This window comes from Anarhichas minor, unplaced genomic scaffold, assembly GCF_050575085.1.
Source record: "Anarhichas minor isolate MPS153535 unplaced genomic scaffold, ASM5057508v1 ptg000028l, whole genome shotgun sequence".
NCBI lineage: Eukaryota > Metazoa > Chordata > Actinopteri > Perciformes > Anarhichadidae > Anarhichas > Anarhichas minor.
In genome coordinates this window covers 15,997,501-16,060,000 of record NW_027466474.1, presented here as the reverse complement: position 1 = coordinate 16,060,000, position 62,500 = coordinate 15,997,501, and the positions used below count along the sequence as shown (strand labels likewise).

General features: G+C 41.8%; 3 protein-coding genes across 4 annotated transcripts in view; all 3 read left to right on the top strand.

Annotated features, from left to right (window-relative positions):
* The first annotated feature begins 19,621 nt into the window (after positions 1 to 19,621).
* On the top strand, positions 19,622 to 38,542 carry LOC142963164 (matrix-remodeling-associated protein 5). Its single transcript, XM_076103879.1, has 16 exons — positions 19,622 to 19,708; positions 20,318 to 20,454; positions 24,723 to 24,852; positions 25,369 to 25,607; positions 25,973 to 26,124; positions 27,245 to 30,406; positions 30,623 to 30,894; positions 31,756 to 32,014; positions 32,132 to 32,332; positions 32,555 to 33,073; positions 33,198 to 33,369; positions 33,883 to 34,149; positions 34,248 to 34,374; positions 34,692 to 34,772; positions 35,559 to 36,705; positions 37,588 to 38,542. The coding sequence occupies exons 1-16, from the start codon at positions 19,622 to 19,624 to the stop codon at positions 38,139 to 38,141; spliced, it is 7,506 nt and encodes a 2,501-aa protein (XP_075959994.1). The 3' UTR covers positions 38,142 to 38,542.
* A 3,469-nt stretch (positions 38,543 to 42,011) lies between these two features.
* Positions 42,012 to 47,924, top strand: rab33a (RAB33A, member RAS oncogene family). Its single transcript, XM_076103818.1, has 4 exons — positions 42,012 to 42,395; positions 46,134 to 46,274; positions 47,537 to 47,617; positions 47,700 to 47,924. The coding sequence occupies exons 1-4, from the start codon at positions 42,012 to 42,014 to the stop codon at positions 47,922 to 47,924; spliced, it is 831 nt and encodes a 276-aa protein (XP_075959933.1).
* Positions 47,925 to 53,642: 5,718 nt separating this feature from the next.
* Positions 53,643 to 62,500, top strand: part of fmr1 (fragile X messenger ribonucleoprotein 1) — a 16,483-nt gene continuing 7,625 nt past the window's right edge. Inside the window, exons 1-12 of one of the 2 annotated variants that reach the window (XM_076102809.1) lie at positions 53,643 to 54,066; positions 57,734 to 57,786; positions 57,890 to 57,983; positions 58,221 to 58,292; positions 59,356 to 59,504; positions 59,827 to 59,920; positions 60,031 to 60,147; positions 60,473 to 60,490; positions 61,192 to 61,362; positions 61,521 to 61,599; positions 61,723 to 61,850; positions 62,094 to 62,180. In XM_076102809.1, the coding sequence (XP_075958924.1) occupies positions 54,016 to 54,066; positions 57,734 to 57,786; positions 57,890 to 57,983; positions 58,221 to 58,292; positions 59,356 to 59,504; positions 59,827 to 59,920; positions 60,031 to 60,147; positions 60,473 to 60,490; positions 61,192 to 61,362; positions 61,521 to 61,599; positions 61,723 to 61,850; positions 62,094 to 62,180 (1,113 nt within the window). In that variant the 5' untranslated portion in view covers positions 53,643 to 54,015. The remainder of the gene's footprint in view (positions 54,067 to 57,733; positions 57,787 to 57,889; positions 57,984 to 58,220; positions 58,293 to 59,355; positions 59,505 to 59,826; positions 59,921 to 60,030; positions 60,148 to 60,472; positions 60,491 to 61,191; positions 61,363 to 61,520; positions 61,600 to 61,722; positions 61,851 to 62,093; positions 62,181 to 62,500) is intronic. The other variant, XM_076102810.1, reaches the window with a different exon arrangement.

Genomic DNA, 62,500 nt, shown 5'->3' with positions numbered 1-62,500 from the left:
AATGATAATGTTTGAAGAATGTTCAGAGTTGAAACATAGTTCACGTTGAAGTATGATAAGATATGATCATAAAATACCGCTGCTGCAGGTATACAGGTACTCAACTCCCAGCGGGCCTAGCAGGGCTCATGCAGTGCTCCATTAAGTTCCACTGACATCATTTGGCTGCAGTGTGAGAGCTGCTCAGCAGCCCAAGTCTCCTCCCCGGGGTCCTCATCCTCCATGACCTCACCTACTGCTTGACAGATGTGGAGAATCGCACCACATGTGGTCACAGATGACATCAAGGAGAGCTCAGTGTACGCTGCCTCGAGGAAGAAGCATCACATGTTTTACGATACACTGCACTGTAAACAAATTAAATTGTATGGTATGTATAAAATGTTTGTTAAGTGTAAGTGTAAGTAATCAGGAAAGGGTACTTAAAGTATTAAAGGTAAAAGTGTTCAATGCAGTATTTCTTTTTTTCATTTTCTTCTTCATTGTTTTGACGATGGATTAATCTGCTGATCATTTCTCAATCAATCGATTGTTTGGTTTGTAAAAATTGTGAAAACAAAACCATTACCCAAATCCCCAAATTACACTCCAACCAACAGTCCAAACCTCAACATTATTACAAATAAATTAAAGGAATTAAAAGGAAAATAAACAAATCCTCACATTTTAGAAGGTGGAAACATGAAAAGTTTATGGATGAAAAATGGCCGAATCAATTGTAAAAATTGTTTCCAATTAATTTCCTGTCAACTAATCGATTAATCTGCCAAACATTTCAGCTGTTCTTGAAGACACTGTTAGTTATATTTATAACTATGCATCATATTTTACAGGCCAAGATCTTCATTTGTAAAGTCACTGGGAGCTAAAGCTTACAGGTAATTGTAGTGGAGTAAAATGTATAGTATATAGAAGTGCTGTGAAAAGAAAAGACTCAAGTAAAGTACAAATACCTCAAATTTGTACTTGATGAAATGTACTTACTCAGAGGCTTGGAGGGGGTGTTGATGGGTGTTTGGCGGGTGTAGCCACCATCCCAACGGTAAAGTAGCCAGGAGAGCAAAGACTGTTAACGCACTGAAGGAAAAGCAGGGTTGTGCATCAGGTGCGTTTAGTACTTTAATCCCAAATATACTACCATCAATTGCACCAACGCAGTTACAAAATTCCTCGTGGACAGCCAAGTGTGCAAAGCTCTGCCCGGTGCTGCTTCCGCCAGTGGGCGAGGAATGATTTGGTCTCCTCATAGTGAATTTGTAGCTACAATTTATCAGCATGCCAATTGGGTGTACATTTGGAGATATGTTAATTAGAACACAGTAGTGCTAATGAACATCTGCTGAGGCAAATATTTTGGCATCTTTGAACAGGCCCATCCCATCACTGAGTCTGCAAAGAAATAGGCATATAATACTTTCAGAAGGGTCAATCAGGAACTCTAAACCACTATGTCTCTCTGTATACAAATCAAGGTTAGCTTATAGTGATGCCTATGTTAACAGTAAAGTCAATAAAAAAGAGTTTGAGACTGTGTAGCACCAACATTCAGTGAAATCTGTGGGGGGGGGGGGGGGGGGGGGGGGGGTTCTGCTATAAGGGAAGCAACCTGTACAGCAAAGAGCAGATCATTCTGCTCCTTAGGGGCTTGTAAAGATACAATGAGAAATATGATTCATGGCTCATCATATGAGCTGTAGATCATCTCCCGTTGTCCATTCTCCTCACAAAGTTCACAATGAGTCCACTCCAAATGTTAACCAGTTCCACAAGGCCATCCTGTCAATCCACCAAGCTCCTCTAAGATTATATTATTGCTATTCCCATTCTGACCACTTCATGCTCAGTCCATTTAATGCTAAGCAACTGAAATGTGCTACCATAACATGGAAACACATGTATTGTGTTTAAACATGACTTGGGGAGGGCACATATATTATAATTTGAAAACTCAGGATTTTATCCAAGCACACTGCAATTTTTTGACTTGCAGTGCTCCTGTGCACCATTTACTATTTAAAACCAAAATATACATATTTACAATATATTTATGTTGTAAAAATAACCAAAAAAAAGCGTATCAAATAATTTGTGTGTTTTATGTTCTTTGTAAGGGGGGTAAGCAGGAGCTCCAGAGACTATCTATCAAACTTTCCAGACATGGACAAGCTAGCTCGCTAACTAGCCAGCCTCTGGAGATGACGGCTGGCTAATATGTTCCCATTGGTTATTGTCAACTTTAAAGTAACACTCGCTCTCCCAGAGTGAGTGCATATTGAGAGAAACTCAATTTAAAAAAACAAGCCAACAAAACTTGCTAGCCAGCGTTAACGAACGTCTTGAGAGTAGTATTATGCCTCCACCTATGCTCCGCCCACAGAAATACATTGTCATATCTACCAAATCAAAAGGTGTCTATTCGGTCCATGAAGATTTTTAGCCACCCTAGTCACATGGCCCTATGGATTAATATCCGTATCAGCCACTGTGGTCCAGACAAAATCTCAACAACTACTGGAGGGATTTGCACAGACATTTGTGGTCCCCAGAGGATGTATCGCTGGTGATCCTGACCTTTCATCCAGTGCCATCATCGGGTCTAACCTTCAATTCCTCCAATACTTTGCTCTATGACTAAATACCTGCGAAACTAATGACATTCCCATCAGCCTCAGCTGTGTTTTGTGCTAATTAGCGAATGTTAGCATGCTAACACACTAAAGGGGAACATGGTAGCCTCGATCTTATAGCTGCTCAACAGTATGCTTCACAATCTGTACAGCATACGACACCATCTATCAGTATGTGCAGCCTCGTAGAGCCACTAGCATAGCGTTAGACTCTTAGTCTTGTTACATTTTTTATTCTAGAGACATTGCCTGATAAGTCTTTCTTGGAAAAACAGAAAGTGATTCATTTAATGTGTCTTCTTTTTATTAATAAAGAATAAACAAGCATGCTAACAATTACTAGCTGACACTAAACACAAACACAACTTGTATGGCATTCATTTTGCAGGTATGTATTCACAAACCAAAGAATTGGGAGAATAAAGATTTGACCTGATGATGGTGCTGGATCAAAGCTCTTACAATTCATCCTGAGGGGGACATCAATACACAAAACATCCAATAATTGGACCAAAGCTGTGGACCAGCCAAGGAAAGCAAAGAAATCCCAAACATTAAACATTATCAGCTGCTGACCCAGTATACAATTTATCAATTATAAACCATTTTTAATACAATTTATTTTATACCATCCCGGTTATAAATCACTGAGTGGAGACAGGCAGTAAAGACCTACATCAGTTTGTAACAGTCAACACACATTGATAAATGAGCGTTGAAATCCTGACAACAGTTGCCATGAAAAACAAACGCCAAAAAAACATCACATTACAGATGTGTACAGGGGTGTTCTACAGCTGTGTGGCTGTGCGTGAAGCAACCTGGCTTGAGATGTGGAGCAAGACAGATGTGATTTAGAGCGGTTTCATAAAGTGGATTGATGGAGGGATTCAGTGGCTGTAAGCTCTGACACACTGTCCACACTACAGATATGAATACTTTAACAACAGATCTGGGATAGGAGGCTCTCAAAAGCGTCTCAGTATTAACTCAGGTTTTCTCAACATTATCTCCATATCTGTCTTTTGTTGGTTTGCTTTTTGGTTTGATAAATACACTCATCTATGTTTTATCCAGTGGAATCAGGAGAGGTTGTGTGTTGTGCCCCTTGGGGCTGTGGATCGGTCCTGTTCACTTGCGTCAAGAACAGTTGTACAACAGTAGAAAGAGCAGGGTGCACCTTGTAGACCTTTAACACTAAAATTGTCTTTCATGTGATAGGGAGGAATTCAAGTCACTCACTCTGAACTCCTAACACTGAGGAATACCATGAGTAACACCGAGCTTCGTGAAACAAAGAGGAACCTGTTGCAGCAGGCAGGACTGAAAGTTGTTCACAGAGAGAGAAACTCTGCTGTGAGGAGATTTTTTTTTAAAAACAATTTAGTGATCACAAAGATCTTACCGTAGTGTAATTGCTTGTGATCTGGTTTAATTATGTGCACACTTGCGGTTTCTCGCGTTATATGAGCTCTCCTCGAGTGGGACCTGGCTTTACAGGAAGCAACTGAATGTTGAAGAAATGCCAAATAATAGATATTGATCAAAGAGATCTTTTAATGGTGATGGACGTCCTGTACAGTATACTCTGTGTGGTGCAGTCGTATCACACACAGTGACTAAATGCTCATGATGATCGGACTCTGATGAACCTTTCAGATGAGTTATCCAGTTCTACAGTTGGCTCTGGGCCCGTGGGTGGATTGATTTTACAGCTGACTCATGTAATCTCCCATCGCCTTTTCAAGGTCTTGTTTGGCCATGACTTTATTTTCAAGAATATTTGTGCACAAGCAATACAATTTCAAAACCAAATATTAACTCAAGGTCCACTTACTATCTTTTCCGGAGCTTTCAGTCGTTTCTCTTCGACTGGCATTTTAACGTGGGCCATTGGACATCCACAGAAGTAAAGAGGTCATCTACATCCGACAGCCGAAACGGAGGTTAACTTAAGACCCCACCCCGCCCCGAAATGTATTCACCTGTCATAAGGTTTCATACTTAGGTCGTGTGATGACAACATAGCAATGCACTGTGGAAGACAACAAGATATGGCTGCAAGATTATTTTGTTAAATTACCATTAGCATTAACATTAATACCTGTTAAAAATCTGAAAAACTTCTCACATCGCTGCAGTGATGTAGAAGTGTACTCCAGGGTGTGCAGTGCACTGTGACATCACTGTTGGGCGTGGTTACTGATTTACATTTTCAACCAGAGAGGGCAGGGCATGTTGTTAAGTCAATCTTTCAAGGAATAAATGTAGACTGACCGACTATCATAGAGGGTGATATTTACATTTTTCTTTCAGTCTTTCTTTCATTATTTTTTTAGCAGCGTGGCTGTGAAGATAAAATCAGACTGTGAGGTTCCTGCGGATCTCTCACGGCAAAGGAGGACCTCATCTTTTAATAAATGCATTTTGGTTTTCCTTAAAAACAGAAACTTGAGCTTGTGGAAACATAAAATAGTGCAACACACTGCAAATGGACACCATTCATGTTTTATGGTCCGTCCGTTGACGGAATCTTGGCTCTGTGAAGGAGCGAGTGAAGGAGAGAAGACAGAAAGTGCGTGACAAGAGGTGGAGATGAGCAGCTGAGCAACATACAGGTGCTTCAGGTCCTTCTGTTCCACTGCTGACAAATCAACACAGCTGGGCCGGATAATCCAGTGAAAGAACTTCGAAGAGAGCGGACATAAGAGGTACCATAAAATACAATAATAGAGAGAAAGCAGAGGAGGAAGCCCCTGAGAGCACAAACATACAGCCATGTAATCTGTGGACTGGACACATCTTCAGTGGTTCGTTGCAGCTTTCTCAGGAATTCTTAGAAAACACAGATTATTTATGTTGGATTTATTAATGATAATACTAGTTCAATACACATAGCAAGTATTTTGTAACTATTTTATTGAATTACTTTTGTAGTGATGATATTCCGCTTGACAAAATACGATCAGATGCACGTTGGAAAATTTGCATTTTAAAGCAGTAAATTCCATGCATGTACTAAGCATGGATTGATTATTGAACGGGCCTACCGGGCACAGGCACAGTGTCAGGGGCCGACCTGGCCTTTCGTCTACAAAATGAGACTAAAAGAGACACGTATACCGACCAGGGAGAGACTAAAATTACCACAACTACAAAGAGATGAAAAACAGCTGCAAAAAGACCACAAGGAGACTCACATCGACTATGAAAAGGGGCAAAAACAACCTCAACGGGACTCAAAATGACTACAAATATACACAAAGTCACTACAAAGAGACTCAAACCGATAACAAAAAGAGGCCAAACAACTTTAAAGTCTGTGTTTTCTTGCTCCTTTTTAGGAAAGGTGGCGGGGCCTTCTGCATGTCTCTACCCAGGGGCCCATCGTCTCATCATCCGCCCATGGTACTAAGCATTTCTCCCTGGTTGAACCTTTGATATTAACCTTTTTTTAGTGTCACAAACTCCAGCGAAACAAAGAAAAATCCTTGAAAAATCTCCATCGTATCAAATCCCCTTTTTGATTCATGGTTTAGATTTCCTCAGCAATTGTTATTCAGTGCGTTTTGTACTTGCCTCCCTAAAGAGAAGAGTCCACCTCTCCTGTCCCACTATCACACAGTTTTCGCGTAACGCGGAAGACAACTTTTGATTATGAGAAGTTTTTAATATATTGTATCTCGTATAATTGTGTCAGATAACTTCGTTGACTGTCTTCTTTATGTTCGGGTGCCCAAATTGCACTTTGTGGTTTGCATTTCTCACAGATTATCCGCTCAAGTCACGTTTCTCCTGGTTGATACAGAGTTAATTCTGTGACCTGTATTATTAAAAAGCACTTGTTGTTACAGACAACAAGGTGTTTCCCAGTTTTCTGAGACTTTCTTTTAGGGGTGTTTCTGCTTTCATGACAGAGGCAGTTGACAAATAACACAGGTTTAGGGCCAGAGCTGTTACACCAGAGCACCACCTGAATCAAGAAAATCAGTTAAACTAGAGTCAACAAGCGTCTAATCCACTGGCAAACATTTGGAATGGAGCCTCTCCTGCAGTAAAGCTACTCCAAATAAACTAGAGAGTTCCTTTCAAAGGGGATATGCTTTGAAATCTGCATGTCTGCCTACAGGACTGTACTATAGGGTACCGAAACAAAGAGAGAGAGAGAGCAGGCAGATTATAGAAATATGGAGAGAAAGGTTGTTTGATAAAGACCTTCAGAGCTTGTGAGATTAAGAGAATGAGAAACCAGTGGTGAGAGATTTAGAAGGAACGTCTGAGGAGACGGCCTACATCACAGACTGGTTAAGACAGAATAATATAACTACCCTGAACTTTTGGCCGAGAGTCACAACAAACAAAGAAAGTTTTACACCAAGGTTAAAAACACTGTCAACTTCATGTAGACAAAAACCTCTTTGACTACCTCCAGAACTGGTTTTAACAAAGAGATTATTTCAAGGGCGTAGGTTTGGTCTCAGCATTGGTAGGGACACTACCAGTCCCCCCCGCCATCTAAAAAAGTCTTAGTTGATATCAGGGGCGTTTCTAGGATTCAAAGAAAGGGGGGTGTAGCCCCAAGGGGAGTGGATGTTGCATGTTTGCAATTTTTTTGGGGCCCATTTGGGGCCGCGGATATCCATTGTTTCAGACAGTTCATAGATTGGTTCAATCAGAAAGAGGGTGATTTTGCTCTGTAGTTTTGCTTGCATTCAGTATATGATAACACAAGAGACAGAATTTGAGGGTCATAGTGAAATTTGACAACACAAATATGAACTTTTCTCAAATAAAGAATATCCGCGTCACTCCCAAATCCTAATTCTTAAAGGGACCGCACACAATGGATGGAGAATGAACCTGACAGTGTCAACTTTATATCGTTCAGTATGATGATAGGCTATTGGATTGTAATTTGAAGGGGGAGAAAACATACAAACCAGAACGCATGCACATGTGTGGCATGTTAGAGTTATAAATAACTTGTCCATGTGAGAAACAATAGTTTAATTTAATGACATCACCAAAATAAAAATATATATATTTTTCTTCTTCTTTTTTTTTTAATGCCAAATTATTTGGTTGATATTATGTTGAACAGGCAAACTTTATTAAAATATATTAACATTTGTGTAACTTGGAACTGATTTAAACATAACAGTAACAAAACCTTAGTTTAAATACAAAACAGTATTCTGCACCAAATAAATAATAATAATAAATAAATGAATAAACGAAAATGTACATTAAGCATCAAAACGTTCTGCTAAAATGCCAATATACAGTAACAGTATATTCTCTATCCAAAATATATATTAAAAACTTTTCCCAGTTGTGCAGCCAAAAAAAGGCAAATGTTTTTTAAAAATTTAAAATAAATCTATTCTGCAGCACTTAATAGGCTACAAATAAAGTGCTTACCTCCTTTATGCAATTATTAGTAGTGCTGGGCAACGATTACAATTTTTAATCGCGATTAATCGCATGGATTTTTTGCGATTAATTGCGATTAATCTCATTGTTATGGCAAAGTTCAATAATGAATTCAAAAGTAGTGTATTGCGCACTTTTATTTTAAAGTACTGCTATATGAACAAAAGGGCAATAGCATTTGGTTTGTAAACACTTTAAACAAATAAGGTTCTTTTTAACAGCAGTATTCCCTTTACACAGTAGCAGTTCTATCTCTTCACTATCTGTGCTCAGTGTGTGACTGTATGTGAAACGTTCCACTGCTGTGCAACAGGAATAAAATTGGATTATTTGCTTCCTCTTTCTGTGAACTTGTTGCACTGATACAGCCAACTGTTAATTAAAAGGACTAATGTTGAAATAAAGACTAGCGATGTTAATACAACTATGTTTCTTTTGGTGGTTGTGGATTTGTCTTATTAATGCAAATAACCAGATCAATTATTTTTAGTTTCTAAAAAGTAGAGTGCCAAAATCGCTTCATAGCTTGCTTGATGGCAACCGTGTGTGGTCATGGCATTAGCTACGGCAAAACTGCACATTAGCTTTTAATATGGACATTTTTACACATGCTTTTATCTTCTGTTTTGATGCGTTTGAAAGCGTGACATAAAAAGCAATAGATTCAAATGTTGCTGATTGCTTTGTGTGCTGAAAGGTTGTTAAGGATGCACAATACATGCACAAGGATTAGTTAATCTTGCAGCAACCTTGGTCCGTCCTCAAGGCAACCCAGTTTGGGAACCACAGATCTAGGCTTTAAAACAATCTGCTGGTGGCTGAAACATGTTGGTTTAGACATGGGGGATCAGACAGAGCTGTGAGGGGGTCTGAAGGCAGATCATCAATCTAATCTCTTCAGCATAATGTCTGACCTGTTCAGGCAACAACCTCCAGGTCTTAAAAGTGAAGCCAATGCAAAAGTGTCTTCAACTTGAATTCTTTCTAATGGCCATCAGGGGGCGACTCCTCTGGTTACGCTCTGATTGTATAGAAGTCTATGAGAAAATGACTCTACTTCTCACTTGATTTATTACCTCAGTAAACATTGTAAACATGAGTTTATGCTCTCAATCGCTTCATCAATAAATGATTATCGTTTAGTAAATTATGGTCCGTTTTAGAGTCAAATAGACCATAAAGCAGAGTATGCTCACTGTGATTGACAGGTCACTGATGCTATCAGAGCCATTTACAGCGTCTCTACGTCACCCCTCCGCATTCCAAATATGGTAACTTCCGTTCTTTGGTTGCAAAAAAAAACAACATGGCGACGGTCGTAATCCAAGATGGGGAACTCAAGGCTTCAAAACAGCAGTCCACAAACCAATGGGTGACGTCATGATGACTACGTCCACTTCTTATATACAGTCTGTGGTTATTTCCGGTAAAAAAAATACCTCTTGATTGACAGGTCCATTCGGGGAGTTGTGTGTGTGTTTTCATCTATAACTTTAACCCTTTCGCAGTGTGTTTTCAGTTCATGAAAGGTAATTGTAATGTTTTTTTTGTTCATCTACAAATGTCTTATTCAGTCTTTGGTTGTACTTAGCTCCACCCTCTCTGGTCCCTTCTGGTTAAAACAAGATGGCGACGGCCTAAAAGCCAAACTCGAAAAGCCTGAAAGAGAACATGAGATTTGAATGTTCAAGATGGATGAGCTGTAGAAATGTTTAAGTGTGCAAACACTGCTCCAAAATACAGACACACAGAAAAACATTACAGAGGCGAGAAAAGAAGCCTGTCAAAACAGGATGCAAAGTTTGTTATTGCTTACATTGACCAATCTGTATGTGGGTATGCACATTTGTGTGTGTGTGTGTGTGTGTGTGTGTGTGTGTGTGTGTGTGTGTGTGTGTGTGTGTGTGTGTGTGTGTGTGTGTAGATGTGTGTCAGAAGATGAGGGTGGCACAGGAATGCAAGTAAGATTTGGTCCATAGAACTGGCAGCAGGCGCCATCGTCAGTATGATGAGCTGATGACTGAAGTGTGTGTGTGTGTGTGTGTACAATGTTGCTGGATACCAGAAAGTGTGGAGAGAAAGGGCTGAGTGATGTAAAAGTGGAGCTGTCTCCTGTTTGAGACAACTAAGGATTAGAAACAGGAACCAGATCGCTTCTGATGCCAACATCTTGGTCCAGTCGCCTACAGATTATACACATGAATGCAGAATCTTTTTATAAGGATTAAAGTCAAACTTCATGCAATTTTCAGTCTGATATTGTTTTTTACGTGCCATTTTATTTCAAAGAAACACAGAATTAAGAGTTGTTATTTCTGTAAATCTACAACTTCCATAGTTGCATCAACGTCAGTTATGCTTGTCACTATTTTTATGTCACGTTTTTTGGGTCAAAATCTTTCAGTCTGTGGCACAGGAAGATAACATCCTCTGTCTTAGGTCTGGAACCAGACAATCATGATGGATGAGTCACCTCGAGAAAGAAAGAAAACTCATTTTGACAAAGATTACTTTTTTTTTGTGTGTGTCATCATATTCTGATGGTGGAAAGATTTAACACAACTCTTGTTATTTACCTTACTCTTATTGCTATTGTATTCTATTTTGCAATGGTGTCAGTATTATGTCTTTTACACTTAATAATAGTTATTCTATTGTTCATATATGTTTATATTTTTATTCTATTTTCTTTTTCTTTTTCTTCTGTTGTAATCTTTAATGAATCTCTGGCACAATAATTTCCTTCGGGATTCATAAAGTTCTATCTCATCTCATCTTATCTCTTTAAACCGATTGTAAAACTCACAGTGGAAACATAACTTGCACAAACCGATGACACGTGTGCAGTTAGATGGGATCAACTGAAATAAATGACATACTGGAATGTACCTAGGAAGAGGCCTGTCCTCTTTTCTTTATTACTACTAAAGCATTACATTGTAATTGTATTATTTTCTAAGATTAAGTAAGATTTTATCATAATACAGAATAAAGATAGTTGACATCCGATGTGGGGGTGGTAGTGGAAGCAAAAAGAAGGGAAAAGAAGCCCTAGACAGGCTTTTTACTAAATGTTTTACAAGCTTTGGCTTGTATCACACACATGAATGGCTCCATCTCTTCCTTCTCCAGCTGAAGTAAACTAAATAAAAGCGGGCAACATTAACAAAAGAGCCCCCGTTACAAAAGACCTATTCATATACTGTAGATCTGTTTAGGGTAGGTCGGCGACTTAAGTGTTTCCAAATGTTAGCGACAAAGATCAAACTAATTACGCAGTCGGCGTGCACTCGCACTGAGCCGCTCCTTGCCACTGGTTTGTGTTGTGAAAAGCCCAGACTTTACATTTCTACATGACAAAAACTTGTCTTGAAGCCTGTAAATCGCTGCATCAACACAGACAAGGTATGGTGCCACGGTGTTTCAACACTGCAGGTATTAGGTACAGTATCAGGGCTTAAAGGGACAATTGGACTGTTGAAAACCCACCCATCCTGTTGGGAGTCACTGTAAATCTAATCCAGCCAGCTCACATGAACGATACCCCACGGCCTGCCAACTTTTGCAAAGTAGGCTTCATATGTACGGACGGATTATTATAATTGGCTAATCTGTATTCAAAAAGCTGTAATGTACCTTCGCGAGAGAGAAGAGAGAGAGAGTGGAAGAGGGAGGTGGAGAGTTGGCAAAGGTGAAAGCGGGTGAAGAGAAAAACAGGCAGAGGGGGGAGAGCGGCGATAGAGGGAGGAGGTGAAAAACACAGAGGAGTGAGGAAACAGTGAAAGAGGAGAGGGAAGTGATAATGTTTCCACCAGGATTGGCTGTGTGAAATGGGAGTCAGAGTGTCGGAGAGGGAGAGAGAGCGAGCGAAGGGATAGTTAAAGCAGAGGGAGGGAGAGGAGATGAATGGAGGAGGCGAGGGGAAGGAGCAGAGGTATAGGAGGCGGATGGAGAAGCAGCATTCCTGACCGAGCAGTTACGGAACGGGGACGAGAAGGAGGTGATCGGAAATCCAGATGCTTCAAGGACCAGCAGAAGGGTCAAACTAACGCGTGCACACACACACACACACACACACACACACACACACACACAGATAGAAAGCGCTCCATCTCCTCTCCTGCTCCCTCTTTCACAGACGTCGGGACCTCGGTGGCTTTACAAGTCAGCAAACATCCACGGGACTAAAACATCAACTGGATACTTTTTTGATGCCTGTTTTTCTCGTAAAACTCTTGAGACTTTCCAGCCTGCAGTGAGAACTGAAGGACTTGTTTGGAGGTCTCTTTTGTATTTTTATTCTTTCCCTTTTCTGGAAGAATTTCCAGGTGAGTGTTTTGTGTTTTTTACAATGAGAACTTGTTAAATGCTCCCAGATGCAAAAATAAGTAAATATAATAAAGGCTTATTGTTTGGTTTCAGGTGTGTGTTGGTTTTCGGTGCAGAGCTCATGGTTTTAATACGTTGATGCTCATTTAAACACGATGATGCAATTAGACCAAACGTTTGCATTGATTCAGTGTCGTTTTCAAGAGTGAGCCGAAAGCAGCTGACGTGTGTCTGATGACTGATTGTCCCACATTTAGCCTTAAAGTGTCAAGTTGATTAAGTTGAGGTCGTCCAATGGGTGTCAAAAGGTTGCAAAAGTGACAGTTTTAGAGCCGCAGTTGTATTTGCGACGTCGTGGAATGCCGTCGCACTCTGAAATCGGATTTCATACTGACATGTCATGCCGTGACGGATGTGGTCGGTGTCACGGGAACCCAACTGTTGATTGACTTGTGTGGAATCAGCAGGACACAACAATCCAGTTCTGTTAAATTGATCAACTGTTTGTCTGAAGAAAGCTGTGAAATGGAGCTCGTCTTCAAAAGCTTTTGTACCTCTCTGACCTACAGTTGTGTGAAAAAGTGTTTGCCCCCTTCCTGATTTCTTATTTTTTTGCATGTTTGTCACACTTAAATGTTTCAGATCATCAAACAAATTTAAATATTAGACAAAGATAGCACAAGTAAACACAAAATGCAGTTTTTAAATGAAGGTTTTTAGTATTAAGGGGGAAAAAAAAATCCAAACCTACATGGCCCTGTGTGAAAAAGTGATTGTATGTAGGCATGTAGGTTTGGATTTTTTTTCCCCCTTAATAATAAAAACCTTCATTTAAAAACTGCATTTTGTGTTTACTTGTGTTAAAATAAGAAATCAGGAAGGGGGCAAACACTTTTTCACACAACTGTATATGTAACCTGTTTTTGCCAACCGCAAAAAGAAATGTGCTTCACAAGACTCCTATATGATTAATGTTCAAAGAGCATTTAAAATGGCAAATATTTACACTCTATATGCTGTGTGCAAGACACAGGAATCTATGTCAAACACAGCCTGTTTCTGGGAAAAGTTTGTTTACTATGACCAGGTCCTTTGGCGAAGTGCGTTTCAATCATATTGGTACCAATGAGTGCTCCAGGCAAACAGACGCTCAGTATAAATACTCTTTAGGTATTTATTAGCTACACGCTCCTTTGTTTTTCCAACTAAAAGGGGGTTGGCTTTTTAGTAATAATAAGCAACAGAGAGAAAAGGAGAGCTTGCTTGACTTTGCCTAGACAGTGCAAATTACTTTAGGCCACCTGAGCGTCTCTCCGTGCCAATGCAGCAAGCCATAACAAAACTTTGAAAGATTTACAGCCCAAACTTGGAAAGGACTCCTCAAAGGAATCTGCCCATTCAAAAGTTTAAGCGATTAATTAACATCCAGTCAGAGGATTTTGAATCTCGTCCAAATACTGTACATTCAGTGGAAGGGAAACACAAGAAGAAAAAAAGGACATTTGTTCCGTATTTATACCCTTCCACGTTTTATAATGTCCATAAATAAAACAGACGTCTGAAACTAAAGTGGACTGTTTTTACCTTCAGAAGTCTCTCAAGAATATAAAAACATCATGTCACTATGTAATACATTTAAATAAATGACCATAAGACAGACGTGGACGAAGTGAGTCGGACAGCTATGTAACTCCCCATGAATATTTTAAATATAAATGTTGAAATATATGTTTGTCATTCATAAACCAACCTCGACACGGTTTCGATAACAACACCCGACACATTACGTTGAAAGAGATTTCCCAATGTGTATATGGCTGATATTAGAGACTTGCATGAAAACATGTGGTAATCATATTGTGGTCTTCTCTTGACATGTGTTATCTTGAATAAAGCAGCTGTGGCTTGGCTGGCAGTCGGCGTAATGCTTCTGACATTTAGATGTATTGGCCTCAGTCAGACATTCTTAAAGGCATACTCTCAGTATTTAGGAGGCTGGTTTGGTTTTTGATCTGTTTTAAGTTTGAACTTATTAAGTATGGACACCAAAAATCTACAAAGAGTGGTCTTTAGATTATTGACCGATGCTGCTATTGAGCGTGGTTCAAGCTAGCATAACCAAGCTCAATCACCCCGGACTTCCGGAAAAACAAAACACATGGTAATGTCTTTCCTTACTGCAGCTATTATTACGATTACAGTAATGTCTCGCTCGTGTAAGTAAACTGTGTAGCTGATTCGCAATCCCACCTGTGCGAGCATTAGCAATATAATACGGCAAGGTTTAGGGAGTCCAAAAAAAAATGTCATAGACACATTTTAAATCACATGTCAAATGCTAATGTACAAATTAATTTAACTAGCTATGAAAAGGAACTGGCCTTTTTTTAACCTGGCTATTAGGTTTGCATAGCATCGTATACTAACCACTTTCAATGCAGACGTAGTCGACACAAGCACCACACTGGAAACAGCTCAATGCTCAACTCAGTTAAATTCTAACGAAAACTATTTGCTATGAAAGTACGATTGCCAGCTGTTTCAATGAAAGCTTTTGACAGTCGTTCTTGCAATGTTAAGATGATAAGGGCCAAAGGCCATTTAGCTCTATTGTACAGGGGTGGTTGCCCAAGTCTATAGGAAGTCCATCGACTGTATATAAGAAGTGGACGTAGTCATCATGACGTCACCAATGGGTTTGTGGACTGTCGTTTTGAAGCATTGAGTTCGGCGATTTCGCCGTTGCCATCTTGGATTATGGCCTTCACCATCTGTTTTTGCAGCCAGTTAATGGAATGCCATATTTGTAATGGAGGGACTTAGAGACGCCGTATACGGGTCTGGTAGCAGCGGCAACCTGTCAATCACAGTAAGCCCGCTCTCCATAATTTACTAAATTCTCATAATGCGGGATTGAAGAAGTCTTGAAACTAGCGGTTGAGACCATAAACTCATGTTTACAATATTTACTGAGGGAATAAATCAAGTGGGAAGTAGAGTCATTTTCTCATAGACTTCCATACAATCTAAATACTTTTTGCAACCGGAGGAGTCGTCCTCTGCTGTTGCCCCCTTAGGAAATCTCAAAACCATGGCCAGTTTGTTTGTTTACATGGCAAGGAGCTTATGATGCAATTTTAGGCCTCCCTCAAATTCAACTTCAACATTAACTATATTGAGTTAGATTTTTGACCAAATAAGAAATCCAAAACGTTTTATTACCAAAATATTACGCTCCCTTTTGTTTTTTGCTCCACATAATCCTGCTATTATTCAACCCGTTGAAGTCTAAAGTGTGGGCTAAAGAGCCACGAGGAGGTTTTCTTCTCGATGTTCTCGACCACAATTTCTGCCCAACATTCATTTATTTAATTTACCATTTATTTTCTTTGTCAGTGTGACTTTGACCCCCTGCATAGTTCAGTCACTGATTGTGTTGCAAAATACACCACAGAAGAAGACGTAAAGAAAGCCCATATAGAAAAGAAACAAAGGAGTGAAGGATGTGTCTTGGCAGGACACCACTGTGTGCCAATGAGCATATCATTTTGATAAGCAGGAGGTTTGATAGTGCAGTGCTCTGGCTCCTTCACTGGATGTACTTGATCTCTGTCAGATGAGAGTCTGGCATTGGTACTAAGTGATTTCATTGTATAGGGACACCCTTTTCTCATCTCCCCAACTCTCCTCATCTGTTTTCTCTTGCTCTTCTTCTCTCCTCTATCATACCTCCCTTTCCCTTCCTCTTTCCCCCTTCTCTGTTTTTACCCCTCTCCCCTTATTTCCTTTCCTGTCCTCTCTCCTGTCTCCAAAGTGCTAACACAGGAGAACTGGCAAAGCCATTAGGGGAAAGCAGGAGCAGAGAAACCAACTGGCTGACAGCGTTTACCTGTGATCATCATAACCCTCGATACTGGAGACCGACTGAACGGACACCTTTATTGCTCTGTAAAGTTAAAGGTAGAGGATGTCGCAGCAACAGGTTTTTAGTCTTACCTGAGACATATTATGTGCGGGTCACTGAACAGCTGTGTGCAACACCTAATAAAATGCATCCAATATCCGTTCTACATGTCATTTGAATTATAGACCTGACGACCACGTTTTTACAGACAATCTGGGACATTCTTTGTGAGCCATAGGTATAGTATATCTGTATAATGTCAGATACTGGCTTTTGAACAATGTTAAGCATGCATTTTTATGATCTTGGACAGAAGGTGGCAAAGTCATTGAGACCCGAAGGCACACGTTCAAGCTGCTGGAGTGTCGACCCCAACAATGAGCCTCTGCTCTCTAGTTGACCCTGACCTCTGACCTCCCTGTGGCGGATGCAAGAGGAGAGGATTTCCGTGGATCAATAAAGGATTATTATCACATACATACCATCGGCTAATGTATATATTTTGAGTGTGAAAGTTCATTCTTGACCCTGTAGAGAGGCAAAATAATCGGTGCACTAATCTTTATTTTAGAGTAACAATGGTTAAAATTACTACATTATTGTGAAAGGTGTTTTCTGCAGCTCCCCCTCAGCTTTTTCTTTACGGGTAGACAACGGGTTTCAAGCTGGTTTACGCTGCCCCCCAATTGGCGGAATCAGTTAATCCAGGTTAGCTTTTTTTCTAGACATTTCAGTTGCGTGTCATGGCCATCTGCTAACAAAGACCAGGACCACTTACTAAGTGGACCTTGAGTTAAGATTGTCAGATTGTCTCGGTGAATCCTATACTTTGGTCCAGACTGACATTTATCAACTATTGGATTTATTGCAATGAAATTTTGTGCATACATTTATGTCACCCTCAGCAGGAATTGTAATTATTTTGTAGAGCCCCCTGACTTTTGATCCAGTGCCATCATCAGGTCAACATTTCAATTTGTCCAATACTTTGATTAATGACCAAGTATCTGTCAAACCAATGACAGCCTCAGCTTTACTGTGTCTTTAGTACTAATTAGCAGACTAAGATGTTGAACTCGGCTTCTACCTTGTTGACATCAAGTACCAAAGTAACTGTTGCATTTTTAATTCTTTTCACCAGTTGTCACTTGTTACAATCTGAAGATGATGCTTCTGCTGGAAACAATAGACTGCTGTCACCGCCTTTTTTAAAGACACTTAAAAGCTTCAAAATTCACGAGAGGGACATCTGACTTATATTTAAGACATTAAAATCTCGAAAACATTGTGTCAACCATCCAAAAATCCATTGACTTCAAGACGAGGGAACCGAAAGTCCAAAAATGTTAACTCATTTCGGGTTGTAGGCCTTATTAGATCTTAACTGTCACCTCTGAAATCAGAGGACCATACTATACAGTTAATGTGTTCGTCAGATCAGGAAGGAGCGTGAATATCAATAGCATATCAAGATCCAGGTCAAACTTTAGGGCATCCTCCTCCTGTCTTCCTGTCACAAATGTCACACACACACACACACACACACACACACACACACAGCTGTTAGGTGAATTAGCCTCCCTGTGAGGAGAGAATACAGAGATAGAAGTGGAAACCAGAAACCCCCAAACTGGCCTCTAATGACTTCAAAATATGTACGTGTGTTGATTGGTACCTGGGGGGAGGGGGGGGGGTCTGTAATTGGTATGTAATCCCCTCAAAGCAGCGTGTTAACATTTAAACCAACATAGTGAGCGCCAAACCACCTGGCACTGTAGCAAACCACAACTGCCAATGTTAAGTGCTTGTTTTCCACCCTACACTCTATTGTATTGTGTGCGGTAGTAATTTGAGCTAAAAGAGCTCAAATCGACACATATTTCCTCGTTTGGAACATGATTATGTTGGATAGAAGAGGATTTACTCTCTGCTGAGTCCCCTCGGGGAAAGGTGTAGTGAAGACAGGCATGAGTTAATCCGGTGTCAAAATCTCTCTGACGTGTTGTATCAACCTCGAGGGCGAATAGTTTGGTGTAAATATTGCTGCTCCAGTCATCAGCTTACTCAGCCATGGATTGTTTTTTGTCACAGCTCTCACTTTCTCTTCATTCTCAGTCACTTGCTATCATGTGGATTCTCTTTCTCTGTTTCTTTTGTCTTTCTTTCTTTTCCTCTCTCTCCTTCCTTTCTTTCTATCGCTCCTTCTTTCTCTCGTTCTGTCTATCTCTGTCTTTCCTTCATCTTAACATTTGCGGGTGTACCAGCTTGGGCATGTGTAAAGTGATTAACGTTCTGCAGTTCTGCGAGTCATTATGATAATTTTCTCTTTCATTAGTCTTGCCAAAGCTAAAGAATACATCTGAAAGTTAGTTATTGCTGTTTCAAGAACTCATCTTGTATCAAAGGTTAAAAAAGATGAAGCTGAATATGTATACCATATGTGTGTCTGTGCTCTAAAAGCTGTGTATGCTATTGGGGCACTTACCCGTAGTTAATATCTAAAGATATTTACTTGCATAATGGTAACCGTGGATCACATGACTACTTTTAAGTGAAAGGCGTTGCTCGTAGTGATAAACCCACACACAATTATCCCCCAAGTCCCTCAACTCTATGAGGATTTTTAGCCTCTTTTAGCTCCTTGTTTTGGTTTTAAAGCCTGCTACTCTCCTGTTCTGGTTCAAAGTTAGCGATAAGCTGGTGAATATAGTGGAGCATTTAGCAGCTGTTCAGCTATTTCCGAGAGAGATGTCGGACACCAAACAAAACGCAAATGACTGTAATCCAAATTACAACTTTTTCTACCTCATCCATCCATTCTCTAAACTGTTCAACCTGTTCAGGGTCATGAGGGGTCGGAGGCCATCCCATCATGCAATGGTAAGAAGGTATAGTAGTAAACCTTGCACAAGTCGCTAGTGGGTCACTTCCTGTGCCATCATTGTCTGCTGTGCACATGGATCAATAGCAATATTCTCATATAGCCTTCGAAGTAATAATTTTGTTGCATCAACCTGAGTTAGTATTTCACGATCTCTTCCTAAACCTAACTAAGACACTTGAGACGTGACGTTGGCACTTGAAAAAATGAGAAGATGATATCATACAAACCGTTGTATGAGGATACGTAGCAATATGCCAATAGTACTACACTGAGTCACCAGTTTAACAGGTACACTAGCACAAGATACAATCCACTACCGCAGCCATGCAATAAATCATATCTATGTTTATAATGTTTGGCGTTTGTTGAAATCCATGCATCTAAATCGATCATTCCTTCCTGCAGGTGTATTAATGGCGTAAGCAGTCAGGCAGCCGTCCGGTCATGGCGCTGTGGTGGTGCGCCAACGTCTTCTGCAGGTTGGCTGCAGCGTGGTTTCCCCTGCTCTTCTCATCACTGCTATGGCAAACGGTAAATCTGCATCGCAGAAGCTCCCAACGTCTTATAAAAACCAGTGGTTTGAATCAGAAGAGCTTGACTGAAAAACAAGTGACTTAGTTTCCCTGGCGGTGAAGACAATCTGAAAATGACGTTGCGCCGTCGGTGTTGATTCATAGGGAAACCAATCAGTTTCCAATCAAACGTTTGCTAAAGTTATGAAGCTGACGTAGGGTGAAAAACACAAACCCAAGGATAGGTATGTGACTAAAGTATACATTTCCTAAAACCACACTTTTTTGGAAGGAAATCTTGAATTTATCATGATGGAATTGGGCAAAGGAGGGCACAATGTTAATACACCTGGTCTATTTGATACAAGCCCCAAGTCGATTTCCTCCCCTTAGTATTGATTCCTTTCCAAACTGTCAGTTGCTATACAGGTCTGAACTCATCCATTTGCTTCTCCCTCTCTTATCTCATCCTGTCTGAATCTCTGATTTTGCCTCTGCTGCTCACTGCTTTCTCATACCTCCTTTATCATACCTTCCCACGTTTACTCTCTCTCTTTTTTATTTTATCCCCTAACCTTCTTAATCTGTTTGCTGTCTGTCCTTAACTTTACTCTCAACTCTACTGTAGATCTCCCCCGTACATGCCATTGCACCCTGCCCACGGAGCTGCAGCTGTCCAGGCATTAAAGAGGTCCACTGTACGTTCAGACACCTCACCACCGTACCAAAAATCTTCCCTAAAGACACAGAGAGGCTCAACCTCGGGTAAGACTCGATCGCTGTGCACAAACACACACACACGGCAGCGTTGAGACGTTGTTGTGAATGGCAGCCCGTGGGGGAAGAAACCCAAACACTCTGCAGGAAGTAGTGTGGAATGTGGAGTCGGTGATTTGTCAGAGGAGTGTTGGCTTTAGCTCACAAACACCGCCTCTAAAAACTTGCAAACCAATATGCTGAGGCAAGGGCTTTTCGGCTGTCCAGGATGAGATCACTTTCTTTCATGCCTTAGAGGAGCTACTCTCTTGCTTTAGCTGGTGGGATCATTATCCGTATCGCTGCTTGCCATCGGTTGATATGCCAACAGTCCTTAGGAACAAAAGAAGCCAGTTTTACACCAAAGAGAGCAGTCTCATCACTTCACTTCCGCACGCAGGCCATGGTGCATTTATTTTTTTCCACATCTGCTTTAAACCCAAAAGATAAGGGCTTAGCACCAGCATGAGGTGCTGAACTGACTCCAGCGGGGACAAATCACTTCCATGTGGACGGAGCTTTCACTGCCCTCCAGCACAGCGTAGAAATAGCCCAGCAACTGTTTTGTATGCAACAAACTGCCGTGTCTAATAATTGGCTCCCAAACGATCCATATTTACATGGCAAACCACATGGCAGGCAGGAGCCAGAGCCACACCTTTGTTCACGGGAGGCTCTCCATTTGCATGTGGAGGCTCTGTTGTGGGAACAGCTGTCACTGGATTGCATGTGCATTCCATTTGTGCTTTAACTTACAGCAATAGAGAATTCTTGCTTTTGTTTTATGGATCAGATCTAACCATTGTAAAGACATATTGCAGGGTGGAAGCATCCCAAAAAACACATATGGCACACATGAACAGACACATGGAATATAACATATCATTGCACCACGTAACAATCAGAAAGTCATAAAAATGGACGCGACACGATTCCCACATGGCAGCAACAATAAGTGAGAGGCTGATGCTATGTCTCTGACTTCCTCAATTGACCAATCCCTACCAATGACCTAACAGCAACTGTCCAACCATATCTTAGGGTGCTTTCACAACTAACCTGTTTGGTTCGGTTAAAATGAACTCAGGTCCATTTGCCTGGTTAGTATGGTTAACGTAAGCTGCAAACATTAGCATATCCAGCTAACTAGCTTACTATCTACAGTAGTGAATTAACACAGTTACTTCCAAAGCCAAGGAGCATTTGATGCTATGTATTTCCGCACTGTGTGGGAGCTAGTCCAGGATGCTAATATATATAAGTGTAGGGTAGTGTTAGCAGCTCTGTTTTTCTCTTTATTACATTTTGAGAAGTTTACACTCCAGCAAGCCCAGCCAAGCTTGTTACCCGAGATAGCATTGCACCAAACATATTTAGACGTAATCCTAAAAGTCTTTTCTCTTGTAACATCAGTTAAACATCATATTTTAAATAAAAACAAGAAAGCATAAATGTAACCTGCATCTTAATTATCCAAGTATGTACATTTAGCAACCAAACAGTGTTAGATTAGAATGGAATACACGTCTGAATTTAGCATAGTTCTTGGACTGCAATGTTGAGTTGGTTAGTATCAGTTTCTTTTTCTTTATCACAAACAAGTGAGGATGCAGCATTGTTACATCGGACAATATCATATTTGTAGCCATCAAGTGCATATTTGATACAAATAATTCTTGTTTTTGAACGAATCAGCTGGAAATATTAAGAAGTCAGTCAATGATAGCGTTTTGAACCAACTTATGGAGCTAACGTTAGCTTGTTTAGCTAGCTTGTTCCAGCTGCCAGTGACCGCAAACAGCAGTTAGAAATGAGTTTATCTATTTGTCTATCTTTGACTGAAATAAAGGACCTATTGTTTCAAAATTTCCAAAAAGTTTGAGTCACCGTCATTACAGTAAACAGCATTTGTGCCGCGTGAGAACTGACAGCTTGACAGGCGTAGCAACCGATTTGTATCGGTCAATTGATTGTGTTCAGTTTACCACTTATGCTGCTAGTAGATTGTTTGATGTTGCACTTTTGCATACTCTATTCTGATTCTCTATTGATTCCTGATTTGTGTTCTTTGTGTGGGGTAGAAGGCAGTGTCTGTTACGACGGGAATAAAGGGAATTTCTCAAGGACAATTCGGCAGAGCAGACATTTGGAGGGTGACCAAACCTTTAGGGAGCTAACAGATCTGACTTTCTAAACACTAGACCACCCTGCAAACTGGGGACTGCAGACCAGGGGGATTTAGTCCCTAATGCAAAACTGTTGGTATATGTTCACACCAGGCATGCTTACATTGTTTTATTTACACTCCAGGCCTGGTTTAGTTTAGTTCCTTTAGTTCAAAAGGACATTGCTCAAATAAATGCAGGCGTCCATCCTCTTTCTAAGGATCTTCTGCATTCAGTGAGTGGCGTGGAGGATGGTATGGACCACCTAAGCACCTGGCATAGTGACAATGGGGCTTAAGATTCAGCTCATTTTCCCAAGTACTCTGTCATGATGCAGTAATGATACATTATGGGAAACAGTACATACAAGTCTGCCATGATTTATGCTGGAATCCAATAAACTTCCTCCAGGGATCTCGAGATCTGTCGCAATGGGTTCACTGAGAATTAAGACCTGCTGAAACTTACAATTTACATACAAAAGTGCAACAAAAGAAACTGGACTGAGAACTATATAGTGAAGGTACAGTTAAACAACAGTACAGTTAAACCTAAAATACTGCAAGTAACATACAGTAGGGCCTTATGATTTATGCGATGTAGAAAACATGGAAGGAATCTTGCAATTTGATAATAAAAATGGAATCAGCTGTAAAACATGGAATGCTGTGGAGTTTGCCGCAATTTATAAAAATCAAGGCTTAACCGACTATTATAAGCGTTTCTTTCACAGCACCTAAGCTGAATAAACTATGGAGCCATGTTTTGGTTTAATTTACAGCCATACTGCTTCTCTTCTCTGCTCGCTGTACTTGTGTTTCATTTTCTTATGAACTGTTAAATTTGTATTCATCCACCAAATTAAATTAGACACATTTTTCTGATGAAGAAATGTGTTTACTACAGAATTCTGAAAAATCAAAACTGCAAACACTCCTGTGTACCGAAGAAATGCAACACTTTTCATTATGGTATGAGTGCAAAACACTTTGAACGGGTTTAAAGTTCAGTTCCCAATGGGAAAACCCACACTAGAAATATGTGCATTGTGGAAAGGCACTCTGGATGAAAGTGACCACTAGATGATATACTGTGAGTTGGCTGTTTTATTGATGGCAGCGGAAAAACGCAGAATCCCCCATATGTGTTCAATTGGGTAGGGATAACTGCAAACAGGGAATGCTGTGTGTTTTAGAGTCTAATAACTCACTTCAGGATAGTAGACTCTGAAAGACAATGTGCTGTGCTGATCCCTGTTGTTGAAAGGCCTGACAAACTCAAATACTGGAATCTGTCAAATGCTGTGGGCCTCTGCCAATAGTCAACGTGTTCTGTTGTGTTCCTTTATTGAAAAATGGCTTTGGCTCTGGCTTCTACTGTTCTATACTGCACTTGGCAATCAGTCTGACTCTTTGTCAGATGTAATGTGCTGAAACCTAAAGACTCAAAGAAAGGCTCTTTGTATTTTGACTGCCGATACATAGACCCCTTGGGCAAAACTAATATAAAAATACTGAATTTCTAAACGTATCCCATGTCTAATGTGCAATTACAGTGTTGTTGGTCAGACTACGTAAACCAAGACCATGACCAGAGTGTATCAATACTGAGACAAAACCAAGGCTCTGAGGGGATGAGACACAGTTAAGACCATGACCAGAGTGTATCGTGTATTTTGTGTGCAATTTAGTGATATCCCCACAGTCGTGGTCTTGACTGGTCTTGAAATAAAGTCATCTTTGTCTTAGACCAAGATAAGACCAAGTTAAAATGTGTTTGATTCCGAGACAACATCCAGATCTACATCACGTAGTCTTGTGACCAAGACCGATCTCGAATTATACAACACTGGTGCATCTGTGCTTGGTGTGTGTTTCCTCTGACAAATGATGAAATAACTGTGGTTCAAAGGTTGACTGAGATGTCTCTGTGATCCCTCTTTCCATCCATTCTTTACAGCTATCTTTCCCCCCTTTCTTTTGAAAGATCAGACACACATGCACGCACCGATTGTTAACTGATATTAGTTTCCTATCCCTCTGACTCCCCTCATGACCCTCAACTACTCTTTCATCGCAGTAACCGGTCCTGTTTCTTTTCTCCCTCTAACAGTTATAACAGCCTGACGGAGGTGGCGGGGTCAGAATTCAGGTCACTACGGCAACTGGAAATGCTCATGTTGCATGGCAACGACATTAGCTCAGTCCACCCTGGGGCATTTTACAGCCTGAGATCACTACAGGTAGAGTTTGTGTGTGTATGTGTGTGTGTGTGTGTGTGTGTGTGTGTCTTGTTATTTCAACTACAATAACAACACTTAACTTCTCTAAGCACCTTTCAAAAAAAAGTAATCACAATCACCTTTTTAGTAACACAATATGAAACTGAAGACGATTGAATCTATTCGACAGGGTTGTTCATGCGGCCAAAGTGCTGCCTTCCCTGCAGCTCTGCATATTTATTAGGCACTTTTAGCTCATTGTTTCCTGGGGCAGCCATTTCCAACAAAACTAGCTGAGACAAGCCTTCCTTCATACACTTCCTATCACGCATGAAAAAGACACAAAACAAGCAAGAAGCTGAATATATCTGAAAGCATCTATCAAGCTAAATATGACAAAAAGAATTGTCAGCCGTTGATGGAATATGGACTTCTGTTAGTCACATACCTTCTGTCCCATCTCCAATTATCAAACCCCTAGCCTGCTAATTGCTTAAATAGTTTTAATAAATGTCAGTATAACTCTTTTTTCCCCAGATCTTGAAGTTGAGTTACAACAAGCTAAAATCGGTGAACCCGGGTCTGTTTGAGGGCCTTGCTGGTTTGATCCGCCTTCATCTGGACCACAACCTCATTGACTTTATAGAGCCATACTCCTTCTCTGGCCTGAGCTCCCTGAAACTCCTGCAGCTGGAGGGGAACCTTCTCAAAGAGATCCACCCTCATACCTTCATAACGGTGTCACTACTAGGAAGCTTTTGGACCTCTGGACTCAAGTAAGAAGCAGAAAGGCGGGAGATGTTTCTCTTAATTTTTGAAAATTGAAGCATCTTTTCAAAACTGTTAAGGGTCATATAAATTGTACTTGGGAAATAGTACTACTTTTGGAGTATCTATTTATATTTGTTTGATGATAGAGTGTAAATTAAATTAATGGAGTTTGCATGTTCCCTCCAGTTAAAAGACGCAGATTCCCCAAATTGCTTACAGGTATAAAGTTGCTATACCTGCACCTCATACCTTATGGATACTCCAGTATATTTCTTTCCCTCCCTATTGCACGTTGCATGCAAGAATAGACATCATCCTCCTGTCACCCTGCAGACCAGTGAGTGAATACAATTATATGTTTTTGTTTCAGACACTTACATCTGTCGGACAATCTGTTGGAGCAGCTTCCTGCCGCAGTGCTGAAGACAGCTCCCCGGCTTGAGATCCTCTCTCTACACGGTAATCCCTGGGCCTGTGACTGTCAGCTCCACTGGTTGATAGAATGGAGCTCCACACATGAAGGTAAGGACGCATGAATGATTAGTCAAATCTTTTTTTTCTCACATCGGAAAACTGCTCCTTACTTCTTCACTTCTGTGGTGCCAAAAAGTTTAATCTTAAAGCTGCTTTAATCAATTAGTTTAGCCACCTGGGGGAAGGAGATCCAGCAGAAAACGTCCACATGTTATGACCTTATCAAGTTTATAAAGTCATTTGGACTTAAATTTGCCTTTCAGCTCAGCTCCACCAACTCCTGAGAAAAATATGTTAGCTTGTTAGCAAAGTGTTAATTATTTACACATCCAGCAGTTCGGGAGCAACATGCCTCTGACTACCTGGCAAATGTGAGTCCAATATTCTCTCTTTTAACTCTGTTTTCGGTGTCCACCAACTCCTGAAGTAAATGTCTGGCTTCTTAGCTCCTAAACGCTCCACTGTGTTCACCAGCCAGTCACGAACTGTGTCTGTCTGCTATTTGGTGCTGAGCAGAAAGTGTACCATGTGTTTTTAGAGCTTTCTCACTAAAAACAGCTGCCTGCTAAAGCTAAAAACAAATAATTGTGCATGTCTGCCTTCTAACTCTAACATTTGTAGGACACAGCTTCCCTCAATATATTGACTGTATTTGAGCCACATGCAGTTTTCTTTATCCGTCTTTCTCATTCAATATTTTTCATTACGCATGTGCTTTGTCACATTTGTTGTTGCTTAGTTACAGTTTTGTGAATAGCCTTTAACCAGTCCCACATACTAGCTGTTTGTATCAACAGAACATTTGACATATCGTTTTTTTTTACGGCCATTTTCATCTGAAAATGGGGTTCTGTGACTGCCAGAACTTTATTAGTGGATGCACTAACCTTCACTGAACTGAAAACTCATGAAGGGATCATATTGTATCCACATTGTTCCAAACCCTTATAATGCCAGATTCATGTTTTATTTTTCACCTTTTTCCCCTCTTTACTTATCTCCCATCTTAATTCATTCCTTAATTTTTCCCTTGCCCTGTCTTTACCTACAACCGCCCCTTCCCTCTCAACTTTTCCCCTCCTTTGACTTTCCCTTCCAATTCCTCAGATGTTTTTCCATCATGCCTTATAATCCTGCCTTTTTTATCTTTCCCCCCTCTTTCTACCAGGCGTTATAAAATGCAAGAAGGAACGTGGCTCCAGTGAAACTTGCCCCCAGTGCTCCTCTCCTCAACCCCTGAATGAGACCCATTTGCTAGGACTGACTCCAGCCAAGCTTACTTGTGAGCGGCCAGCTCTTCGCTCGGCCCTCAAACAGTGGGACAATCCTGTGTGGGCTGAATCTGAATCAGAGCCTGACCTTCCGTACACCCGTGACTTTGAGAAGCCTTTAGGCCATCTGACCGTCGTTCTCTCTGACAGCCATGGAAACAGTGCTCACGTGGCGTGTGATGTGCGACAACCCGGAGACAGTTCACCCATGACTTGGACAGTAAATCCACAGTCACCTGGCGAGTTATCCGTCAATGTATCACTAGTGACTGTCCTCGAGTGTGAAATTGATCGGGAGCAGTTGCAAAATCTATGGCAATTGGTCGCATATTACTATGAAAGCCCTGCTATCTTGGAGAGAGGTCAGCTGAGAGGAAATGCAAGCAGAGTAACCTATCAATATGTCCAAGCCGTAAATGAAAATTCCCCATATTTCACTGAATTAAAAGGGTACTTGGTAGCAGAACCCTCATGGCTGCTCCAACCCAGAGTCACTTTGAGGCTCAACAGACCGCAGACAACAACCAAGAAACTGGTGATGGATTTCACTACTGTAATTACCAAGCACATCAACAGCCATAGAGGATCGGAAGATGACAATGACCTAGCCATGTCCTGGGCTCTAATTCGCAGAGGGACAGCAGGACGGGTTCAGACTGCTCTTGAAGGTTCGAAGGTTAATTTGGAGTGCAGTGTTGTCACTTCAGATCCGGAGATGAAAGTGGAGTGGATGCTTACAGATTTGTCCATTGTGGAAGACGCAACTGACAAAATTGAAATTTCTGAAAGAGGAGAACTTGTGATTTTGAATGCCACACAGTCAGACTCAGGCCTTTACCATTGTATGGTGAGGACCAAAGCCGGTGTGGACTTGATACCTCTGAGACTCACCATCAAAGAACTCTCACTCAGCCCAACAGCTTTCAATGGTCAGAAAATTGTAGTTGAAAAGGGACACTCTTTTTTTCTCCAGTGTGAGGTGATCTCAGTCCAGCCCAGTCAAACTATGTGGTACCTACCCAAAAACCAAATTCTTCTTCCAACGCAACAGACAAGACGGACAGAAGTGATGGAAAATGGAACTTTGGTGGTAAGGAGATTGACACAGGAAGATGCAGGGGAATACACCTGCCTGGCCTCAAATCTGTATGGAGTTGACATGATATCACACCTGGTGGAAGTTACAGGAGGAGAAAAGTCCTCTGATACATCCAAAGTGCAGACTGCGGAAGAGCAGCAGATTTTGCCATTTGGCGTTGAGGAAGGAGAGGGTTCTGGGGGAGATTACCAGGAAATTATACGTCCTTTTGCTACGCAGTTCCCTAAGAAGGTAGGAACTCGACAAAGGAATCATAATGGGTTTTCAAAGAGGATAAGAATTAAAGATTCAAAGAGAAAACCCAATAAATCTGTGAAAGAATTAGATCCAAATCGTTGGGCAGAGATATTGGCTAAAGCTAATGCTAAACCAAGTGTTGCTCTGCCCACAGAGCAGTCACTTCCAGAACCCAGCACTGTAACTATCCAAACAAGTACATCCAAACCCACTACGACAACTGCTACAACAATTTCCACTAATGCTAACAACTTACACCCTACTACTACCCCTCCTGATATCAGGATACAGACAACTTTTTTCCCCATCAACACAAAAGCTAAGACTGAAGCCTACTCTACAGAGAAAAAAGGGGATGACTCTGAGACATCGGAAAGTCAGCCAGAGGTTTTCCAACTTCCGCCTCCCAGAAGTATTGAACCAACCCCCCACCATGTTGGTGGGATGGCAGAAAAAGTCGAAACAGTCACAGACTTTCCTGCTGTTGGAACTCATCAGCCAGTCGATCAGTCAGAAATTAAGCACTCTGGAGAGGGGAGAAGGAACAACATCCTCATTCCTGGTCATACAAACAGAAGAAGGCCTCCTTATAGGCGTAGAAAGCCCCCAATGAGAAGAGTCCGTCCACACGGACACCCCTTTTACAATTCATCAAACAAGCCCCAAACAACAGTTCCCCCAACAACAACCATCAGACCAACAACACCAACACCAACAACTACTACAACTACTACTACGACTACTACTACTACTACTACTACGACAACAACAACAACACCTACTCCAACAACAGTGGAGAACCATGACATCTTATCTGCTGAGTATCCGACAGAGGAAGATAAAGGTGAATACTATGAAGAATATAATTACAAGGATAGTGGTAGTTTTGATGCCAAGGAAGATTTAAACAGTGAAACCCCTCATGCTACTCATGATCTTGACAGTAGGCTTACCACATTACCAGCTAAAGAGAAAGATGTAGGTAGTTCTCCACTCAATCCAAAGACGATTGTCAATTCAAAGCTCGACAGTACTCCTCATCCAACTGAAAGGCCTGTTGAAGAGAAGGAGACAGACACTGTGAAGCTTAAGGAATCTGAGAGACAGAGTGTGGAGATTAGAACGCAAACTGAAGAAAAGGGCAGAGACAATGAAGATTTTGCAGCAGAGAGTGAGAGGGAGGTAATAAGAGCAATGGAAAGGGAAGAAACACACAAAATAGACACAGAAGGCAGTGACAAAGACACAGAAGAATCAAAACAGATGTGGGTTACAGAGAGCTACAATACACAAGATAGCATCCAGTTAACCACACAAAATAGACCAAGACCTAACACTCGACCTTCACCGGAACAAAATACACCAACCCAAGCAAGAACTTCATCTACCTCACATTCAACAAGAGGCAGAGAAAAAGAACTCACACAGAAAGAGGATAAAGACGTAAACAAGCCAAAGGTGAAGCCTGAGGTCCACAGTTTCCCAGTAATGGAGCCTGTTCACCCCTGGCTCCATCAGATCAAACAGGGAGGAGGGCAAACCACTGCATCCAGGACAACACACACAAACCAAAACAGAAATATAGCAAGGCAAGGCGAAGTGAATCCGGGCAGGCATTCCCAGCCTCCTAGAGTCCCCCCGACCTCCCGCTGGCCACACCATCGTTACTACCCACTCTATCCTTCCAGGCCTGGTCAAAGGTCATTTCCTCATCCAAGGCAAGGTAAGTAATGTTGCTGTGTAATGGTTTCTTTTTGAAATACTGTTTTGAAAAAAGGTGATGACCAAATAAGAGATAGTGGATAAAGAACAAAATGAATACAGCAAATATACTATAAAAAAGGTAATATTATATTGGCCTGGTGTTATGTTATGATGAGTAACTCTAATACTGGTTGGAATGCATGTATATATATTTGATAACATTTTTGTTCTTTAGGTCCTTGGTCCCACCCTGTGCCTACGCACCGACCCTGGGCTCTCCCCCACCCCTGGGCTCAAAGCCCGGCTGTCACCAACCGACCCGAGATCACTGCAGAAACAGTGAAGCCCACACCTACACTCTCTGGAACAACAGGAAATTCCAGAGTTACACTCTCTAATCCCCATCTGTCACATCATCATCACCAACAACAAAATCATCATATGGATGGCAGGACCCAAACCAGAGACCAACTGTTTCTATCAAGGTTGAGGAACAGATACAGACAGGTATGAAAAAAGGTTGGTTTTAGAGGTGTGCAGCCTGCAGGCAATCTTATTGTGCATAATCTTCACAAAGTGCTTTGAAAACACAAAGTGAGTGAGCAACATTTAGCTTTGTTCGCAACACACCCCTTGAACGCAGACTGGCCAATCATAGCGTAGTATCAGCCCGCTCTGACCAAGGTCTGACAACTAACCCGCTGTGCTCCACAGAGAGTACCCGGAGAGTTTGGAAGGAGATATATGTTTCTTGAATGTAACTTTTTGAATGTAACTTTTCTACGTAAAAACCTGTGGAGCTAACATTAGCAGAGTACGTTAGTACATCATTAACTAGAGTTAGCACTATGCTACACTAGCTGCTGAAGGTATACTGAATGTATACGAATGCTGTTTTTGCTTTTTAATGTTGGTTACAGTGAAGTAGGGCCTACCCGCCTTTACAGGAAAAGTGTTGTTCCTTAATTACATTGTCTTTTGCCTCGATCGCCATGTGATGTGGTGGTCCATGTTTACATTGTGATATGCAGACTTTAGCTTCTATCTTTATCTTTTGAACTTGTTTTCACTGCTGAATCAGTTTGACATCCTGGATGTACCCTTCAAACGAATATTGTAGAGCCTTCTGTCTGAAATCGCTTAATAGTTTTTTCCAAAAATGAATTAATATTTATGCAGGGAGTGCAGTTAATGACAGTGTGGGCTCCATGGTAGCTCTGACAGCTTAACGGCGCAGCAGCGGGGCCGGGGCTTACCAAGGGTCAATTGCTAATGATGGCGATGATGATGAACCAGCTCTCAGAGATGGGATTTAGTTTCAGGTAAATGGGTTAGTACTATACTAATTGATCCTTTTTATTTTTCCAGGCGCAGCTCGAACGCATCGCTCAGTTAGGGAGGATGGTGACTCCCAAACCTCGCATTAGCTACCACAATCCATCCCCCATCACACCTAAACCCAACCCTCCATCTCTACATAGACCCTACAACCCTAAACCACCAGCACCCACTGCTTCTTACACTTACAAGCTGCAACCTCTGAACCCTGCTAAACCTTCATCATCACCATTCTTTGGTTTTCACACCACCCCTGGTGTACCGTATGGAGGTCAGTGGGGTGTTGGAGGTATGAACACTTTTAAAAATATATAGGTAATGTATTCATAATGAAAAATGAGGAATATATTTTAACATATTTCATTCAGTAATGATATTATTTTTGGTCTTAAATGCGTCTTTGTAGCAGGAAGAATCAGCTCTCGGTGGGCCACAGCTGCACCTCCTTTCCCATGGGTGTTGGGAGTTGGAAGTGGTGGGCTGAAGGCCCGTATTACCACAGTGACCACAGCTAGTGTGTCAGTACTGGCAGAGAGTGATGTGTTCCTGCACTGCAAAGCAACAGGGAATCCTGAACCCAATATTGCATGGACCAAAGTCTCCACAGGTAAGGGAGAGAGAAGTCAAAAGAAAATCTAAGCTTCTAGCTCGTTCTTCTCACTGGCCCTGGGTCAGATCTGCCTGCTGCTGTGTCTATTTAGATACTATCACTGGGGAACGCCAGAGACAGACATTTTCAAATATGGCATACTCAGTCATGAGAATCATGATCCAGAATTCAAATCTCTCTTTCATCATTGCTTCTTTATCCTTTCTGCACTCCTCTCAGGTGCCACCATCGCAGCAGACACCAAGCATGGCCCCCGTTTTGAAGTCTTCAAAAATGGAACGTTTGTCATTAAAAACATCCAGCTCCAGGATAGAGGCCAGTACCTCTGCACGGCCCAGAACAGCTTTGGATCAGATCGCATGGTCATCACCTTAGCTGTCCAGACTGAGGCACCAAAGATCCGGCCACCCAAGTCTACAGAGATAGCAGTCTACTTTGGGAAAAGTGTGACTCTTGACTGCCTTGCTTCGGGTAAACCACCTGCCCAGATTTCCTGGATTCTTCCGGACAGGACATTTGTGCGTGAAGTCGGGACTGTTCCCACGCCCCTTTCTCCGATGTCTCTGCTTCAAAATGGAACCCTGCAAATGCACTCTCTCAATTTCTCCAGCAAAGGGGACTATAAATGTATCGCAAGCAATGCAGCAGGTGCCGATACAATCACTTATCATCTCCATGTGGCCGCTCTGCCGCCTAGCATCAGTGAAGGAGCAACGGATACTGTGATCATTCAGCCAGGTATAGTACAGAACTTTAACATCCCTTAACTTCCCATTACAGAAAGTTTGTCTCATGATGTGGCTGTTACTAAAAGACAATCAAAAGTTTGTCATCTAAACTAAAAGAAATCACATTTAACCAGGCAGGAGTGTGTATGTTCACTGCTCTGTGAAGGGCGAACCGGTGCCTGCTCTGAAATGGACGCTCCCGGGAGGCGGCCATGTAAAACCGTCACAGTTTCTTGGACGCAGGCTGTTTGTCTTCCCCAATGGGACGCTGTATGTGAAGAATGTTTCACCAGCTGATGCTGGGAGGTGAGATGTGCATTTCTTTTAGTCTATTCATGATTCAGTCTTTCTGGTCAAATGTCTGGTTGAATATGTGTACTGTTTCATAAGATATGGTTCCTGGTTTTAGTTGACCTCCTTGGCTGAATCCGAATGTGTTCTTAATCACCTAATCTATTCAAATAATCCTCTCAATTTAGGTCTGATTTCCCTCTGAAGCTTTATGGGTTATGGTTAGCCCAATGCTTTGGTTTTTGACCAAATGGCATTCTCATCAACCTCACAAAGCTGCATTATTGTAATTAGAACCTACCAAGTGTACATTTTTTACTTCTGACTTTGAATGCCATGCAGGAATACCTAAGGACAGTAGAAGTTTTGTTCACTGCATTTAAAGTCAGAAGTTGTGTACCGTTATACAAAGCCCAGTATTCCTGTCCCAAGCAATACAAATGAATAATTCAACTCAAAGTTATCAGGCCATTATTCTTCTCTGACTATTGCTCTGAGCTCACCAGGCTGCTGTCAATCCTCCCACAGGTATGAGTGTTTGACCACTAATGCTGTAGGTATGGCCAAAAGAACTGTCCAGCTGGAGGTGAGGGCAGATTCCCTCTCCTTCTCCCGCCAGCCTCCTCCTCCTCTCCCCATCCCTCCAACCCAACGCCATGGTGTGCCATCCCAACATCACTCTGTCTCAGCTATGTATGGTTCTGCTGTGTACCTGCACTGTCCAGAGTCCACTGGATCCACAAGAGGGACCATCTGGCAGCTACCCTCCAAGACCATCATGGAACATCGATACAGGTTACTTACTTTTGTGAATCATCACAATACTGACCATCTTATAAATACATTAAAATATTTTATTTTCCATTAAACTTCTCTCCTCCATCTGCCTGCAGTCCGGAGAGACCAATTAAAGTTTTCCATAACGGGACTCTGAGGATACTTCAGCTGACAGAGCTGGATGGTGGAAATTATCTGTGTGTCTTTCAGCGGCCCAATGGGGAAGACATGGAGCTCTTCCAGGTATGAACAGGGCAGGCTTCAGCCAGGTTCATTTTGCTGCCACCTCTTTTCCATTAGCCTTTGTTTCTTTTTTTCTTTTTTCATTAAGAATCCCTTCCTTGTTAATGAGTGTCAAAGTCAAACTAAAAATGTCTAACATGTCAAGAATCAAAGATGTGGTCCGTCCTCAATTAAGAAATGGATGTTATTTCTATGTACTATATGTGCTGGCAAAAGCTGTAACAGTGTGTCATTCAATGATCAATACTCTACTCTCGCTGTATTTTCCATGTATTTTCTCATATTTATTCACATAATCATGTATTCACTTCAATCAGGTGGAGGTGTTAATGACCCCTCCCAGAATTGAACACGTGAGGACTGCACAGACCAGGGTCACCTTTGGAGAAAATTTCCAGGTATTTTTGGGAGCTAGCTCAAACTTTATTTAAAGTAGGATAGACATTGTCGGGGACTTTTCCACATCACCTGTGTTTTCTAGTATACTATTTATTTTTCAACATTTTATGATTTTAGATGTAGAAATGCGTTTGATGTCATGAGAAGATATACGGGTCTCATTCCTCAAAGGCATCTTTAAGCAGTATTAATAGGAATTTTGTTTTTGGAAACTTAACAGAACAAGATTTAAACTCAATATTGACATATTAACACTTCATAATGTGTATATAGCAAAACTATTAGCAGATACAAAACATTATCATTCATTTGGAGTTTCTATCAATTCAATTAAATTTTTTTAATATAGCCCAAAATCACAAATCATAAATTTGCCTCAGAGGGCTTTACAATATGTACAACATACAACATCCTCTGTCCCAGGCCCCTCCTATCGGTACAGAGAAAAAACTCCCTAATAATGATGGACAAATTATGACTACTAATAATAACAGCAGCAGTGGATATAATAGAATAATAATGATAATAAAAGCATAGATGGTATCAGTAATAGTAATAGAAATGTGACTAATAATAATAGTAATATTTGCAGTGGGTGTCAGGCAGGGCCACAGTAGGTGGCACGACCATGGTCCCACGGCAGTCTAGGCGTATAGCAGCATATCTAGGGGCTGGTCGGATGTAATCATTTATTAAGCACCCCTTTATTTAGAAATAAGCCAAGAATCATCCTTACAGTTCATTTTGTAATTCATCCACTCATTTTCCTTTGTTTCCTTTTTCAGGTGGACTGTGTTGCAACAGGCCTCCCTGATCCAGAAGTTACTTGGAGTCTCCCAGATGGAACTTTAATCAACAACGCCCTTCAATCAGACGATAGTGGCCTTCGCAACCGCCGCTATGTTATTTTTGGCAATGGGACTTTACTTCTCCAGCAAATGGGAAAAAGAGATGAGGGTGACTACACTTGCTTTGCCAAGAACAAACTTGGCAAGGATGAAAGAAAAGTGAGCGTCAAAGTGGGGCCGAACGCTCCGAAAATTACATTGAAATCACAATCACTGGTTACAGTAAAGTTAGGAGAATCAGCTAAGATGAGCTGTCAGGCAACAGGTGAACCTACACCAAAAATCATGTGGATCTCACCCAGGAATGATGTGATATCTTTGTCATCAGACAAATTTCAGATCATGGATGATGGGATGTTAGTGGTTAAAAAAGTAATACTGGCCGACGAAGGGAAATACGCATGTGTGGCACGGAATTCTGCTGGTGATGATGTCAAAAACATGAAACTAGAAGCTCAACTCCAGGAACCCTTCATTAATGGCATGAAAGGAAGAAGCACCACAAAGGTTTTGGCTGTTTCTTACCAAACATCACTCCTAAATTGCAAAGTGGAAGGGAAACCCGAACCAAGAGTCTGGTGGGTTACTCCTTATGGTCATTCCCTCCCAACACCCTACCTGGGCGGTCGCTTCCAAGTCCACCGCAACGGGAGCTTGGAGCTGAGAGGGGTGAGAAAAACAGATGAAGGGAGGTACATTTGTCTGGCCAAAAACAATCTGGGTGAAGCCTCACTTTTGGTTGAATTAGACGTGACATCAATAGCCGAGAAACCAAGTTTTGCTGTTCCCAATATTGAAATCTTACCAATAAAGCAAGATGGTGGGGAATTGATTCTGGAGTGCTCCGCACGTGGCAAGCCGAACCCAGAGTTTGCATGGGTTCTACCCAATGGGACGATGTTAACGCCTGGTGTTAGACTCCAACGCTTCACACATCATCTGGGTAACGGAACTCTAAAGATTTCTCAACCGGTTGCAAGTGATAAGGGAGTGTACCGGTGCCTTGCAAAAAATGTGGCAGGACAAGCAGAGAAACGTTATGCGCTGGAGTCGGGCAGAAAGCCAGTGATCAGAGGATCTACAGGTATGTTTTGTCATCTCAAATTAATAAAACAGAAGTCTCCTTAGTTTGAGTGGAATGGTTGGTAAACGTATTTGTGTTTTCCCCTCGGTTTGGTTTCTTCAACACAGAGAGACATTTAAATGAACCAAAGTGCATCACTAAAAGTCACATGAAAGCATTTAATCACCTCATTGATTCGATGTGTTGGGTGGGAGCCATATACTGTATAAAATATGCAGGTAGTCTCCGTGATGTCACCCATAGGTCCACTCTTGTCACCCTTTGCCATCTTGCAAGATGTTAAGGTTTGGCCTAAGTGACCTGACAGAGGATAGCTTGCAGCTGGGTGGGTACTGTACCTGGTACAGTACCCACCTGTGACTATGCCCTCAATTATTCCCCCATACAGTTGTCATGAATGGGGATTTAGCTATAGAGACCAAAACCATGTTTTTGTATGATGCAGTAAACATGTTTATTTCTGCTGTAAAGTTGGCCATTTAACCAAGGGGGTCTATGGGGACTGACTCGCTTTTGGAGCCAGCCTCAAGAAGTCATTTGATGAACTGCATTTTTTAGCACATCCGGCTAAAAATTGGCTTCATTTCTGAGCAAGAAGGTCCTGAAGAAGGTCTTTCTTCCCAGATTCCAGAACCACTCCCAAATTCTTTTGTGAATGGACCAAGACCACTTCCTCTAATGAGTCTTGGTGTGGTTGTTTTGATCCGCACGTAAGGATGATTTCTGTGTTCAGATCTGCCCAAACGAATCGTACCGAGGGGGAAAACAAATTTAAAGTAAAAAAATCTATGGGAAATCTGGCCATATTTCTCACTTGTGATTTTTGTTGTATCAATAATTTTTGCAGGAAATGTACTTACTATTATAATTTTACTTTTCCAGGTGGTTTGAAGATCACTTACGGACTTAATCTCAACTTGCCCTGCACAGTGGATGGCTGGCCGCAGGCGTCAATCACATGGACCCTACCTAATGGTCTTGTTTTGGACAAAGCTCAAACCATTGGCCGGGTATTTTTTTTTGCCAATGGGACCCTCCAACTCAGGCAGGTCGCCACCTTCGACAAAGGAACATACATCTGTAAAGCCTCCAACTCTTTCGGCTCGTCAACACTATCCTACCCAGTTGCAGTCATGGTTTTCCCACCACGCATCACCAATACACTGACCTCAATTACAAGGGTCCACCGGGGATCACCAGTGAAGTTAAATTGTGTTGCGACTGGTATTCCTAAACCGGATATTTCGTGGACGTTGCCTGGACGCACAACGCTGGTTCCACATAACCGGTTCACAGTGCAGGGAGGGATTCACATGACAGAGGAGGGCAGTCTGGTCATACAGAACCCCATGCTCATGAACTCTGGCATTTACAAATGCAACGCTAGAAACGCACTCGGCACAGACTTTAAATCTACTTACCTACAAGTGGTCTGAGTGACAGTTACAAGTATTGTATTGGGAAAATGTCACAGCAGAAGTAGGACCGGATTTTTCCGTCAGGATTTGAATATTCTGCATAGTAAAGATACTCTGGAGAGAGACTTAAACTGTCTGACTGGCAGCTTGGCTTGAGACACCTTGCAAAGCAGTTTCCACAGAACATTGATGTTTCAAATGTTTCAAATAACGTTCACCTTTTGTGATTTTTAACTGCATTTTTTTCTTTTTTATAGTGCAAATGTTGCAGAAGTCTACATTTTGGACCTTGAAGTGTATTTTCACTTTTCAAACAGCCGTATTAACTCACTGCTCAAAGCTTTGCCTTTCTGGCCTTACCCTGTAGACACCTTTCACATTCCCCATTCGATATTATAATTTGTGAAATTTTACCTCACAGTACAATTTTACTATGACAATGCTCGTTCTGCAACGAAACAACTTAAGACTCTTAATAGATCTAAATATAATGTGTACCCCTTATATGATTATTACTGTCAATGTCCTGGTACATGGTGAATATTCAATTGCTCACATCACAAAATAGAAAAACAACCTTACAATTCATCAACAAGCAGTGATGAATAGTGGAGTGTCATAATTCTTGAACATGGGTATATCATCAAATATTCTACTCATGTGCATATAAAGTGCCATATTTCATGAACCCTTTTCTATGAGGATACAAATACCCCCCGACCCTGTTGCTGCTCTACAGTGTGTATTAGCGAATGACGTACTGTATGTATCAATGTCCTTTATTCGTGTTCATAGTGGTGGGAAAGTAATAGCTCATAATATCTACTTCGTGAGCTCAGTTGAGCGACACCGAAACAAAACGAAGGGGAACTTAACAAAAAATATGTAAGTACATAATTTATAAAAAATAAAACATAAAGCTATTTATTGTTGTCAGTCAGCTGCGTCATTTTTACTATGTAAAAGCTGCAATGGCTTGATAATTTAAATTGATTTGAAGCTTCCTTGAGGCTCAGCTGTTAAAACATGACTAATATGAGTGATTTCAATTGTTGCCCTATGCTTGGATGTAGCACACACATTTTTACATATGAAAGTGTGAAACCACAACATCGTTTGGCGTGTATGCATGCATCCAAATGTGTGTGCGTGTGTGTGTGTGTGTGTGTGTGCGTGTGTGTGTGGAAATGGTTGCTATATTTCACTGTCGGTTTGCGTTCTCCAGAATGTGAATGTCCCACTGAGCCTTGCTTCCAGACAAACAGGTCTTTGACTGAGGAAGAAGGGAGCTTTGTCAGACACAAGCGTTGGGACGATTCAACACAGCCCGAGTGTGTGTGTGTGTGTGTGTGTCTCTTTGAGAGACCGTATGTATGTCTGTGAGGAAGAGATTGTGTCTGTGTGTAAGGGATTGTTCCACACAGTGAGTGGCGTGCCTGTGTAAATGTATATGTGTGTTTGTGTGTGTGTGTGTGTGTGTGTGTGTGTGAGAGACATTGACTTAGAGAGGGATAACAGGGCAAGTGTTTGGTAATTATATCTGCGTTTCAGTCTGATATCAACAGACAGGGAGTACACGTGCATTCTGTATCTGTAAGTGTGTGTGTGTGTGTGTGTGAGTGTTTTGTGTTGTTTTTTTGCGGTTGTTGTCAAAATGGAAGCAAAGCAGCTCTTAAACACGGCAGCACTTCGCGCAACTCCATTTCATACGGTGAGTGACGTTAAATTCCTTTCGTTTTTCACCTCCAAAATTAGCTCTCCCATAATCAATAATCAACAGAATGGATGGAATCTGCACCACTGAATAGAAGCTAATTTGTAATATGCCATTCAGATAGGAGCAAACATGCTAATAGTGAGATAATGCTACGGTTGTAATATTATTTTTAGCCATGCCAACGGTGTGGCTCTTGGGATTGCAATTTCATCAGGTTGGTCAACAATGTTGGTCCAGACTGAAATATCTATTGGATGGATTGCCACAAAATTTGGTACAGATATTCATGGTCCCCAGAGGACGAATCTTAATTACGCTGGTGATTTTGAGGTTGACATTTTTGTTCTTCAGTCTAGACAACCATGGGTTGCAGTGAAGTTTGATGCAGACATTCATGCCCCTCTCATCTAGCGCCATCATCAGGACAAGTCCTATAGAGTACTACAGGGATGATGTATTTTTGTTGGCCAGCCCCGGAAGTTGGCATCACACTAGTTCCTTCGACAAAAAAGCCAATGGATTTTGAGATATGGCAGAAAATAAGCTCTGTGACAAATTTTCACAAATGAACACCGTTTTTGTGATTTTTGAAGCGTGAATGCAATCGGAAGAAGTTAATAGCTAACGTTAGGATAAACCAACTACACCACAATCACATGAGCACAATTATTCGCAATGAGAACGTTCATTTTGCATGCCTCCTGGTGACACTGCAATCCCCCTTGCATTACGGCCATGTTGGTTTATGGAATGTGATAATATGACCAGCTGATCACGTCACATGACGAGATCGTGTGAGAAAATCTGTTCCACTTTCTCTCTCTGTTAGAACCCCCACACTGATACAATCACCTTGTTTGTATGATCAGTGTTTCAGCTGCATTATATTTAGAAGTTCAGTCTTTTGGTGAAATATTTCAGTCTGTAATCGGACTCTTTTACTGGCGGGTGATTTTAAAGGTTTCAGGAATATCAGTTCACAACTGCAGATGCATCAGTTTGCACCAAAATGGAGAAAATAAACTTACAGTACTTTCCGCTAATGACACAAATGACTTTATGCAACTTAAAATGTGGTAATTAATAGTAGCCTTGTTGCGCTATAAAACACCATATCATATGTCAACAGTATAAAAGTATGCCTTTGTCTGTGGGTCTAATAACTATGTAGTGACATGTAGGTCTTCATGGTCTATTTGAATGATCTTGCTTCACTATAAGGGGGCTATAGGGGACATGAGGAAGCATTCAGATGCTTTACTTCAGTAAAAGTACCAATGTTACATCTTAAAATAGATTCTATGACAACTAAAAGTCCTGCTTTCAAAATCTATTTTAGTGAACGTACAAAAGTATCAGTCGTAAAATAACACTTATATTACATTATTTGACTGTTGTAACTGGTTGAGGTTGTGGTGGTTGTGATATGACTGATGGGGCAGGAAAGAAGAGAAAACACACATTTGTATTCTTTTTTTGTGGGGGGAGTTTAATCTTTGTTTTTGTTTTTCTTTGGTGGAACTGATCAGAACTGAAATACGACGAGGGGCCCCAACAATACGCTGCTTTTTTAAATAAGGGGCCATAAAGGTGGAAAGCTACAGGTTTAATCTTCAACAATGTGTTTTAGAAGCACATGTTTTTTATGGAAAATCTTAATCTGAAAAGCAACTACAGCTGTTAGGTGAATATAGTAAAGAGTACAATATATCCTTCTAAACTATTGGAATAGAAGTAGAAAGTATAGCATACACTTTATATTTTACATTAGGCTCTCCTATTGTATCACTATAATGTTTTGATTTCATTTCTATGGGTAGTTTATTGTCCCGAATACCATATTTTTCCATCTGATATTAAAATATTTTTTGTGAAAAATTATAATAATAATCATACATTATTTTTCTTGTAGTATTCATGCCTCCTAGTACATTGGCCCTCATTTCAATAGGAATGTTTAAGCTTATTCTAATAAAAACTCGTTAACGATGCTTCTCCCTTTAAGGCCACACTCCGCTGCTGAAGGAGAAGCATCGTTGCTATTGTTGCATCTCTGGTCTCCTCCTTCCTTCCTCCTCCTTTCCCCTCCCTTCACTCATCCATCCATCCGTCCACCCTCTCTCTGCTCTCCGCATACGCACACCGATTTTCGCATCGCCTCCTCCGGCACGATGACCAACGATTCCCCGGAGGAGACCCGAGCTCCGGGCGGCGGCGGCGGCGGCGGCGGCGGCGGCGGCGGAGGTGGAAAAGGAAACACGCGGAGAAACCGAGCAGACGACAATGTCACCATGCTGACATCCTCCATGGATCTACAGAGAGCCAGCCGGAGCCGAGCCAGCAGCAGCAACGATGCCGCCCCGAGCATCACCTCCTCCCTGGAGCTGAGCATCCAGACGCGCATCTTTAAGATCATCGTCATCGGGGACTCGAACGTGGGGAAGACCTGCCTCACCTTCCGCTTCACCGGGGGGAGCTTCCCCGACAAGACCGAGGCCACCATCGGCGTGGATTTCCGGGAGAAGGCGGTGGAGATCCAAGGGGAGACTATCAAGGTAAAAAGCAACAGAGGGGCTGGATGTAGATCAGTGGTGTTTCCTCCCTCCCCCTCCTCCTCCTCTTCTTCCTCTTCCTCCCTCCCCCTCCTCCTCTTTTCTTTTTGTCGATCAGCTGCCAGTGGATCCCACAGGGGCTAATCTTTCGTTTTATCCAAACAAAACAACACACTTCTCTTTATGGGATGTTTTTCCATTCAAAAATTTGGATTGTTTTTTTTTTACATGCTGGAGAAATGTAACACATGTTGACATGTGTAGCCCAGAGGAAGGAAACGAAACAATGAATGTCATTGGTTTGGCCCAGGGGAAGAAGCTATGTGAGGCTTACATATTTTATGGACAATGGATGTTCCCAGAGGAGACCTGTCAACCTGTATTTAGTCATGTGTTGCTTGGGAAAGAATGAAATTAATAAAAAACCTCAGATTAGCTGTTTTTCTTTGTGTTTATATGAGGCTAAACTGAATAGCTCTTGGTTATAGACTGTTGGTTGGACAACAAAAGCAACTTAGAGACGTCCACCTGGACTCAGAGAGACTGTGATGTGCAATTTTCACTTATTTTCAGACACGTTTTGGACGTAATAGTGAAGCCATTGAGAAGATTGGCCAGCTGAATCAAGAATGAAAATAATTGATAGTTGCAGCAGTAATTCCAGGTATATCTTGTAGGGCACGTGTCCAGATAGCCTCAATTCATTCATTTTCAAAATTAAAAATAAAGGTGTAGCTATACAAAATCAACTATATCATATTGTCCTAAATTTGCTATAGCAATTTCCCCTTTTATACCTTTAAATAAAGTACAATCAGTAGGATTAGAAGTGTATAGCCCATAGGACTGTAATGGTATCCTGGTAATTACTGAATTCAAATGTAATGATTTCTAACACTCTCAGAGATGCTTACTGGCCGACGTAACAAAATCAATTTAAGTGCAACAGTATGATAACAAGCTTGTTGGAGTATCATGACAAATTAGATTAGTGGAGATTTTAGTTTTCATATAGATGAGCCGCGACTACTTATTAGGCTCTTTATTGAGATCTCTTACTCTGTTGTGTAATACAGGCCCACACACCTCCCCCCCTCCTCACTTAGCCGGTGTGTGTGTGTGTGTGTGTTCTCCCTTCCCCCCCTTTCAGTCTCAGTAGAACAGTCTGTCTGCAACCTCCAGATGCCCCCTGAATGCTGACTCACAAACACTGTGTACACTACACCTATTAGGTCAGCGTGTCCGAATCATTGAAATTCTCTTCAAAATTAATTGTGAGAAAATGTCTTTTCATATGTAAACGTACCTAAACTTTTAAAACTGCATTTTTTTATTATGTTCTAGTGTTGCTGGCGAGGCGACGTCGGTAACACTTTTGAGTAAAGGATTTATTTTATTGATTTGTGTCAACAATGGTGGTTGTGTTGTGAGAACTGAAGGTTTACAAGCAGGCAGGTGTTTGAGATCCAGCAGAATACAGGATAGTTATCACCATAGCTGAGACTGGAAGCAAAAAATCTTTTGTATTTATGTGTGTCATCCAGATGGTGATTTCATGGCCTTTACAGGGGACTCTTTCATTTTACATTGTTGGAGTAAAAACTTAACTGCCACATTGGTGCAGAAGGGCTTTTAAAAAGGTTATGAACCACCTCCATGGAAATTTCACTCACAATTTATGTAGAACAGTATAGTTATAGTATGGATATATAACTAGAAAGGTGCCCTCAGTCGAGTGCAGATCTCCGCCAGGTGTGTCTGCAGCGACCACTGTTGTATTGAGTGATAACGAATTTAACTTACCAAGCTGTCTGCCCGCTTAGCAGAGGCGGAGTTGCAGCAAGGTACAGCACGGCGTGTATTGGTAGTTCCGTTAGCTGTGAGCGATTAGCCAAACACACCATAATAAACCATCAAAATCAGCCGCAGAGCAGCGGCCGAGAGGTACGCAGCAGTGTGGGTATTGGTAGTTCCAAACACACCACTAACTGTTATCCCCCCCGCTGTGTCTCTGGGCGCAGAGTGGTGGATGGGTGGTCGGAGATGCACTCAGCTGTGTTATCGCTAGTGGTCCTTATCGGGGTTAAGATTAGTAAGTGAGGAGTCAGCAGGCGCTTAGTGGCAATATAAAACAAGAAATAAAAGGTGTATTGACAAAGTGTGAGTCACTGCAGCTACGAATGGTCCTTGAGCATGAAGCCATAAGCCATTTGGGCACCCAAAATGTTATGCAGCATTATGCAGACAGAGTTGCACACTCACTCACTCACGGACTCACGCACACACGCCACAGATCGCATGATCTTCCTGGCAGAGCTGATAAAAATGAATCTGTATAAAAGGGACACTTTTTCCTCTCCAGTCATCAGGCAGGTGAATAAAAGTAGCACACAGATTGGCAACGACAAATGTTACAAGCTGCAGAGGACTAAAAATAGTAGAGCAGAGCGCTAAGTATAGAATACAGAGTAAGGTGTCAAAATCATGCTAATGATTCTCAAGTCTGAGATTCACAGCTATTGTTAGGCAGAATTCTGTCCACATGCAAAGATTTTACAGTGATTTCGTCTCAATTGATCTCAATTTTGTATTTCTTAGCATTCATGCTGGTTTTGAAATGCAGACTTTCAAGTAGTTACCAAGCCAAAAGTATAAATAACAGAATATTGATTGCAACCATTGGTTTCAAAGACATTTACGCTGACGAGAGGTATATCACATGTATAGAAAGCTTTACTATCAGATCTATTCTGTGCATTGTGCTGTCCAATTATGGGGCGCGCTGTGTTCAACAAAGCCCAAGCTTTGATGTTATGAGCTGCACTGAACGCAGCATTCAACATCTGATGCTAAATAGCCGGGGCTTGTCCTTTCAAATGGTAAGAACAGGAAACGGTCCTTTTCCCTACAGGCCTGGGCTGAGTGTTGGAAGATGTCCACGGTGATATACAAAGTGTTACTGATTGCACGGAGGCATTCAGCAAGCTGACAATCCGAGCACGATATACTGCACGGTACACGTGAGCTAACTCAAGCCATGAATCATTTTTACTCTGTCTTCTGGCATGGCAGAATTTTATTTTTTAGGTGAAATCAATATCAGTACGTCTCTTGTGCAGAGAAAGCTCACTTCCTCTTCATCCCTCTGGTTAAATCTGAACCATCAAATACTGCAATTAGGAAATTACACGACTGTAAAGTAGCCCCACATGCTGCTTGCACAAGTGTACAATAACGACGGCAATGTATTTAGCCAGATTAATTGGCTCGTGAGTCATTGTAGGATCTGACTCACGACTATGAAGTAAACTGAGAAAAGGAAGTGAAAGTAATGCACTCAGGTATTTGACATTGTTGACCAGTTAGTGAATAGCACTCCAAACATTTGATAAAACCGGTTAGCCTTTACACATTGGTTTTAAACCAAATTGCACGTGTGTCTCCACATTTAATTTTGGCATACGTCAAAGGCTGCATACAGCACAGAGAAGACCTGCCCTGAGGCCTTTGTAAATGCCCATCGTGTTATAAGCTCATGAGTTTGGAAAACTCATTGTTTCCAGGTCCATATTTGTAGTTCTAAAGATTTTTATATTAAGGCTGTGTGTCTGGATTTTGTCACTCTGGATGCTTTGATATGACATGTTTATGGCTTGCCTGGGTATTCTGAACACACTAAAATGCATTTTCTTTCTCCTCAGTCACATTAAAATCACAGCCTTGTCTCGTCTATCTCCACAGGTGCAGGTATGGGACACAGCGGGCCAGGAGCGTTTTCGTAAATCAATGGTGGAACACTACTACCGCAATGTCCACGCAGTGGTCTTTGTGTATGACGTCACCAAGATGGCTTCCTTCCGCAACCTACAGACGTGGATAGAGGTTGGCAACTGGCTCGATACATTGCACAACAACCAAATAGTCTTTGTCAGGATTGAAATGGTCTTCTAACCTTCTAACTCACACAAACCTCAGTCAGATGAAGGATCAATGAGTCAGGCAGACTAGACTCCCGTAGTCTGACCCTGCACTCTCTCTTCTACTAGGAGATGGAGGGGGGGGGGGGGGGGAAAGCGCAGGTGTTATTTATATTAATTATTAATAATACAACTTTACAGCTCCATTCCATTAAGTTTGGTCACTCTCTATATCCTGGTGCTGTGCACGAGGCTTACTATGGCTTATGACTTATGGCGTTTTAAACTGCGTCACCTGACTTCCTCTTTTGCTCCCATCATAAGTACTACGGCCACTAGAGGTTGAGGCCGTCCATGTGATTAGACGATAGCTGCCTTCTGGACATCAGTCCGTGTTGCAGACCCCTCTTAATTGAGATCTATTAAGAGTGATAATGCCCGATCCATCGGCTGATAACATTCAAAGCGGGTTATTAGATGTGGTTCTGTTAGCCTCCGCTTTAATCAAAAGCTAACCTGTGACTGAAGATAAACGCTACAGTGAGGCAGTGACATTTAAAAGACCGCAAATGGTGTCACCTTTATTGAAGACTCTTCCATCCATGATGGTGAATCTACACACTACCTCTCAGATGTTTAGTGTCACGATTGTGCGCTCAGCACGCTAGCTGGTTTCCTCCTTTAAAGAGAACAGCAGTAGCTGGGCATGCAGTAACTCCATGACAGTACAGATTACTAACACACACCACTGAGGTTAAGATGATTATGGACGGATATTTATTTTACCGTGTCTGCAATGTAGTTTGGATTTACAAAGAAATAGTGCCCATGCAAGTTCTATTAGTTGCAGAGGAGGTGTAACCAGCTGTTGTAGAAGTAACTTGGAGATCTTCGTGCTTTATTCAGGCACTGGATCTGTAGCAAATATAAACACACTGTGCAGGCTTTATAGCTCCTTTTCAATTGGCTGAATTGATTCTATCGTGTTAGTAGACCTGCTGGGGTTTATTTATATTGAGCTGGTGGGAATGGTGGCTAAGCAGCCTTTCCGACATCGCCAGTTCTACTCGCCAAGTGGGGCATATTGTGGTCATAAATTCCTTGTAAATACAGCTGACGGTAACGTTTTTTTTCTCCCACTTAGCTGCTTATATTTATGGTCACACATCACATGAACATGGCCACAGTTTATAAAAGTTGATAAAGCCATATTCTGCTGTGTTCCAGGAGTGTAATGGCCATCGCGTCTCAGCGTCAGTACCTCGAGTCCTGGTTGGGAACAAGTGTGACCTCGTGGACCAAATACAGGTGAGAGAGCGCTCAGCACAACACTTTATTTACCGTCCGAGACCGAATTAGGGTTTACTGCCAAACATTTGTGCCCTCCCAGGTGCCCTCCAATATGGCGTTGAAGTTCGCCGACTCCCACAACATGTTGCTGTTCGAGACGTCAGCTAAGGACCCGAGGGAGAGTCAGAACGTCGACTCAATCTTCATGTCGCTGGCGTGCCGCCTCAAGGCCCAGAAATCCCTGCTCCACAGGGACGTGGAGAGGGAAGACGGGAGGGTGCGGCTCACACAAGAGACTGAAACAAAGAGCAGTTGTCCTTGTTGAGGGGGGGGGGGAAAGGAGGAGTGGGAGGCATAATGGAAGGGGGAGAGAGAGAAGAGTAACTGTACATGTTAAGGAGGAGGAGGAGAGGTGATGGGAGAGTGAGGCTTTAACAAAAGTCTTTTAAATTAAATCTTTTTTTCCGGGAACGGGGGGGTTGAGGCTGACACTAACAGCAACATGTTTCGAGGAAGAGGAGGATAGGGTGGAATGGGTGAGGAGAGGGGCGAAGATAGAGGGAAAAGGGATTTATTAACATTTCAGAAATGAGACGATGTTGCCTTTTAGACTACACAGGACTGTAGGAATTCTTCCTTTTATTCAAACATGGACAGAATCTGAGTAAAACATACTTTCAGAGCACACAAACGCAACAGATAAGTCATTTTGGGGATCTAGAACAAACTGTTGTCTCCTAAACCAGCCCTAGTTTGGTGTTTTATGACAGCCATTACTAACAGCAACATTCTGAGGCGACACATCACAACACAGTCTAGTTTTTTGCTGCCTTATCCTTATTGAATTTCATCCAACTGTTTTCTACTGCCTTAAAAAGCTGCCTCGGTCAAGCAAAAGTAGCAAAGAGGTCTCAAGTATTGTAACCGCTCGAGATGATCTTGGTTCGACCAACCAAACACTCTCAGAATTGTACCTGATATCTTTCTGGGTCAATCCTTCACGAGCAGGACAGTCGACTTAAAATCACTGTGAGATCACGAATACATGGGGGGGGGACACTTCTTTGACAAACAATGCAGGGAGACCTTGGAAGCGATGTTTTTTCTGACAACGGAAAAATGTCGTCGGGCAGATTGTCACGTATTGAGTTAGAGGCTGTAGGATCCTCTTAAAAGTACTCTCCTACGAAGATGGGCCGTCAATGCGAGGCCCTTTTCTTTTATTTTTTAAATCATCTAATCCCGATGTAGACACACCCCCATCTATGCTTATCCACGTTTCCCTTCCGTGTGCAAATTCAGAAACACCCAGTCTTATGTGCCGTATGTGACTTCAAGCTAGCCTAAAGAATTCCGTATTCTGTAATGAACACGTTTCAAAGTAAAGGCCCTTCTGTCTGTCTTCAATATCAGTATCACTGCCTCCGGTCTCAGAGGGGACGGGGAACACGGAGAACTGGGACCCCTGTATTTCTGTACACGGCTACACATCCTGAGCCCGGGTGTGTAAGGGGAATGGCGATACGGGCTGCATGAAAACGCCGTAGAAAGCCATATTCACTATTTACTGTACACATAAGATGCAGAGTGCTTCACATTGAGATGGCTCCCAGCTGGGTCGAAAATGGAAGACTAAACTGTGCATAACGGCGCTACGAGGCCTTTGTAATAAGGCATCAATCCGCACGCCCGACTGTAGCAGAAAAGTCACTATACTGACCCTATTTTAACGCTGTAGCCTACTTTCGAGCTACGCTGTAAATACATCTGGATGCCATATGTAAAACATTCAGAGCGGTGAGCATTTCAGACCCCTCCAAGCTGACCTAATTGATCCGTCCAAGTCAGGAATTCTTCATGTACGTTTTCATCAGCAGGATCAAGCGGCCGTTACAGGTGAATAACGTGGCATTACTGTAAAAAATAGCAGGAAAGGCTAGTCTGTGACAGGCAACCCGGACCCGTAGGTTCAACAAAAGCTGGGCAAAAAGAACACACGAACACTAGGATGACGCCCGTTATCTAAGCTGTTTATTCTGTTGAGGGGTGAGCGGGGTGGCGGGGTCATATCCCAGCACCTAGTACGTTATCTGTTAGCAAATATCTGTGGCTCTGTTTACCATTAGGTTAGCATCACGTGGCTCATTTAGTCGCTGTAATACATGTGAGACGACTGTACTGGCCTGCTGTGGGAAAATTTAAAAAAAAGACATGTGCCTGCATTTCCTTCATACACTTAGCAGACCTGAATAAAATAACATGTGGTTTGGTATGATTGCAAAAGTAAAAGGAAGGTCTGATAAAGTTAGCCCCGTAAATAGCATTTCTCATTACAGTTACTGTATGTATTTCACATATTACATTAAGCTCTCTCTGTTTTCTTGCTCACATCATTTGAAATCATTTGTATTTTATCCAGGTCTAACAGTTGAGAACACAAATGTACAGTATGTTTGCTTGCCTTCCTTTTACCCTGTACATAGTATGTTTTATTTTTTTATATTTTGCTGGTTTTTGCAGTTGATGTGCGTCTTTCTTTTTATAACCCATGTTTGCTGTTGAAGGGATGCCTTGATATTTTGAAATTTACTCCGGTATATTCGTTTATCTGCAAAAAAATCACAATGTTAAAAAAAAAGGTTTGTGTATTAAAGGGGCAATATACGACATTCAGAGCATTAATATAGCAGCAAACAACAATTTTAACTGCGTAAAGATATCGTGAAGATATTTTTATCTGAGATAGCTACAAACAGCCGGCCATGTTGAGAGCCGTTGAGAGGCAATCGAAATGCTTCAGATCTCGTATTATGCATCTTTAATAAATATCAGTGTGGGGAGTGAGTCCTTGTGAGACCAGGGCTCACTCTCTTGATGAGTTGTTCAGGGTCTGTCGATCAAATGAAAATTAATTTACAACTGTTTCAATAGTTGATTGTTTTAGTGATCTTGTCACAAAAAGGCCAAATTTTCCTCTTGGTTCAGCTTCTCAAATGTGAATATTTGCTGGTTTCATTTGTCTTTTGTGACACAGTAAGCTGAATACCTTACATCTCTATCGGTCCAGCCGAGTATCATGGCAGGTTGTGAAATAGTCACGAAATGCAATCTATTAGTTTCCTGTACATGGACACAAATTGTCTTTTTTTCTTGTGTTGCTCGGGACAAAAGTAATGCTAATGGGACGTCAATTAGGATCCGCTTTCATGGGATGGAAACACAAATTAAATGCATCCACGTGACTAAGAAATAGTCAGAGCAAGTGACGTAGTATTCAATATCCAAAAAGACTGGTTTGTGATTTTATGGTTGTGGTTTTGTTGCCTGAACCTTACATTCATGACAGTTTTCCGAAACCTAATTACGTGGTTTTGTTGCATTAACCTAACTGTTGTTTTCAGTCATTCCAAGCGACACGAAAAATACGGACAATTTGTGTCCCTGTACACGAAACCCATAGATTGCATTTTGTGACATTTTTCTTAAAAATCACATTTCTAAAACCAAACCTTTAATTGATTATTCGAGAAAGTAATTGGAAGAATAATCAATAATGAAAATAATTGTTGCAGTTCTACAGGGTACAACACATCAGCAGGGTTTCCCTCACTCAGGCAACATTGGTTATATACATTCATGTAACAATGTGTAACCTGAAGGTAACGCATATAACAGTGCTGGTGCAGGTTAGCTTGTTAGCTATAGCTATTTTCAGCATTCGGTTAAACTGCCAGCCTGCAGCTGTCCTGTCATTGATTTCAAGATCATTTCAATACACCAAATAAAAGGATAATAATGTAATATTAACTAATGTATGTGGGGACATTCCCCGTGCCCACAGGAGGAGCTCTATGGTGACACATTCAATTCAACGAAATATTTTTTTTATTAATTTGAGAAACAATTCTTAAATGATCAACATGAATCCCAACATTAAAAAAAAGCATCATATACATAAAAAAAAACAACACAAGAGAGCTAGAGACAAGAAAGTTCAAATGATGTCACATTTTAAATCATTTCAGGTTTATCGTCTAGTGCTCATTTTGAAAAGGGAGTTGGGTTTCGTGCCATTAGACCGCCTGCAGCAGCGAGGGTCAAAACTCCATCGGCTAAACTTAATTTTATTGCCATTTTTATGGATAACGCCATCTATTTAACACGGGGTCAATGTGGCTACAGTTGTATTTATTGAGCTTAATGCGACACCATTGAAACAAGAGGTCAGTCAGCGACAGAACAGCGGCCCTTGAATGCCTGCAACCTTCATCCTCATGATGCAGTGCACACGACCAGGTCAAGGCTCAGAAAACCGTTGAGATTAAAAGTCAAAGTACCAAGTTACTCCTTTAACAAACGCCTTAATTAAGAGTGGTGTTACTTGATTTTGTGATGTCTTTCTTTTTATGATAATTGAGATGACAATGTGTTTCAGGCTGTGAGTTTGTTATCGTTTTGTCTTCTTTCACATGTTTTCATATGTAACATTGTCGTTGTTACAATCTGGCTGAAGGGACTTCTGATAAAACCACTGAAGAAGCTTCACTTGACTCAGATCCTCGTTCTTTCACTTCACTCATTCTAAGCCCAACTTCTTTTAAGGTCAGCTTTTGGGATGATGTGCCCCCAATGCATTAACATGATGAAGCTTTCAGTAACATGTCTGTTTTGGCCATGTGTCCTGACTGAGGTATTTATTGTTCCTCCCACACAGGAACTTCAGATTTCATGTCTGGTTTTTCCATTTTTCTTTCTCTCCCGTCCTGTATCTTATTTCACCCTTCATTTGTCACCCGGTTTCAACTGCCCTTTCATTCTATTTCTGCCCTGATCTTTTAATAGTTTATCCCTATGTCATGCTTTGACTGTCTCATATCTCACTTTCTGTATTTCAGTGACCATACTTTCATTCCTCCTGCCTCCGCATATATTACACTTTCTGCATCAGTCTGTCCGTCCGCCTCCACCTTTCTCTTTCTCTGTCTCCAAACATGTGGCTTGTGGCTGTTCTAAGTCTTTGGCTGAAAAAAATGTAATTCTCAAGCAGATCATGTGTCCATTAATGGGTGTAGCAGACGAGTGCTGCTGAATGTTGAAGATCAGAGAGGTTTCATTTAGTTATTGTCTTCGTACTGACTCTGGTCTACCACAGAACACTATCCAGACAAACTGCATATTTGATACGCAAATAATGCGCCATGATATCTTAAAGAATACGGTTAGACATTCAAATTGATGGGGTTTTTTTTGTGGCATTTTATAAATTAAGTTATGCTGAGCTCTTCCAGAAAAGGCCTGTTGTGTGGGGGGGGGGGGACATTTCTTGGGAGTGGATGATGCGGTTTGGAAAGTCAGCTATCAAGAGACAGACATCTGATCTGAAACGAAACAGACCACCAGTGGTAATACCATAAAAGTTCTGAAGAATGCTGAAAAAATGTTTTTGTTTTTTTTTAAATGGAGGAAAATCTGAGCAGTGACCCTCGCCGACAAAGTAAATGCAGTTAAAAAAAACAATGTATCGTATCAAATAAAGCAGGTGTGAGAATTAGCACTAATAACTGATTATCTTATGCACAGAAAATGTCCGCTGTCCTATAGGTTGTGAAACCCCCATTTGGTGGAGGCCTTTGGTGCCATTTGAGTTCAACAGTGGGAGATGGTGGGGTGGAGGAACCAAAGGAGAGAGAACCCAATTATCAGTCAAGGAAAGATAAATCATTATTTGCCCAATTATGCTTTTATTTTGGTGAGTACATATTGTGAAATTAAGTAAGTAAGTTAGATATTAGCCAGATATCTTTTAGATAAATAAGTCTCCACTGCCCTAAAGTCAGTGGGCTATAGTGCTGGAATAGTATTATTTGTGTTGGGAAATGGGATGATGTTCAGTGCAGGATAAAGACAATGGTCATTTTTATTCAGATGGATTGTCCTGCTCTTCGAAATAGACATTCCTATGTATTACCTGTGGAGAGCAGCAAAAGGCTTCGATGAGTGTAACCAGCCTCAGATTTCAGTAGAGGAAGAACGCGGAGACGTCACATGGAGAGATGCAACCAGCAGTAGCTGCTCCACCACTAATCACACAACATTAACATAACGAGCTAGTGCGAGCTAACACAGCCTGCTACGCGAATTCGCATTCCGTTTACCGTACGTCCGGAATTTCAAAATCCGAAAGAAACAAACGCGAGATTCATATACGGTGCACAACGGGAAACAACATTACGGCCACACACAGTTTTCGTGGCTTCTCCTCGCATCAACTGGCAGGCTATTTTTGGCTAGCTAGCGAAGCCCAACGATAGCGAACTCTGCCTTGGCTAGCGTCAGGCTAGCCAGCTAGCTAGCTAGCTAGCTACTAACGTCGTTAACGGTGGTTAGCTAGCTAGCGAGCTGTGGTGACTTGCGTCATGGATGAACTAGTCGTGGAAGTGAGGGGAACAAGTGGGGCCTTTTATAAGGTGAGTTTGTGACTTTTTGTTGCCTTTTGTCATCTCGGCTACCACACCGTGCTCTAACGTTAGGCTCACTGGCATGAAATGGTCGTGCCCGGACTAACGCTAGCGGCGAGATCCTCGCTTGTGTCTGCGGGCCTCGGTGCTTCTGTCCACCGGGACAGCGGAGGCTGAACAGTCTGTAAACAAAGCTAACGCGAAGATGCTGCCGTAACCTCGGCGCTGCTAGCAGAATATGTGAGTTATTGGTGATAACGACGTTTGCTAAACCAATGTTGTAGTGTTGCTAATGTCGACGCGGTCGTAATCTCGTGTTATCTACACAGTGATGGGCAGGGGGCTGGTGGCTGAGATACAAGTGCCAACATTCGGTTATGAATTGTATTTGTCAAAGTAACGGCTAACTTAATTCAGGATAATGTCAGCACATTGGTGTTTTGCCGTGTTTCCCTGGTGGGGACGGTAGCTTTTTGTTTCGTTTAGGCTTGCCGAGAGTTTTGGGGTTATTCTGAAGACGAGAGTCAACAAGTAACGTGTATTTTGGGGGTTCATGCATCGGCTGTTTGGTCATATGAACGTTATACCACACACTGACTAAGAGTGTTGCTCGTGGGTCCTTGGGCAGACATTGATAATCCGGGTGTTGATGCTATGATCGGTGTTCCTCAGGTGTGGAAGAATTATTTAAATCTTACAGGGTTAGTGACACGATCTGTACCACAGTTGAAAACGAATTTCAGTTCCGAGTACAATTGCTTATTAAAACGTTGCTTTATTGCAATATCGGAAACAACGTTATTTGGCATATAAGCATGTACTTGGAAGCAAAAGTGAAAGTAGGCTACTCCGTGCATTTGTGGGAGGAAGACCTCTTATTTTCAGTTATGTTAGATTGTCATGCTTATGCAATGGTTGATGGGACGAGGGCAAACAAAACAGAGTGGTAAAAACAGAAGGGAAGACATATAAATGATAGTTGATATTTTATAAATGTGTGCTTTTGATTGGACCCTAACTAACAATCATAGCCGTTGAATCGATACAATGTTGGCAGAGTAGAAGAAGAAAGTTGGTCACGATAAATAAATGGTGCCATCTCCTATCTGCTGCCTGTCTTACTCCCAGTTCCACCAATATATAACCCTTAAAGACCACAATGGCGTTACTAGATTGGTGGCAGTCAGTGAGACTGAGTGGGCGAGGTTGAATTGGGATTGATTGCACGTATTGTCACTGTAGAAGTGTCGCTGCTGCCAACCTAATGTAATGAATATGAATGGAATGTAATGGATGTGCAGGAGAAAGTATTTTGAGATGTAATCAATCGGCCTGCAAACCATCCTGCCAAGCTGCGCTGCACTGCTGCTCCAACCCGCTCGCCTCAGTGCCAGCTGAATTGTCTGAAACGCACGAGGGAACGAAGCACTTCACTAAAGCAAATTCCTAAATTGGACGCTGGTTTGAATCAGTCCTGTACGAAAACAGTCTATTCTTTTGGATTGTCCTCGGCCTTGAGACAAGTTAAAGGTGGCGACATCAGCATCGCCTGATAGACGCTATCACTGATTTTTATTTTATTTTTCTTCTGGCACACAGTTTGAACACAGTTTTCTTATTTGGCAGGTGTTCTTGTCACGTTATTGCACTCAAAGGCACATTTTCAGGGATCCACTAAATCCACTCTCCTCTGAGAGCGAGAGGCGGACTTCGCTAAATGCTCTCAAACTTTTGCTGTTTGAATTTCTTATAAAATGCTGATGTGGGCTGTGACACAGAGGTACATGAACAAGCATTGAGTAATAACAAGTGTAATACACGACATGGCTTTGGCTGGATAACTTTAGTCCTATGAGAAAGCATTTAGACACATTGTCTCTGAATGTAGTACTTGAAGTAGATCAGCACATTTGCTGAACTTCATGTACTTGCATGATTCTGGCATTTTCTTTGCTTGTACCCACGTGGTTGAATTTCCTTGTTGTAAGTTGCTTTGGGTAACTGTTGTGCAATCTCTCAATTCCTAAAACTTGAGAAATGTGCACAGAGCTGTAGGGTACAGAGGTTTGTTATGTTACCACGCTGGTGCTGCTCAGTAGTTCACTTGCTAACAAAGGTCCACCATGCTAATCCCAGACGGGATCAAACTGGCACTGGTCCAGGATTTATTAGAGCCAAATAGTTTGGAGGTTATGGAAGAACTCTTTTTTTTTTTTTTTTATGTGTTGATGAACAGAAAAGGTTTGAACTTGAGATCTGTCTTTAAGAGCATTACGTTTTATTGGACTCTGTGATTGTGTTAAGTTTGGTTGATTAAGACATTTGTCATCAGGTTTCTTTGATGATTAAAAAGCTTTTATTTATTAGCGGTTACCTGAAACTATAGCCCTGTCTCTGGCATCAAAGTATTTTAAATTTAGCTTTAGCCTTTAATGAACAGATAAAATATCTTTAGTCTTTGGTAGTGTTGTCATAATAAGTTAGTGTTGATACGTAAAGATAGTGAATATTTGAAACGGTTGCGATACAAATTTTCCACAGTATCGATACTTGGGTACCAGCTGTGCTTTCTGCTCTCTCTCGCTATTCATCTTTTATTAAGAAATCTAAAATTTGATGCGCTCAGTGTCGTGTAAGTTTTTCCTTGTGGGTTCGTATATTGATATTCTTCAAGATATTGTATCAAAGTTAGAGATTCCAGTACCATGACAACAGACCCATGACGAGGCTCATAAATTAGTTTAAATACTAAAATTATTTTCAAATATCATTTTACTGAAAATGAACCCAGCCTTGTTTTAAAAAGAGAAGATCGATCTTCATTTGCATTCATGGTTTTCATGTTACAGTAAATCCTCCCGTGATAAGAATAACTCATATTTAGCTTCCTGTATATTAGAAGCTGATTATGTGCCAAAATCCTTCACATTTAAGAATAATAACTTTAAAAAAAAAAACATAAAATGCTTCAACTTTAAGCATTTAAAGAGTTTGTCATACACCTTTTCAAATTTAAACCAATAAGCCATTCCTGTCACATCTTTAATGGCAATAACAGCACGCAGCACTATAGCATGCTATGCTACACTACTATAGAATATAACATCAAACTAAAAACTCCTTTTTGAATGTTTTCCCAAAATGGGCCAGATGAACATCTGGCCCATTTTATGCACTCAGAAAGTCTTATTCTGTGATTGTGTGATTGTGTGAGGGGTTTTGTACCCGGTGGTCACGGGTCAGGAAAAAGGCAATAGAGGAGCTTACCCCGAATCATTGGGGATTTTGAGAAGCTCTCTTTTTGGATTTTCTCTCGCTTCATTTCCAACTGTTAGCTTGCCAGGCTAATGCGACCCACAGACGAGTCTCTCTCTCTCTCTCTTTCTCTCTCCCCCCCCCCCTTCTGGGCATTGCTTGTCCTACTTGCGGTACTTGACACACATGGACACAGACTGTGTGAACAACAACCAGAGAGAGGCCGAGCCAAACCTCAATCCAGCTCCAAAGAGAATAATTTTTGCCAGTTTTGTTGCCACTACCAGCTTTGGGCCTGGGTCAGGCCTTTGGTAGCAGAGCTGTAACCCCTTTACTCCCTTGCTTCATGTATAAAAGTGTTTTTGCTTATTCATATGTCAAACCCCGGTTATCCTAACTGTCCCCTCTGTGCTTCTCGTAGGCCTTTGTGAAGGATGTTCACGAAGGATCGGTCACCGTGGCATTTGAAAACAAGTGAGTAATGCAAATACACAACGCGACGCTCTGTAAAATGTAACCTTTTCGCCGGTGACGGACTTCACTCTTGTTTGTTGTGTGCGTGTCCGTCTGTCCACAGTTGGCAGCCGGAGCGTCAAATCACATTCCAGGATGTGCGTTTCCCTCCTCCGACGGGCTGCTGCAAGGAGATCAACGAGAGCGACGAGGTCGAGGTGGGTTCGGTTCAGCGCTTTCACGAGTATCGCCATCGGATGTAGTTTATTTAGGAAGGATAGGACATTGTGCAACGTATGATGGGGTGCAAGAGATAAAGCGCACAATCGGCTTTGTTGGCTGAACAGATTCTGTTGCATTAACTAGTAAGACTTGAAAAGAAAATTGAAGTGGCGATTATGCCTTGAATTAACAATATTGTCTTTCTTTGTTTCATTTGTTGTGTGTGTTGCCAGGTGTATTCCAGGGCTAATGACAAGGAGCCGTGTGGATGGTGGCTGGCCAAGGTTCGCATGGTCAAAGGAGAGGTAGGACTCAGACCGTCTCTAAGTGTGGGTTACAATATCATCGCGCAATGCGGGGCAGGGTATCACGATATCAGCGGAATAAATAATAATAATGAACATCAGTTCATTGGTTCTGATAGCATAATGTATCAGAATGCTCATTAAAGTAGTTGAAGTGACTCGGTGTCGACGATCAGCCTACGTAGACCATCATCCTTGCCGGTTTTGATGACAGCTTTGTGAGTTTACTTCCTGTGATTCAAGGTGTCACTGCTTTGATCAGGATCCAAATTTCGTCTTTTGAACGAGGGATTGGAGTGTGATTTAATTTCAGCCAACCTGTCAGACTGGTCTCACTGCTGTGAGCGGGTTTTTTTAATCTCCGTGTAGCGTCCAGATCTTTAGCAGTATGTAAACCTTTAGTTGACGCGTGTTTCTGGTCCTTAGCACATAGCTCACACCGACACCGCTCGTAGATGAAAGCAATACGTGTTTTTATTGATCCAATTTCCTTCGTACTAAATGACTTCCTTTATTCCTAAAAGTACCCTGATTACCTCGACACACTTTAAGGATCCACAGGTTAATCCACATAGCACGTTTCACATAACACGTTTCATAACACGGTTCATAACACGGTCGGAAAACTGTGCGGCTCCATACTGCTTCAGATATTACTCACAACTGTCAGTAACTGTCGCAAAGTGACCTTAAAGTGACAGTTGTCTGTCACTTACATGTATTCCTTACTATAACAAATTATAACGACATCCTTGTAACATTCAAAGTAGAAACAGATGTGATTACAGTTAAACATGTAAATACAAGTGAATATTTAACAGCACATTGAATTTGGCTCTTACACTCCGTATCTCATCAACTGTCATTGTCTGCCTCTCTCTCTCCGTCTGTCTCTCTCTCTCTTTCTCTCTCGCTCTGCCTTAACCAAGTTCGTTCCAGAAAGTATTATATTATTTTATCAAAACTGAAGTTTTGATCCACAGTTATTACTTATGTCGCATATGTTGCTTTTCCATGTGCTAAATAGGGCATTAACGTAACCCATGTCTCTTTGTATCTCTAGTTTTACGTAATAGAGTACGCCGCGTGTGACGCTACGCTAAATGAGATTGTGACGCTGGAGCGGTTACGGCCGGTGAACCCCAATAAACCAGCCACCAAAACCACCTTCATCAAGATCAGACTGGAGGTACCCGAGGACCTACGGCAGTTGTGAGTCTGATGGGACACTTCTATGTCCCGCAAATACACACAAGTAACGTTTTGGTTGGATAAATTCCAACGGCTTGTGCTCAGATAGAAACTGACTGATGCAAGTTTCTTTTATCGTTGTAATTCTTAAAGCGATATCATCAGTTGGGGGAATATCAATATTGCCCAACATGTACATGTTTGTATTGGGCTCTGAAAAAGACTAAAGAATGCCTCCATTAGAAGGCCAGCACAGTGTGTTCAGCTTTACACAAATCTGTCAGCTATCGGTGATGATTACTGAATTATTAACATGACGTGAGTTATTGCTCCGTGTCGACAGGTGCTCCAAGGAATCGGCACACAAAGACTTTAAAAAGGCCGTGGGGGGGTTCAACGTCACCTACGACTCTGAGAAGAAGCAGCTGGTCATCTTGGTTGGTGGAATCATTTGTTTTCATTGATATCGCATCATATCGTAGATCACCTCCATCGGTGACGTGTTTTCAAAAGACGGATTGTGTTTAAGCTGCGATTGTTCTCGCAGTCTATGAATGAGGTCACAACCAAGCGGGCCAACATGATGAGTGACATGCACTTCAGGAGCCTCCGCACCAAGCTGACGCTCATGCAGAGGAACGAGGAGGCCAACAGACAACTGGAGGTGCGTCTGTGTACACACACTCACACACACACACACACACACACACACACACACACATGATCGTTTTGCAGATAACAATGATTATAGCTTCATTATGGATGGGTATCGTTAGGAGTTATTGATACTAATATTATCCATGCTGCTTATCGGCTCGGTTCCTTGTCGATTAATTCAATTAAAAAAGAATCACCATTGCTTTATTACTCGTATGTAAACAAATAGTCTTTCCTGAACGGCGACAGCAGAAATATTAGAATAACTCACTGTGGTTGACTCTACTCTTTCAATGGCAACAATACATGTAACTTTGAGAACATTCCTACAGGGAGGAGCATATGTGAAGGTAAGAGCCTCGGTCCTCTCCCGACAGTAAAGAAACTGTTATTGTTATGGTGTGTTGGCTGCAGTGCTAGTGGGACTCATAACACTAACTTATAACAACACAGCTGCTCCCCTTATTAATAACTATGTATCAAATAACTCCATATACACTCACTGACTTATTAGTTGTTAAATCCTGAATCCCTTTGACTCCACTGTTGAGAAGGGGTGCAGGCCTTTAACAATGAACTGGGTAACAGCTCTATGACACTGTGTCATCTTCTGCTGGTGTGAAGGGACTTGGGCTGGTGGTGGTAGGGGGGGGGGGGGGGTTATGGCTAAAGCCTCAGCCTACAAAAAAGTTCCCAGATCCTTAAAATACAGTCACAGCTAAACAGTTAGCTGAGCGATTAGCTTTCATTATCAAACTCTGTATGGCTGCTAGCGTTAGCTGCAGTGGACGAGGACGCACGGCTGCTCGACAAACCGTAGAAAACTCTTCATTTCTGCACATCTATGTTCTGCTTGTTGGCCAAAATGTTGTGATAGACGGCTGGTGTTTCCTCGCTTACTTTTGTGGGTTTTATTGCATTTGATACAACGAGAGTTCTCAGCATCTACTGGAGTGAAATGTATCTTTTTCTTTTGAAAAAGGCAGGGAATCCCTAAGCTGCATTAAAGGATGGTCCATCAGGATTCACCCCTCTGTTGTGTTTCCTGCAGAGTTCCAGACAGCTGGCATCGCGGTTTCATGAACAGTTTGCCGTTCGGGACGATCTAATGGGTCTGGCCATTGGGACCCACGGGGCCAACATTCAGCAAGCCCGTAAAGTCCCCGGAGTCACCAACATAGACCTGGACGAGGAGACGTGCACCTTTCACATATACGGAGAGGTAGGATGTCTCTGTGTTACTGAGGATACGTCCCGCCTAAGGATTCCTTAGTATAGACCTGGGTGTGTACGCTCTGGATGAACCAGTTTCAAAGCTTCTTGTTATTATGTAACATTGAGCGAGGTAAGCGAGTGACACATTGCTGCTGTCTGTCCAAGGACCAGGATGCTGTGCGCGTAGCGAGGAGTTTCCTGGAGTTCTCTGAAGACATCATCAAAGTTCCCCGGAACTTAGTAGGTGAGAGAAGTCCCTCAGCTGAGACAATGAGGTCATCCATGCATGAACCTATTCAAAATGAGCCAGAGTGTTGAACCTTGAAGTCCTAGCAGACTGTGACTGATGGCGTTTCTGCTCTTATAGGGAAGGTGATCGGCAAAAACGGCAAACTGATCCAGGAGGTGGTCGATAAGTCTGGGGTGGTCCGGGTTCGCATTGAGCCGGAGAACGACAAAAAGCCCTCGGTGGCAGCAGCGGCAGCATTAGACGAGGTCAGTGGACCAACACCTCTGTTTACTTAAAGTCACTGCGAGGAACTTTCATTTTGGGTGGACGTTGGCGGTCCCTGTGGACATTGTAAACATGAGTTTATGGTCTTCTTCAATACAGCGTGATGTTTTTTTAGTAACTTATGACCGAAGGAGGCGCCGCTGGAGTCTGAGCTGAAAGACTTTCTCATGAACCGGCATCATAGACAAGATCATTTATTCTTCCTTCTCAAACCTCTCTCACAGGGAATGGTGCCGTTTGTATTTGTGGGGACCAAGGAAAGCATCACCAACGCTACAGTGCTGCTGGACTATCACCTCAACTACCTTAAGGTGCGTCTAATCACCGAAGATAATGTATTCATATGAATGTGAGTTTAGGCTGCTGGTTTGTCTCCATGCTTCCTCTGCTTTTTGCAAAAGTTATCACATTTAAAGATGGAAACTGCCAACTTTTTTGGGGGCTTTTGTCAGTAATCACACTGAGCAAAAAATATTTTTCCACAAAAGCATTATAAGTCTTCTTGACTGTTCCTGTGAGTAGAGGGCAAACAGAGACCAGAGGGGCTGCATGTGTGACCGTAAATGACACCAGAACTGTATTTACTGATCCACTACATTTACTCGCTGGTTCCTTCAAGCACCCATGAAAC

Excerpts from the sequence above, each read along its gene's own strand:
- LOC142963164 (XM_076103879.1), top strand. The coding sequence starts at position 19,622 with ATGGCGCTGTGGTGGTGCGCCAACGTCTTCTGCAGGTTGGCTGCAGCG. Across the intron at positions 19,709-20,317 it reads CATCACTGCTATGGCAAACG|ATCTCCCCCGTACATGCCAT; the intron begins GTAAATCTGCAT and ends ACTCTACTGTAG. Across the intron at positions 30,895-31,755 it reads TGAGGAACAGATACAGACAG|GCGCAGCTCGAACGCATCGC; the intron begins GTATGAAAAAAG and ends TTATTTTTCCAG.
- rab33a (XM_076103818.1), top strand. The coding sequence starts at position 42,012 with ATGACCAACGATTCCCCGGAGGAGACCCGAGCTCCGGGCGGCGGCGGC. Across the intron at positions 42,396-46,133 it reads TCCAAGGGGAGACTATCAAG|GTGCAGGTATGGGACACAGC; the intron begins GTAAAAAGCAAC and ends CTATCTCCACAG. Across the intron at positions 47,618-47,699 it reads ACCTCGTGGACCAAATACAG|GTGCCCTCCAATATGGCGTT; the intron begins GTGAGAGAGCGC and ends GTGCCCTCCCAG.